The 69,135-nt window shown below is 50.9% G+C and overlaps 3 protein-coding genes and 1 pseudogene across 6 annotated transcripts in view; 2 read left to right on the forward strand and 2 right to left on the reverse strand.

Moving 5' to 3' along the window:
* The first annotated feature begins 12,286 nt into the window (after positions 1–12,286).
* Positions 12,287–44,701, forward strand: Zdhhc18 (zinc finger DHHC-type palmitoyltransferase 18). 4 transcript variants are annotated; one of them, XM_041652003.1, is made up of 10 exons: positions 12,287–12,695; positions 19,866–20,026; positions 33,873–34,022; positions 35,268–35,405; positions 35,516–35,564; positions 36,558–36,660; positions 39,505–39,617; positions 40,973–41,072; positions 43,383–43,460; positions 44,003–44,701. In XM_041652003.1, exons 1-9 carry the CDS (start codon positions 12,379–12,381, stop codon positions 43,422–43,424), a joined length of 1,173 nt encoding a protein of 390 aa, XP_041507937.1. In that variant the 5' UTR covers positions 12,287–12,378; the 3' UTR covers positions 43,425–43,460; positions 44,003–44,701. The 4 variants fall into 4 exon arrangements, with proteins under 4 accessions (XP_041507937.1, XP_041507936.1, XP_041507939.1 ...); XM_041652002.1 differs by lacking the exon at positions 43,383–43,460; XM_041652005.1 differs by lacking the exon at positions 43,383–43,460 and having other exon boundaries at positions 35,367–35,405.
* Positions 18,999–19,403, reverse strand: LOC121448196 (annotated as a pseudogene).
* A 4,213-nt stretch (positions 44,702–48,914) lies between the features above and the next one.
* Sfn (stratifin) lies at positions 48,915–50,243 on the forward strand. Its single transcript, XM_041652176.1, has one exon. It carries the CDS (start codon positions 49,021–49,023, stop codon positions 49,765–49,767), a length of 747 nt encoding a protein of 248 aa, XP_041508110.1. The 5' UTR covers positions 48,915–49,020; the 3' UTR covers positions 49,768–50,243.
* A 10,727-nt stretch (positions 50,244–60,970) lies between these two features.
* The window catches only part of Gpn2 (GPN-loop GTPase 2), an 8,928-nt gene continuing 763 nt past the window's right edge, over positions 60,971–69,135 (reverse strand). The window contains exons 2-5 of the mRNA XM_041652872.1: positions 68,419–68,575; positions 66,001–66,161; positions 64,876–65,006; positions 60,971–61,885 (exon numbers count right to left, since the gene is read on the reverse strand). Coding sequence (XP_041508806.1) covers positions 61,813–61,885; positions 64,876–65,006; positions 66,001–66,161; positions 68,419–68,575 — 522 coding nt within the window. The 3' untranslated portion in view covers positions 60,971–61,812. The remainder of the gene's footprint in view (positions 61,886–64,875; positions 65,007–66,000; positions 66,162–68,418; positions 68,576–69,135) is intronic.

Genomic DNA, 69,135 nt, shown 5'->3' on the forward strand with positions numbered 1-69,135 from the left:
CTCTCCTAATAGTTTTTCACCTTCACCTACCTACATAGTTATAGTCATCCATTACAGTTATTACTTTTTTTTTTTTTTTTTTGCTTTTTCAAGACAGGGTTTCTCTGTGGTTTTGGAGCCTGTCCTGGAACTAGCTCTTGTAGACCAGGCTGGTCTCGAACTCCCAGAGATCCACCTGCCTCTGCCTCCCAAGTGCTGGGATTAAAGGCGTGCGCCACCACCGCCCGGCCTATTACTTTTTATTTTCAAGACAGGGTTTCTCTGTGTAGCTTTGGAGTTTGTCTTGGCTCTGTAGCCCAGGCTGGCCTTGAACTCACAAAGATCCTCCTGTCTCTGCCTCCTGAGTGCTGGGATTAAAGGCATGCACCACCACTGACCAGCTTATTGCTTTTTTTTTTTTTTAAAGACAAGGTCTCACTATGTAGCTCTGGCTAGTCTGGAACTCACTGTATAGATCAGGCTAGCATCAAAGTCACAGAGATGTGGGCTACCATACCTGGTTAACAATTGTGTACTTAATCCATTGCTATATTATATTTTCTCTGTAAATTAGTGCTGTGGTTTCTGTTGCACCGACGAGGCCTCAGTGGCTATGAAAATTGGTATTAGGGGCTGGAGAGATGGCTCAGAGGTTAAGAGCACTGACTGCTTTTCCAAAGGTCCTGAGTTCAATTCCCAGCAACCACATGGTGGCTCACAACCATCTATAATGAGATCTGGTGCCCTCTTCTGGCATGCGAGCATACATGGAAGGAATGTTGTATACATAATAAATAAATCTTAAAAAAAAAAAAGAAAAGAAAAGAAAATTGGTATTAGGAAGGGTCCCAAGGAAACAGTTGAGAGTTGGAAACAAGCTTTGCCATGTCACAGAGTTTGGATGCTAACCTCCGTGCCAATGTAGTTTTCAGTGCTCTCAGTTCCTGCCACACAGCATCACAAGTAACCAAATATCAGCTGTGGTTATTCGTGACTGAATGCCAACCTGACAGTGATAACCAACCGTAAGAGCCATCAACAGTCATCTGATTGCATCTGAATCCTTGCAGAAGAAAGAAGAAGCCAGGATGCTGGTAACACGCATCTGTAAACTCAGGATTAAGAGTTCAAGGCCTGCCTGGACTACTCAGGGCATCGCTCAAAAAGGCAGAAGAAGAGATACAGACAGACAACACGCTCAGGTCCTTCAGCACAAGTTACCACCCGAGAGCTGCAGAGCTCCCCCTACAGGACCAAGAAAGCGTTTGCTCCTCCTTCCATCCTCCCTTTATTTTTGTTTTGGTTGTTGTTTTCGAACTTTATTTTATTTTGAGATGGAATATCCCTTGCAGGCTTGGAATTTGTCATATACACTAAACTGAAAACAATTCTCTTGCTTCAAGCTTGTGACAGGGGCTGGAGGGATGGCTTAATGGCTAAGGGCATTTGTTATTTTTGTAGAGAAACCTAGTTCAGTTTTCAGCACCCACAAGGTGGCTTAAAAGTCATCTGTAGGGGGCTGAAGAGATGGCTCAGCGGTTAAGAGCATTGCCTGCTCTTCCAAAGGTCCTGAGTTCAATTCCCAGCAACCACATGGTGGCTCACAACCATCTGTAATGAGGTCTGGTGCCCTCTTCTGGCCTTCAGGCATACACGCCAACAGAATATTGTATACATAATAAATAAATAAATATTAAAAAAAATTTAAAAAAAAGTCATCTGTAACTCCAGTTCCAGGGATCTGATGCCCTCTTCTGATCTTCATGGGCACCAGGCATATGTATGATGCACATATATACATGTAGGCAAAACACTCATACACATAAAATAAAATAAATATGAAAACTATAAAAGCTGCTGGGCACTGGTGGCACACGTCTTTAATCTCAGCACTTGGGAGGCAGAGGCAGGTGGATCTCTGTGAGTTCAAGGCCAGGCTGGTCTACAAGAGCTAGTTCCAGGACAGGCTCCAAAGCCACAGAGAAACCCTGTCTCGAAGAAAAGAAACAAACAAACAAAACTGTAAAAGCCAAGCTCTGGGAAGCAGAAAGGAAATTGTAATTGAACTTATTTATTTATGTGGGGGGGGGTGCGTGGGCCATTGCAGGCATTTGGTGGTTGAAGGACAGCTTATGAAAATTGTGTCTCTTCTGCTAGCGTATGGGTTTATTTATCAGGTGCTTTTTTTTTCATATATATATTTATTCATTATGTATACAGTATTCTATCTGTGTGTATGCCTGAAGGCCAGAAGAGGGCACCAGACCTCATTACAGATGGTTGTGAGCCACCATGTGGTTGCTGGGAATTGAACTCAGGACCTTCGGAAGAGCAGGCAATGCTCTTAACCACTGAGCCATCTCTCCAGCCCCTATCAGGTGCTTTTATATGCTGACCTATCTCACTGGCCTAGAAGGCAACTTTTTTTTTTATTTCGATTTTTTGAGGCTGGGTTTCTTTGTTTATCCCTGCCTGTCCTAGAACTCACTCTGTAGATCAGGCTGGCCTCAAACCCACAGAGATCTTCCTGCTTCTGCCTCCCAAGTTCTGGGATTAAAGCTGGTCACCACAACCACCCAGCGAGAAAAAAAAAATATATATGTCCTTTTTCGAGACAGGGTTTCTCTGTGGTTTTGGAGCCTGTCCTGGAACTAGCTCTTGTAGACCAGGCTGGTCTTGAACTCACAGACATCCGCCTGCCTATTCCTCCCAAGTGCTGGGATTAAAGGCGTGCACCACCACCGCCCGGCAAGAAAATATTTTTAATGAATTCAATGTAGACAAAATATAGAGCAAAGGTTCTCACCTGTGGGTCACAACTGCTTTGGGGGTCACATAGTAGATATTTACATTATAATTCATAACAGTATCAAAAATACTATCATGAAGTAGCAGCAGCAAAACAATTTTATGGTCGGGGGTCACCACAATATAAGGAACTGTACTAAAGGGTCAAAGCATTAGAAAGGTTGAGAACTGCCAGGTGGTGTGGTGGCTGTAAAGGTCTGTCCTATCCCTTTAAGAGACAAGCCTTGCCCACTCCCCCCTTCAGCCAAGGCAAGTAGCTCTTCCTTCTAGCCTAGGAAGAAGTAGGTGGCTGCTGCCTCTTCTCTTCTCCCCCCTCCTCTCTTTCTCCTTCTCTCTCTGTTTTTCTCTTTCTCCCCTTCCCTTTCCTTCCATAACTCACTGAGTAAACTTTACCCAAACCCTCTCTCTGCATGGCATTCCTAGCTGTCTCTCACCCTCTGGGCTGCTTGTGAGACCAGCTGCCCACCAACCCACTGAGGTCTCTCACCCACCGCCTCCCACTCACCTGGGACCCACAGAGGCCTGGGGTAGTGGAATGGGCTGCCTCTCGTGGCCTGTCACGGTCTCCCATCCGTTGCTGCCCTAAACCGAAACAGTGGCACATGTCTTTAATCTCAGCACTTGGGAGGCAGAGGCAAGTGGATCTCTGAGTTCAAAGCCATTCTGGTCTACATAGTGAGTTCCAGGACAGCCAGTACTACACAGAGAAACCCTGTCTAGGGAAACAAAAGAAGAAAGAAAGAAAGAAAGAAACGAATGAACGAAAAAAAGAAAGGAAGGTTGAGGCCACTGGTATAGAGTGTTCATGTGCCTCCAGAGCTACAGTAGGGTCCTAGAGTTTTGCATCCTAGGAGCAATGGGCTATACAAGATAGCTTAGGTATGTATTTAGTTGTTCCCTTAAGTTTTTAAATTTATTTTCATTTTATGCATGTGGGTGTTTTGTCTGCACCACATGTGTGCAGGGTCCTTGAAGGCACAAGAGGGATTGAAGTTTCAGACCATTGTGAGCCACTGTATGGGTGCTGGTAATTGGTCCTGGGTCCTCTGGAAGAACAGGCTGTGTTCTTAACCACTGAGCCATTGCTCCAACCCCCTTATTTAGTTTTTTTTTTCCCATCAGTATATGTGATGATATTCACCAAGATGATAAGAAAATAAAGAATAAAGATTACAGAGAGATGGCGCACATTTAGTCCCAGCTTCGGGAGGCAGAGGCAGGTGAATCTCTGTGGAATTCAAGGTCAGCCTGGGCCACAGAGTGAGTTCCAGGACAAGCACTAAAGCTGCACAGAAAAACCCTGTCTCTAAAAACCAAAAAGAAAAAAAAAAAGAAAGAAGGAAAAGAATTTTTTTTTTCTTTTTCTTTGAGGCGGGGGGGGGGGTTCTCTTCATAGAGAACCTGCTTGGAACTCCCTCTGTAGACCAGGCTGGTCTCAAACTCAGAGATCCCCTGCCTCTGCCTCCAGAGTGCTGGGATTAAAGGCGTGCGCCACAACTGCCTAATGACAAATTTCCCATTTTTTTAAAAAAAAAATTCATTTAGGGGGCTGGAGAGATGGCTCAGTGGTTAAGAGCATTGCCTGCTCTTCCAAAGGTCCTGAGTTCAATTCCCAGCAACCACATGGTGGCTCGCAACCATCTGTAAAGAGGTCTGGTGCCCTCTTCCGGCCTGCAGGCATACACACAGACAGAATATTGTATACATAATAAATAAATAAAATAAATATAAAAAAATTCATTTATTATATATACTATGTTCTGCCTGAAGACCAGAAGAGGGCACCAGATCTCATTACAGATGGTTGTGAGCCACCATGTGGTTGCTGGGAATTGAACTCAGGACCTCTGGAACAGCAGTCAGTGCTCTTAACCTCTGAGCTGTCTCCAGCCCCAAATTTCCCATAATTAAGTGATAAATGACTACATTTAACAAGTAGTCTAGGGTTCAGAGCACGGCTACTCTTACAGAGGACCAAGGTTTGACTCCCAGCACCCACACAATGGCTCACAACCATCTGTAACTCCAGTTCCAGGGGATCTGAGCCCTGTTCTGGCCTCTTCACAGGCAAAATACACTTACACATTATCTCCCCCCCCCCCCACACACACACCAAATGATCTGGGTCTTTTGATTTTGACCCATAGAAAAAGGACTGGTGGGAAAGACCAAGAGGATGCCCCCAGGACATGCAGATGAAACTAGCAAACCGGAAATGGACGGTATTCCAGTGTGTTAGGGACTGAATTGCCTCTCCCACTAATCCATATATTTGTTGTTTTTTTTTGTTTTGTTTTGTTTTTTCGAGACAGGGTTTCTCTGTGGTTTTGGAGCCTGTCCTGGAACTAGCTCTTGTAGACCAGGCTGGTCTCGAACTCACAGAGATCCGCCTGCCTCTGCCTCCCGAGTGCTGGGATTAAAGGCGTGCGCCACCACCGCCCGGCCACTAAACCATATATTAAATCCAAACCCTTCCGTGAGTGTCTGGAGATAGGTCCTTGAAGGAGGTAATTGAATGAGGTCATAAGGAGAGCGCCTAATCCAACAGGACTGAGATCCGCTCTCACAAGAGAAGGAAGCCCCTGGGGTGCATTCACAGGTCTCGTGGAGACAGCCAGAGAGAGGCTCCCAACAGGCTCAACCATCTAGAGGTTCTGGCCCCTGACTAAGGGAGAATCTGCTATTCAAGCCACGCCCCCTGTGGTATGGCAGCTCCACAGGCTCATGACTAGGTGAGCTACACATTCGAGGTCCTAGGGGATGGAAGCGATTGCGTCCATATTTAACCCACGTTTGGTCTGGAGCTGAGGCAGCTGGATCGTGGATACGACTGCAAACTGCCATGGATTTATCCAGTGGTGACTCCCATTACAACCGAGTGCCTTAATACTCTTGTGTTTGCGATCTGGCTGCTGACCTCACGTGTGGTTGCTTTCCTCATTAGAAATTAGAAGCAGGGGCTGGAGAGATGGCCCAGAGGTTAAGAGCACTGGCTGCTCTCCCAGAGGATCCAGGTTCAATTCCCAGCAACCACACGGTGCCTCACAACCACCTACGAGATCTGGTGCCCTCTTCTGGTGGGCAGACATACATGCAGACAGAACATTGTATACATAAGTAAGTTAATTAATTTAAAAAATGCTGCTAAAAAAAGAAGAAATTAGAAGCAATGCTGGGAGCCACTTGCTTTTACCTTGAAGATGATTATCAAATCGCAAAGCACACCTTTGTTCCCAGAGCTCCACCAAGTCTTCTGTTTTCTGTCACGTCATAGAAATTGGGACTGGAAGCCAGGGGGTGGTGGCACATGCCTGTAATCTCAGCACTTGGGAGGCAGAGGCAGGTGGATCTCTGTGACTTTGAGACCAGCCTGGTCTACAAGAGCTAATTCCAGGACAGGCTCCAAAACCACAGAGAAACCCTGTCTCGAAAAAAAAGAAGATAAAGGAGAAGGAGGAGGAGAGGAGGAGAAAGAAGAGGAGGAAGAGGAGGAGGAGGAGGAGGAGGAGGAGGAGGAGGAGGAAGAGAAGGAGAAGGAGAAGAAGAAGAAGAAGAAGAAGAAGAAGAAGAAGAAGAAAGCAGCTAAGAGTATTTGCTGATCTTGTAGAGAATCTAGGTTTGATTCCCAGTACCCATAGGGTGACTTACCTATAATTCCAGTTCCAAGGAATCTGATGCCCTCTTTTGGTTTCCTTGAGAATCAGATACACACATGATGTAGACATGATGTGGGCAAAACACTCATACACATACAATTAAAAAATAAATCTGAAATAAACTTTACATGACATAGAAATCTTTCTTTATACGGGAAATTCTCATGTAGATCAGGCTAGCCTCAAACCAGAGGGTCCTGCCTCAGCCTCCCAAGTGTAGACATTACAGGCTTATGCCACCACATCTGACCCTTCTCTTTTGTCTTCCTCAGTGCTGGGGACTTAACCCAGGTCCTCGGACATGCTGGACAAGCATTCTCTGAGCTACACCCCTGACCCCACACATCACTATGCAGGTGACATTTTGCTGAGCCTAACGAAATGGAAAAGGCAGGGATTTTAGATTTAAAACAAAGTGTTTTGAATAAGCACCACCTGGGAGGCAGAGGCAGGCAGATCTCGGAATTCAGGGCCAGCCTGGTCTTCAGAGTTCCAGGACAGCCAGGGCTAAACAGAGAAACCCTGTTTCAAAAAAACAAAACAAACAAACAAAAATTATCAAAAAATTTGATGAGTCTCCTACTTCAAAGAAGCACCTGGGGGCCACATCCAGGCTGTATTCCAAACTGCTCTGGAACCCAAGCAGTCAGCAAATTCAATGATATTTAATAAAGTCTTCATGTCAAATAGAGGTGCTGTACGGGGTCACTGGTAAGCCCCAGTTGGTGAATCGCCATAGAGAACTCTTGGATTTTGGAACAAATCCATGCCCTCTTCTGGAGAGGACTTCTCTCCTCATCCTTAGTTCTGTACTCTGGTAGCCACCGAAAGCCTAACCACGGACTATTAAGTGGCCATGTGCTGACCTGAGCTCCAGGAAATGGCTCTGTGGGTAAAGGAGCTTGCCCCCCACACCCCCCCACCCCCCACCCCCGTAGCTGATGAGCTGAGCTCCGTCCTTGGAACTCACAGGATGGAAGGAGAGACTTGACTCCCACAAGTTGACCTCTGATCCCTGCATACATGCTGCTGCTGCATGTGTACCCGCAAAATATCAAACTAAATGCTAAGGGCTAAAGTGTAAAGAAACGAGGTGTGCAGGAGGTGACGGCTAAAGTAAGCCCTTGGGCAGGTAATTTTCCGTTGCCCTCACTCGGCGCTGCACTTCCTCCCGCTAAGGAGCTCCTACTGTCTCCAGCCCAGTTACAGATGGCTCCGCACCGCATGCGGCCACCGCGAGAGAGAGGGGACAGCAAACACATGACCGCTCCACTCAGACACTACTGAAGGACAGTGGTGTACTCCCCTTGAAGATTCAAAGCATTCAGAGAAGAGCTTTGGATTACCCTGCCAGGGAGAGAATTATAAACAGCTGAGTCCTGACAGGGCACAAAGGGAATACGGGATGAACAGGGAGCAATGCTACAAATAGCAACTACTGCTTTGTGACCAGTTCCAGAGCAGAGCGCCAGGAAGGCACTGGTATTTCCTGCATTCGTTATTGTATGTGTATGTAATTATGGTTTATACTAGGATGATAAAACAGTTGAAATAACTGCGGACATAGAAATAATCCACATCATTTTCATAGCATACAAATTTTAGTTCAAAGTTAAATTTTTTTTTTTTTTGAGACAAGGTCTCTCTCACTATGTAGACCAGGCTGCCTTCCAGCTCAGCGATCTTCCCGCCTCTGCCTTCCAAGTGCTGGAATTAAAGACTTGTGAAAGCCGGAAGAGGGCATCAGATGCCCTGGAACTGGAGTTACAGATGGCTGTGAGCCACCTTGTGGGTGCTGAGAAGGGACCATGGGGGTCTCTGGAAGAGCAGCCAGTGCTCTTGGCCACTCTAGCCCTTCTCCTGTTCGCTTGTTTTGTTTCTGTGTTTGTTTGTTTGTTTAGATTGTCTTGTTTTCATGCTGAGAATTGGACCTAGGGTCTTACCTATGTTAAGCATGTTTTACCATTGATCATGAATCTCCCTGCTCCTGTTGTTTCGTATGGGTTTTTTTTTTTTCTTTCTCTCTCTCTTAGTTTAGCATTTGATGTCCATATTCTGGAGTTCTCAGGGAGGACCCACACATGCTCCTGCACTGAGCAGCTCAGGGAGGACTCTCACATGCTCTAGCATTGAGCAGTTACTTGCATCTACAAAGAAAGCCCTTCCTCTCAGCACCGGGCTGTGCAGAGTGGGAGGCAGCTATAGAAGCTGGCTCCAGCTTTGGGCTTGAGTGTCTTTGCTCTGTTCTGGCTCTGATGACCAGGCTAGCATTTAACTCATGCATGGAATCAAGTGATCCTCCTGCCTCAGTCATCCAAAAAGCTGGGATTACAGGCTATACCTACACTGAACTTTTTATTTATTTGTTTGTTTGTTTATTGAGTCAGGGCTTCCCTTCGTAGTCCTGACTGATCTGGAACTCACTCTGTAGACAAGCTGGCCTCAAACTCAGAGACCCACCTGCCTCTGCCTCCCAAGTGCTGAGTTCAAGGCCACCCTGGTCTACAGATTAAGTTCCAGGACAGACTCCAAAGTTACAGAGAAACCCTGTCTTGAAAACAAACAAACAGAATAATTAATAGTAATAGTAATACCGTTTTTCCAGAGTACCTGAGTCTTGAGTTCTGTTCTCAGCACCCACACTGGCTAGTTCACAACTGCCTGAAACTTCAGCTCCCAGAGGATCCATTTGCAGTCAGGTACACATGCCCACATGAAGACACAGGCACATGCACATAGTTAGAAATAAATTCATTTTTAAAAATATGAGCAGAAAGGGTGTCTGCAAATAGACATTATGATATAGACAGGAGGGAAACTGAGTGCCAAGTGGGACAGTCCAGGCTTCTGTAAAGTGGCAAGCATTAAGAAGAGGCGTAGGGCCGGAGAGATGACTCAGAGGTTAAGAGCACTGACTGCTCTTCCAGAGGTCCTGAATTCAATTCCCAGTACCCACATGGTGGCTCACAACCATCTATAATGAGATCTCGTGCCCTCATACATATAGGCGAACACTGTATATGTATAAATCTTAAAAAAAAAAAAGAAGAAGAGGAGGAGGAGGATTAGGGCTCCAAGAGGATTCAGTTAAGGTGGGACCAGCATGTCTAGTTTGGTGACCATCTCACAGTTGGGTGGCAGCAGGAGAGGCAGAGCCCACAGTGTGGTTCACCCCAAGGTGAAGTCCGCCAGATCCAGAGCCTCCAGCGCCAAGAGTGTGTGGGTCAGCAGCCTTCGGCACACACGCCTCTTAGTAAGTATTTTTGGAGTTATTTATTTTATGTTTTATACTGAAGCCCAGCTGGCCTCAATTTTGATATATAGCCAAGGATGGCCTTAAACTTCTGATCTTCTTGCTTTGGCCTCCAAAGTACCAAGATGATAAACGTGTGTCACTAAGGCCGGGCGGCGGTGGCACACGCCTTTAATCCCAGCACTCAGGAGGCAAAGGCAGGAGGATCTCTAAATTTGAGACCAGCCTGGTCTACAGAGTGAGTGCCAGGGCAGCCAGGGCTACATAGCGAAATCCTGTCTCAAAGAACAAACAAACAGGGCTGAAGAGGTGGTTCAGCGGTTAAGAGCACTGACTGTTCTTCCAGAGGACCTGGGTTCAATTCCCAGCACTCGCGTGGCAGCTCACAACTGTCTGTAACTCCAAGATCTGACACCCTTGCACAGATATACATGCAGGCAAAATATCAATGCAAATAAAAACAAACAAATAAACAATAACAACAACAAAACGTGTGCCACTGTAGTTTTGGTGGCAGGATAAGATGGGTTCTCATTTTTCAGCTCTGTTTGCCCTGGCAAGGGACTTGCTATGTAGACCAGGCTGGCCTCATACTCACAGAAATCTGTCTGCCCCTGCCTCCTGGTGCTGGGATGACAGCGTGACCACCATGTCTGACCCAGTTGTGATTCTGTTTGCTTGTAGACAAGGTTCCATGTCACCCACGCTACCATCAAACCTGTGGTTAACGTGAACTCCCAGCCCTCTTGCCTCCACTCGGCAAGTGCCACATTACAGGAGTAGACCACCACACCTTGCCCATTAGGGGTTCTCACGGCCACTGCTGGCTTCCTACCCCTTTCTATTGCATCTTTTTGTCTGTCTGTTTGTAGACAGGATCTTGCTATGCAGCCCTGGCTGGCCTCAGACTTGCAACCCTCCCCTCCCACCTCAGCATGCCTAGTGAGGAGATTGTTAGCATGAGTCTCTCCAGTCCCAATCCTGGGGTCTCATTTCCTTGGGTTTTGCAGTATCTTTGACTCAATGGACAGACCGTACAATGACCACCAACGATCCTGCCTTCTGATGCTCCCACCTCTAACTTCCTTCTAATCATAGATGAGAGCAAAGGGGACGACATGCGATTTCTGCCACACACATAGTAAGTGATAGATACTCTGGCTCGGGCACTGGAGAGATGGCCCAGGAGTTAAAAATACTTGTTGAACAGTCAAGAGTACCAGAGTTCGGGTCCTGGCACCCTGTAGCAGTTCAGGTATCCTCTGCTTGCTCCTGAACTTCGCTCTGAAGGATCTGACACCTTCTCCAGGCCTCCACGTATGCATGGGCCTGCATACCCTGCCTCCCCGCGCGCATGTGCGCGCACACGTTCATTCGCACAACACAAACGCTGTCTTAGGGCTGGTGTCGTGGCTCAGTGACTGAGTAGCTGCCCAGCGTGTGAGGCCCTGGTTTGATAGCCAAGCAACACAATATCAGGTCAAACTCTGGGCAAATCGAAGATCAATCTCCTTGTCAGGTTCACAAAGCCATGGCTCCTGTGGAGGAACTTCCACGGTGAGTCATTGGATAATCTCTAGTAAATTCGGGTGGAGTCTCAGCCAAATTTCCAGGCCTCCGGTTACAGCACAAGAAAGTTCTGCCAGGGGGGCTGGAGAGATGGCTCAGAGGTTAAGAGCATTTCCTGCTCTACCAAAGGTCCTGAGTTCAACTCCCAGCAACCACATGGTGGCTCACAACCATCTGTCATGAGGTCTAGTGCCCTCTTCTGGCCAGCAGGCATACATACATAATAAATAATATAAATAAATATTAAAAGAAAGAAAGAAAGAAAGAAAGTTCTGCCAACAACCTGAACGGCTTGCGAGGGAACTGGCCCCCATTTGACTCTCCAGATGAGAGTTGGGACAGCCTGGTCCAGCCCTACTAGCCTTGTGGGACTCGTACGCAAAAAAATTTGCTAAAATATTTCTGGACTCCTGACCTTAGGCATATGATATAGAGTGTTGGTGCGTGTGTGTGTGTTCACGAGTGGGTCAGGGTCTCACTTGTAGCTCCAGCTGGGTGCAAATTCACCCTGTATCATAACCTGGCCTTGAACCCGCAACTCTCAGCTAGAATTACAAAGAGCTGCCTCAGCCTAACAGGCGCATGGGCCACCGCACTAGGTGTGTTGTGAATACACCCACCTAAAAAATCTTAGGGTCCTTAGGAATGATCCCCGTTTAAGGGTATCTAGTAACCCAGGCTTGGACCCGGGTCTAGGCCTAGGAGAGCTGGGAGGGAGAGACTAGAGGCTACTTCCCACATACCCCTTTGGACACTGGGAACTTTCAAAGCAAGTTGTGTACCATCCTTCCCGGCCTGTCCTCAGCGGTGGGCGAGCCCGGCGGTGGGTCCCCTGAATCTCCCGGCCAGTGCCCCGCACACAGCCCTCCTAACACAGGGACTGAGCGCAAAGGCCCCAGGGAGCCGGGAGGCCGCACCTGCAGTTCCCGCGCCCGTCGCGGGAGGCGCTGCCGAGCGAGCCGGGGGGCGGGGCGGCAGCGGAGGGGGCCAACCCGAGCGAGCGAGCCCGCCCGCCAGCGACGCGCGCGCCGCCGCTGCCTCCGCTGCTCGGCCCGGTCCCGGAGCGGTGCGGCCGGCCCGCGGGGCGCGGAGTCGAGGCCCGCGGCCGGCCGCATGAAGGACTGCGAGTACCAGCAGATCAGCCCCGGGGCCGCCCCGCCGCCCGCCTCCCCCGGGGCGCGCCGCTCCGGCCCCGCCGCGCCCCCCGCTCCGAGCCCCGGGCCCGCGCCCGGAGCACCGCGCTGGAGCGGCAGCGGCAGCGGCAGTGGCAGCGGGAGCCTGGGCCGCCGGCCGCGGCGTAAGTGGGAGGTGTTCCCGGGCCGCAACCGCTTCTACTGCGGCGGCCGACTCATGCTGGCCGGCCACGGCGGCGTCTTCGCGCTCACACTGCTGCTCATCCTCAGCACCACCGTCCTCTTCTTCTTCTCCAAGTGAGTTCGCTCCCCCTCCCCCCCGGCCTCCGCTCCTTCCCGGCCCGCATCTGTGTACCTTCGGGCCTCCGCCCTCCCTGGACCCCTGCACCCATCCTCACCACCCGGACTTTGGGTGCCCGGCTCCGGTCACTGGCCTTTGCCGGGTCCCTCAGGTCTGCCTACCCTCCTCTCCTATCCCTGGCCGGTTCTTACCTATCCCAGGCTCTTTCTGACCCCTCTAGGCGTCTTTTATTCCTGTCCTCAGACAACTAAGTTTTTGTGTCCCTTATGGACACTATGAATCTCCTATGCGTCTTCTCAGGTCCCTCCCAGGTTCCGCAGGGTCCTGGCTTCCTCAGACTGTTCCCCCCATCACCGCTTCCCCTCATTCAGACTTGCCATAGGCCCCAAGGCATCCTCTTTAAAGCACCTTTGGGCTGCTCAGACTGGCTCTTCCTTCTCCAGCACTTTCCTTAGTTTTGCCAGAGCTTCTTCCTGACCCTCCCTTAGCTCCCTAGAACCCCAGGGGTCTCTCCAGCCCTGACCTGGCTCTCTGTCCTCTTTGGACATTCTGGGGCATCCCTTGGTCACGTTTCTCCACCAGGACAGCTACATCACTCCAGTTCATGAAAGAGACCTCAGTGCTTTGGCATGACAGGTCTTAATTGTCCCTTTGGGTTTTTGACCTTTTTTCTAGTGACCCAGGGCTGGCCTACCCGGCACCTCCATCTCAGGGTGGAGGAGTGGCAGCTTATGGCTTTATCAGGGCCACTCATGCATCCAAAGTTCCCACCCCACCCTCAGCCTGTAGCTGGAGCCACCAGCCACATGACTTCTTGCACGCACACAACTCCCTCACATGCCCACCCACCCGACGAACCCCACTTTTCCCTCCTGCTTCTCCCTATTCTTTGAGATTGGCTTCTTTTATTATTCAGTCTAGTTAAGACCTCCATCTCCGGAGCCAGGGAACCTAGCCCAAATCTCAGCTCCACCTTCCAGTAATTGTGTGGCCTGGGGCGCCAGTCACTTCTGCTTTGCAGTCCCCAGTTTCCTCAGCTATAGATGGAGACTTACATAGTCCCCACCTCCGAGCTGTCTATTGATTGGTACCCGGTCATGCATGCAAGCTTTTAGCTTTTTTTTTTCAAATTTATTTATCATTTATTTATTATGCTTTTGCGTGCAAGCTTTTAGCACTTGATGTTAACAGGTTTTACTGCTCTGTTCACCAAAAATCACTTCCTGGGGGCATGTAGTCATGATAAAGTGCTTGCTTTTTTTTTTTTTCTGAGACAAGGTGTATGTCTGTGTATCTCTGGCTGTCCTGGAACTCCCTCTGTAGACCAGGCTGGCCTCGAACTCACAGAGATCTGCCTGTCTCTGCCTCCCTGAGGGCTGGGATTAAAGGCTTGTGCCACCACTGCCCAGCTGGTAAAGCTTTTTTTTTTTTTTTTTTTTTTTTTTGGTTTTCTAGACGGGGTTTCTCTGTGGCTTTGGAGCCTGTCCTGGAACTAGCTCTTGTAGACCGGGCTGGTCTCGAACTCACAGAGATCCGCCTGCCTCTGCCTCCCGAGTGCTGGGATTAAAGGCATGCGCCACCACCGCCTGGTTTTGGTAAAGCTTTTTAAAAGGCCAGTTCTCGGGTCACTTTGCAGGACTTGGATTATGTGTCTGCAGCCACAAGGTGAAGACTTGCTTCTTTCCCACTGTCCCTCAGAATGTTCTGCCCTTCCATCCTGGGTCAGGATGGAAGAAGGCTCAGGGTGGTTTTCACAGAGAAACTCTGGGACCCCAGCTTGGCCCTTAAGCCAAGTTTCATTTCCGCCTCTTGTGGCCTCTTGTGTGCCGTAGATGTGCTTTACCGGAGCCCTTGGGCCACTCTTCGTCATGCCCACGCCCGGGGTTATAACCCAGGCTGGAGGAAGTAGTGCTGGCTGTAGTTGCCCTATGACCCCTCAGTGTAAGAGTTGGACCTGAACTTCTGGATGGATTCAGGATGATCCTGAGTTGCCCCCAGCCAGAGAAGAAGGGAGAACTCCCGGGCTCAGGGAGAACAGACCACTCAGTTACCTCAGCCTTCATTGCCTCTTGCTCCCACTCTCGGTTGATGACTTTGGGAGCAGGGTTGTGTTAACCCATATTCCTGCTGGGTGTTGGGTGTTGGGGCTCGGAGGATTCCAAGGTGGGTGCGCTTTAGTGAGGACAGGGATGATAGAAGACCCTCGCTCGCTGCTGCTCCGGGAAGGTACAGGTGGCCTTGAGGGAGACCTTTCCTGCTGGTTTTGCTTCCCTTCTGGTGGATTGTGGTAGTTTCCCAGTGGGGCTTCCAGCTTCTCTACTATCCATTCTCACAGCAGCCTCAACCCCTTGACATCAGATGTCAGGCTCCCTGGTTCTCCCTCTAGGTGAGAGCCAGAGCTCTGATAATGGCCTTCTGTGCCTGCTGCTTGCTCTTAGTCCTTTTCTGCTGAGTTACCCTCTCAAGCTCATTGCCCTGCCTGCTCCCGCCTGCCTCAGGGCCTTTGCACTGTTTGGAGCACCTCTGTTTACACTCATGGGTCACTCATTTCTTTCCACTCTTTCCCTTCTGCACACGCATGCACGCATGCATGCCTTTGGTCATTCCGTGTCTGTCTTTTTGGCGCAAGGATAGCAAACTTCCACACTGCTGTGTGTTTAGTGCCTAGACCCAGTGCAAGGGATGCAGTCAGCGCTCAGCACAGCAAATGACCGACCGTTGAATGAATGAATGGGCAGGATCACTTGCTGGGAGTCTGGAGATGCCAGCTTGTAATTGGATGATCTTGAATCTAGCTGTGGAAATCAGAGCCTAGGACTTGGTATTGGTGTTTGCCAAGGGCTCTACAAGTCCCAGTCTTCCTTCCCCAGGTCCCAGCTTGTGCGTGAACTAGGAGAGCTGTCCAACATTGCTGGTTCTTTTGGAGGATTAGACATGAAGAGATGTTTGGAACAGAGGGTAGCCCATTTGGAGCCCTTGGCATTGGCTGGCTCTGGTCCTTAGGGGAAGGCTGCTGCAGGCTTCAAAAGCACTGTTCACATGTCCTGACTTTGCTCCCTGCCCCTGTGGATCTCTGGAACCTCATCTGGCCCAAAGCCTCCTGACAGATGCATTGCCCAAGAGATATCCCATCCCCTCTGGCTCCAGTGGGAAGGCAGCAGCTAGCTGTGGTCAACAGCATGAACTTCACAGTCATGTGAATGCTCCTGACCTGTGTTGCCCGGGTCGTTTAAGCTTTCTAAACTTCCTCATCTGTGACGTTTGGGCACAAGGTTAGAGGGTCACTGTGAAGACTTGCGAAATGCATGTGAAGTGCACAGCTGTATAGCTAGCACATAGTGACTGTTAGTTAACTTTGGAAAGGGTCTCACTGTGTAGCTAGCACATAGTGACTGTTAGTGCTGTGTAGTCCTAGCTGGCTTCATACTCACAGACACCCACCTGCCTGGGATTAAAGGCAAGTGCCACTGTGCCCCACAGAATTAGTATTTTTAAGATAGCACTGCTCTCTGTAGCCCAGATTGGCCTCAAGTTCTCAGGATTCTCCTTGCTCAACCTCTTAAATGCCATGATTATAGGCATGTAGCATTGTGTCTGGTTTGCACTTTAGGTATTGATTTGATATTGTCATTATCATCAGTATTATTATTGTGCTTCTGGGACTACTGGGGACTGAACGAACTCAGGGCTTTGTGCATGATAGAGTGCATTCTTCCACTGAGCTATATCCCTGGCCTGTATGTATTATTTATAATGATTTATTGACTAGGGCAATACCTAGTACATAGTAAATCTTCACAAGATGTCAGGTGGTAGGGCTGGAGACAACAGATGGCCAAGTGCTTTCTTAGCGTGGACAAGGCATAGGGTTTGGTCTGTAGTACTAAAAAAAAAAAAAAAAAAAAAAAAAAAGGCAGCTACTGTCTCTCCATGAGGGGCACACCATTCATTTGGTGGGTATTTACTGGGCAACGTGCAAGGGATGCTGTCTGCTTGTCACTTAGCCAGACAGAAGCAGGTAACATAGCCACACAGCAGGTAACTTTTTTTTTTTTTTTGGTTTTTCGAGACAGGGTTTCTTTGTGGTTTTGGAGCCTGTCCTGGTACTAGCTCTTGTAGACCAGGCTGGTCTCGAACTCACAGAGATCTGCCTGCTGGGATTAAAGGCGTGCGCCACCACCGCCCGGCCGCAGGTAACTTTTTTTTTCAGACAGGATCTTACTCTATGGTCCTGGGTATCCTGGAACTCAATGTATAGACCAAGCTGGCCTCAAATTCACAGAGAGTTGTTCTGCTTCTGCCTCCAGAGTGCTGGCATTAGAGGTGTGAGCTGCCATGCCCTACGTTAGTTGATTTTTGTTTTGTTGTTTTGTTTTTGGAGACAGGGTTTCTCTGTGTAGCCTGGCTGTCCTGGAACTCACTCTGTAGACCAGGCTGGCCTCGAACACACAGAGATCCGCCTGCCTCTGCCTCCTTAGTACTGGAAATAAAGGTGTGTGTCACCACTGCTGGGCTTAGTTTATATTTTTTAAGCTTTATTTATTTTATGTCTTTGAGTGTTTAATTGCACGTGTATGTGTACCACGTGTGGCATTCGCAAGAGGGCTGCTTTATATGAACTATCAAGGAAAGTCCTCTGAGGAGGGAAGACCGTTCCAGAGAACATGAGCAGTAAGTGCAAAGGCCCTGAGGTAGAACAGAGTCACACTTGTGGAGACTGCCACGAGGCCAGTGTGATGTGGGTAGAGGGGGTGAGGACAGTTTTGTAGGTTGATACAGGAGAAACCTCAGCAAATCTCACAGCAAGGTTGGCCTAACCGGCCAATTGAGATTGGATTCCATTTGAAGCCATCGGAGGGTTTCAGGCGGGGAAATGACCAATATGATCTATGTTTGCAGAAAGTGGCTTTGCAGTGGTCAGCAGAGTGGCAAAGAAGACACAGAGCGCCCCCAGTAGGTCCTCTTCATCCTAAAGCCACACCCCCACCAATTTCAGAACTTCTAGAACATTGCAGCCCTAAAATGGAAGCAAGGGGTTAAAGGTGGATGTGAAGCCGTGGTCAGCAGCTTGCCTCCTGGGAGGGAGGAGCAGGCTATCTCAGGAGCTGTTCCTGGGGCCATCTTGGATCAGCCTGGAGTTGGTGTCTGGGGGGTCGGGGCAGGTGCATGCCGTTTTCCTTGCCTGTCCCCTTGCTCCTCGGGGTGTGGCTGCAGTGTCGTCTCTGGCAGGCATCTTTTTATTCTGCTGCGCACTTCACCATGTGTGGCAGTTCCCTGTTTACCGGGCTCGTTTCCCTAGTCGATCATAAGTCACTCGGCAGAGAGACACTTGTCATATCCATTATTCCTGCTGTTTATTGAGAGCGTTGCCTGGCACAGAGAAGAACTCGGTAAATATTTGTGGAGCAGCTGGCTGAATGCATGAATGCGTGACATCGCAACATTGCCGTGGTGGTTGTCTCAAGTGGCAGCCCCCTTAATTGGTAATGGCTTCCTGAAGTTCTGTGTCCCTGTGTCTACTAAAAGGGTTCTGAGGCCACAGCTAAGTCCTGGGACAGGTCTGGAGAGATGGTTTGGCGATTAAAAGCTCTAGTCGTTCTTCCAGAGGACCCGGGTTCAATTCCCTAGCACCCTTGTGGTGGCTCACAACTGTCTCTAACTACCATTCCAGTGCCCTCTTCTGGTCTCTTCAAGCACCAGCCACACACATGGTACACAGACCTGCATGCAGGCAAAGCACCCATAGACAGGACATATTAAAGTGCTGGGTACTGAGCTATATACAACGTTGTGTTTACGTGAAGGAGTCCTAGGAGTCCAGGGGTTCAGGACCAGCCCAGGAAGCCCCTGTTTTTCTCTGTTTCCATCTCTGTCTCTGTCTTTGGTTTTTAATTACATTTTATTTGTTGTTTTTTTTTTCTTTCTTTTTCTTTTTTTTTTTTTTTTTTTTTCGGGATAGGTTTCCTCTATGTAACAGCTCTGACTATCCTAGAACTAGCACTGTAGACCAGGCTGGCCTTGAACTCATAGAGATCCCTCCGACTCAACTTCCCCAGTGCTGGGATTAAAGGTATGCACCACCATGGCTGGTGGATTTTATTTATTTTGCGACTGTGTGCATGTGTATGTTTTGTGGCGTGCATGTAAAGGTCAGAGGACATCTTGTGAGAATCCTTTTCTCTTTTCATCACGTGGGTTCCAAGAGCAAGCTCAGGCCATCAAACTTAATAACAAGCATTTTTATATTCTGAACCATCTCAGTGGCCTGGTTTTGTTGGTTTGTTTGTTTTTTTTTTTTAACTTTTCAGTGAAATTTTATTAGATGTTGTATCATGATTCAGGGTCCCAGAGTAGGGACCATCATATACCCAGGTCCCCCTTTACTGTATGGGGAGAGGAGAGCGAACAGAGGAGAGGTGGGTGGAGCCAGGTCAGATCTCCCCAGGAAATGTGCCTTCTGCTCTGCATTCATCCCAGGCTGAGACCCATGATATGGGGCAGAGGGACTTGTGTACACGCCGGTACTACTCACACTTGCGGTCATTGCCTTCTCGCTGCGGTGGAAGTCCAGATAGTTCTGCCCGCAGTTCCTGGTCTGGTTCTGGTTTGGGAAGCGGCTGTCAAAGGGGGCAGTTTTGTAGTTCTTGATTTTGGTCTTGATGTCTTCAGCCATGGTGCCAACTCCTAAAGACTGCCCAGGAGCAGCAGTAATTCCTTGTTGGTTTGTTTTTATTTATTTATTTTTGTTTTTGAGGCAGGGTCTCATATAACCCAGCTTAGCCTTGAGTTTACTCTGTGTGAAGGATGGCCTTGAACTCCTGATCTTCCTGCTTGGGCCTTCTGAGTGCTGGAAATACAAGTGTGTGCTGCCTTAAAGAAGGCTAGGTGTGGTGAGTGTGTGTTCAAGTGGAGGCAGAAAAATCAAGAGTTCACAGCCAGTTTGACTACCTGGCAAGTTCCTGTTGGCAGGAAGGGATGGAGGAAGAGGGATCTGCTTGCTGGCTGGGATGAGGGAGAATATCTGTTGTTCTCATCTGCTGTTGGAAGAAGTCCAGGATTAACTAGTAATGTCTGCTCTGAGCACTATGGGGAGTAGCTGCACTCAGCTCCCGCTGCACTTCAGGAAGAAGCAGCCTTGAGGTAACCTGAGCTTTCTTCTCTCCTAGCTGTCCCTACCTGGCCCGCAGACTGACCCTGGCTGTCCCCATCATTGCTGCTGTCCTCTTCTTCTTCGTCATGAGCTGCCTCCTGCAGACCAGTTTTACTGACCCTGGCATCCTACCCCGGGCAACCGTCTGTGAAGCAGCTGCTCTGGAGAAGCAGATTGGTGAGCCTCTTACTTCTAGCCCATGATAGCTCCCCAGCTCCATGGTCCCGGATGTGAGAGGAGGCCTGGTTGCCTCGTCCAGTGCTGTGCTAGGAATTAAGGATAGAGCAGTGGGCAGGTAGACTGGGGCTGACTCTGTAGTGGGGGAAGGAGCAGATGAGCAAGCAGGTGAATAAGGCAGCGCTTTCAGCTGTCCTCGTCTGTGTGACGACTGATCGGCCGCTAGCCTCTGAGGTCAGTTTATTACTCGTTTCCTATTCGTTCACTTAAATGAGACACAGCGTTTATGTACATGGTTCGAGCTCACACAGCCGAAGCCAGGCGGTGGTGGCTTCCAGCACTCGGGAGACAGAGGCAGGTGAATCTCTGTAAATTCCGAACAGCTTGGTCTACAGAGCGAGTTCCAGGACAGCCAGAGCTACATAGTGAGACCCTGTCTCAAACAAACAAAGCAAATGGGGGAGTGGGAGGGAAATGGGAGGAGGTGGAAATTTTTAATTAATAAATAAAAAATAAATAAAAAAACAAAACAAAAACAAGTGAAAAAGACCACACAGTAAGTGTAGGAACTGTGGTGCCCCTATAGGCGACAGTTGATATGAGCCCCTGCTCTTAGCTCTTTTTTTTTTTCTTATTTGGTATCGTGTAGTCTAGACTGGCCTTGAACTCACTGTGTAACCGAGGATGGCCTTGCTTCTGCTCTCTCTGCCTTTACCTCCTAAGTGCTGGAATTATAGGCATACTGCCCCACACCCGGCTAAATGTTTGTGTGCTCTTTAGTCATTCAGTCATGAAACTTTTTTTTTTTTTTTTTTTGGTTTTTCGAGACAAGGTTTCTCTGTGGCTTTGGAGCCTGTCCTAGAACTAGCTCTCATAGACCAGGCTGGCCTCGAACTCACAGAGATCCACCTGTCTCTGCCTCCTGAGTGCTGGGATTAAAGGCTTGCGCCACCACCGCCTGGCTGGTGTCAGGAATGAAGGAAACTGACAATAATCTCTGTCCTCGTGGAGGTCAAGGTGACATTCCAGGGTACCAGAAAGACAGTAAACAAGTAAAAAGGATGTTAGAGAAGAGGCACAGGACTGGAGGGGGCGCTATGAGGGTGGTGTATGAGCAGTCATCAGCCTGGGCAGAGGAACAGGCAGGCGCGGCAGCACAGAGCATAGTCTAGTTTCGTCTAGGTCAGGACAAGCCCTAGATACTAAGGGAGCAAGAAAAGGGTCCCCCTACAGAGCTGAAAGTGTGGAGGAGGAAAAGGCTGGGTGCCCAGAAAGAATCTGCCTGCCCAGGCCTCTGAGTAATTAACCCTTTATTCCTCCCAGAGGAGAAAGAGCCAAGCCCAGGGCCTGGACTGTCTGTCATCTGAGCTGGCCCCACCCCAGCTCCTTCCTGCTGAGAAGTGACTCGGATGTTTGCACACCTCCAGGGTTTCCGGTCATGGCTGGCTACTTGCCCTAAGAAGGCAGTAGACACACAGGCTTTTAAGTGCCTACCTGGCCTGGTGAGGTATAGTGACCAGCTATGTCCATCCCCAGGAATTATTTTTGCTGACTCTGGAGCAGCTGGGGAGGGCCTAGGAGGGGATACCTCTCAGCTTTGTCTGGTCTTCATGCTGCCTCTTCCTCAGCCCAGGAAGTGGGTGGAGCTTGGGGGACAGCCAGGGCAGCCACACCCATGGTCTTCCTCTAGAAGACCTCCTTCCCCTTTGCACTGCTCTGGCCTCCCCATGCAGCTCCTGACCAGCCACTGGGTTCATGTCCCCTTCAATCAGGCTAATCCTGAGGCAGGATTATTGTGCAGCTCAGCCAGACCTCTGTCTGGCTGCCTGGAATCTGGAATCCCTTGGCTTCTGAGCTGCTTGGCCAGTAACAACAGTAATCTCCGTGTTTGGGTAGAGCTCAGATCTGTGTCCTGTACCGTCCACTGTTGTCCCCACAGATCTTCACATCTGCAGAGAGTGATCCCAGATGTGTTGGTGCAGACTCCAAGCAAGGCCAAAGGGCAAGGATTGAAGGGAGAGGGAGGGAGTAGGTGCCCTCTTCCCATACTCCAGGCCTTGTGTTTAGGGATGGCAGCAGGGATACATCCCCTCCATCCTTTTATCTCCACGTTAATGTCCTGTATCCTGGGTCAGACATTTGATGACACATTCCCACAGGGTACAGGGTGGTCATGATGAAATTGTTCTTCGCTGGGGTGTTCCGGCAAGGGAGATGAGGACATGGGTGTCTGGTGTGCCTAATCACCCTTCAGGAAGCTAGTGTTAGCTAAAGAAAGGGAGGGATGCAAGAATAACTGAGGAATGGGAGCCTCCCAGGAGCTCTCCTTACTGCAGTGGGGACATCTGAGAGGTTTGTGGTATCACCCAGGGAAGACATGGTGGGTTCATGCAGTTAAGTGCTGGTTCTATACAATGCCTCCTGGCAGCCAATGGATGACAAGAATCTTTTGTTTTGTTTTGTTTGGGTTGGTTTGATTTTTCGACACAGGGTTTCTCATAGTAGCCTTGGCTGTTCTGGAATTTGCTCTGTAGACCAGGCTGGCCTCTAACTCACAGAGACCCACCTGCCTCTGCCTCCCCAGTGCTGGGATTAAAGGTGTGTGCCGCCACACTGGATGACAGGAATCTGATGCAAAGCCTACCCTATGTGGTCAGAGGTCAGTGTTAGGTGGAGAGGTCTGACAGGAGAGAGTTGGGAGGAACCAGGAGTGTCTTCTCTGTGAGACTTTGGGAGTTGCTACCCTGTGAAGTTTCCCTGAACTTCAAACACAAGAAACTGTGTGCAGGGAGCCCTGTAAGCATGGGAGAGCAAAGGGAGGACAGAGGCGGAGGGAGCAGGCCACAATGGGTGAGCATGCTGATGGTGCTATTAGGGAAGCCGTGGTCGGAAGGCTGCTGGGGCTGGGAATGAGACTCACCTGAGAGCGGCAGAGTGGCTTTGTGACGACCTGCTTGAGCTGGACCTGGAGTTTGAACTGTGGTTAGGAAGCTTCTGTCAGTTGAAACACATTTTCATGAAAGGGTCCAAGGTTCCTGAGCCCTCTGGCTCTGAGGTGAGTGGATGTTCTTAGGAACAGAAACTGATGGGGTTGAGGGGGACTGAGCCTTGCAGCTCCATCAGGGACAGCAGGGGACCAGCTCCTTCCAGTTTGGGAAAGCACCTGGGGTAAACTGAGGCAGTTGGTCACCTTCATAGCTGGCGGGCAGCTTCTCTATATCTCTCCAAGGCCTCGGGGCAGGTATTCCTAAGGCCTTCCTGGTCCAGTGGGAGACAGCTCACTCAGGTGTTCACCTAGGCCTGGCTGCACTTACAGGACAGATAACAAGGCCCACTCTCTGGGGTGTCCTGGGATGCTCACAGCCTGTCCATCAGCTCCTAGTGTCCTCCCCTGTACCCAGAGCTCTTTTCAGGGCGGCCTGCCTCATCTTCTCCCCAGGCTGGTTTAGGGCTCTACTGACTGGGCCATCGCTCCTGTTTTGCCTCTGTCCCTCCTGAGCTTAGAATTTTAGTGGTTCCTTAGGGCCCCAGCTTGCTCTCCTGAATTAACTGCGTGACTTTTACCCTCCCCATACCCCAGCTCTACCTTCATTTCTTTTTTTCTTTCTTTTGTTTGTTAGTTATTTTGAAATAGGGTCTCCCTATGTGTCCTTGACTGGCCTGGAAATATATGAACTCAGTATGTAGACCAGGCTAGTGCTCCTCCCGCCTCTGTCTTTCCTGGTGCTAGGATTCCAATTCCTGGCCCACCTAACTCCTCCCATCTTTTTCTTTTTGCAAAATTTCCGAGTGGTTTGCCTACGTGTTGATATGTGCACCGTCCACGTGCATGCCAGTCTGCAGAGATTAGAAGAAGACACTGGATGGCCTGGAACTGGAGTTGGGGTGGTTATGAACTACCATGTGGGTGCTGGAAACTGAGCCTGAGTCCTTTGCAAGACTAACATGCTCTTAACCGCTGAGCCTTCTCTCCAGCCCCTCCCATCATTTCTGAAATGGTTTCCTTTAAATGGCTCACTTTTTTTGCTTGTTTTTTTTCTGAGACAGGGTTTTCACTGTATACAGCCTAGGCTCTTCTGGAATTCACTATGTAGACCAGGCTGGCCTTGAACTGGCAAAGACCCTTCTAGAAGCCTCTACCTCCTGAGTCCTGGGATTAAAGGTGTGAGCCACCACCGTCCCACAAATGGCTCACTTTTTTGTGAGACTGGTCTGCTTAGCAAGTTTCAGACCACCATAGTGAGGCCCTGTGTAACTCCTCCCAAAAATAAACAATCAGTTTCCAATGTAGCCTTATGCTGTATAACAATGCTTTAGTCAGTGACAAGCCCATGTGGAACTGTGACCCCCCCCCCCACGCCACCTAATGGAACCAGAGCCGTCTTCGTTTGTGGGAGTGCTTCCTCTGACATTTGCTTGGGGAAATCACCTACTGACACAATGACGTATTTATTGAAACTGCTCCTATATGACACGTGACTATATATTTTAAAAGAGAAATTTCTGTCGGCTCTGCATAGACCCTTATGGGAGAGCCGGGTTACAGGGTTCCTGGCCATTAGGGTCGCTGTTGAAGTGGGTACACAGAGGTGTGTGAGGCTCTCTGTGCAGGCGGAGAGCTTCCTTTTGCTGGAGTAAAAGGATGGAGAGAGAAAGGGGAATAACTTTCTCAGACCATGAGTCACCAGCCTAGCAGGAAACTCCCTTGGGGGGCGGAGCCACAGGAGGCTAGCAGCAGCCCTCCCCCACTTCCTCCCTCCCACTCACCAGATCCCAGGGATGTGGAACCTCAGGGCCTCTGGGCCTTTTCCTTTACTTGCCCTATTCCCCCTACTGAATGCTGCCCACCCGTCCCTACTGAGCTGGGATCTGATTCTATCTGGTGTATTCCACTTTTTTTTTTTTTTTAATTTTAGTTTGGGTTTTGGGGGCTTGCTTTGTCTGAGGCAGGGTTTTCTATAGCTCAGACTGACTAAAGATGACCTTCACCCTCAGGTGTTGAGGTTATTAGCATGTGCACCACTGTACCTCGTTCACACGGTCCTGGGCCTCCGCATCAGGGCTTTGTGATGGTAGGCGAACACACGCCACCAACCGAGAGAGGGGCTCATGGGGTCGCCCAGCTGGCCTCTAATTCCAGCCGTTCTGCCTTCACCTCCCAGTTGCCAGGAGCACAGGTGTGTGACATCTTTCTGGCTCTCTTCTGTATTCGCACTGGTGCTATTTAGAGTATTTTGTTTGTTTTTATTTTTTTTTTATAATTTATTTATTTATTTGTTTTTGATTTTTCGAGACAGGGTTTCTCTGTGGTTTTGGAGCCTGTCCTGGAACTAGCTCTTGTAGACCAGGCTGGCCTCGAACTCACAAAGATCCACCTGCCTCTGCCTCCCAAGTGCTGGGATTAAAGGCGTGCGCCACCACCGCATAGGTGCATTGGTGTGAAGGTGTCAGATCCCCTGGACCTGGAACAGTCAGTTGTGAGCTGCCATGTGAGTTTTGAGAATTGAACCCTGGTGCTCTGGAAGGGCAGCCAGTCTCTAACCACTGAGCAGTCTCTCCAGCCCCGCTGCTGTATTCTTGCATATAGACACCAACATCAGTGAGTAGCTATGGGTTAGGCTTTAGTAGAATGTCATCTCTGATTTGCATGCAGTCTTTCAAGGTTCATATTGCCCATTTTAGAGGCGAGGAAACTGAGGCTCCAGGAGGCTGAAGAACTGACAGGCAGCCTTGCCACATTTCACAGTGAAATCAAATTGGTCCCAAGTCACCCATGGTGGCAATGGCATTGACTCGCACTGCTTTTGCACGGCCATACAGTTACAGCCTGTGTGATCATCCTGTGTCCCCAGGCCTCGCACTAAGCCTTCGTAGGTGGCAGGGCTCCGCCACCCTCTGGGATGAGCAGAAGTGGTTTTGTGGAGATTACAGTGACCAGATCTCAAACTTTATGGTTAACCTTGAGCTGGTGCTGGGGACAGGGAGAGTGCTAACTACTGTGGGGGCAGTTGGGTAGCAGACAGGCAGTTCCTTCCTTCCTTAGCTTTCTCTGGAGCTGCGGCCTGCCTAGCATGTGACACCCAGGGCTCTACTTGTAGCATTACAGAAAGAAAAGCCTTTCCAGTAGCCCAGGCCCACCCTGCCCTGGGGGGTGGAGTCTTGTTCCACACCAGTCCTGGCTGCCACTGACAGTCCAAGCCCAAAAAAGGCTGAGCTTCTGGTTGAGGGTGGTGGTGGACTTGCTCTGGGGGCAACAAGCTGTTGTTGGTAGCGGCTGAACAGAGCAGGTGGCCGGTAGACTGACTCATTATCACCCCTGCAAGCCTCCTTTGACCAAACTGACCTCCGTCCAGCACCTGAGCGGCACCTGTGCTCAGGCTCTTGTTCCCTCTGGCTCTTGGAAGCTTCACTTTGTCTGTCAAACTCTGGAGGGGAGCAGAGCTTACTACCAGAGATTAGAACAGGCTCCCTCTGCTCTGTGAGAGGAGGGTTTCTGGGGTCTCGTGAGATTCCCAGTAGGTTCTCCCAATACTAAAGAGGGTCTGTATCTTTCATTCATAGATTCCAGAGGTTTCCTTATAACTTGCTGTGTGTCCGTAGTGTTCCTATAGCAACAGTAATAGTGTCAGTTTATATTTACAAGGCTGGCATCCCTCATCTGGAAATCCTAAATGCTTCAAAAGCAGAGACCACAGCCAGAAAATTCCACACCAGCCCCCAGCTGGCAGACTGGGCTGAGAACACAGGTGTAGTAAAAATCGTCGACAAGTTACTCTCTGGAGCTAGGTAAGGTGGCTCCTGTTTTTAATCCCAGCAGAGGCAACAGGTCTCTCTGAGTTCAAGGCCAACCAACAGTGAGATCCAGGCCAGCCAGGGCTACGCAGTGAGACCCTCTCTTAAAACAATAATGAAAGGTGGCTCAGTGGTTAAGAGCACTGACTGCTCTTCCAGAGGACCCGGGTTCAATTCCCAGCACCCACATGACAGCTCACAACTGTCTGAAGATCCAGTTGCAGGGAATCTGACACTTCACACCAATGCAATTTAACCAAAGTTAAATAAATCATAAAAATATTAAAAAAAAGGCCGGGTGGTGGTGGCGCACGCCTTTAATCCCAGCACTCGGGAGGCAGAGGCAGGCGGATCTCTGTGAGTTCGAGACCAGCCTGGTCTACAAGAGCTAGTTCCAGGACAGGCTCCAAAACCACAGAGAAACCCTGTCTCGAAAAACCAAAAAAAAAAAAAAAAAAATTAAAAAAAAATAATGAAAATAAAAATTACTTTCTGGCTATGTGTAAAAGACCTGTATAAAACCTGTGTGGCTTGGGTTCCTCCGCTCTCTAGACATGTTATTACGTATAGGTAGATATTCCAAAATCTGAAAAATGCCCAAATCTAGAACACTTCTGTTTCCTAGTATTTCAGCCTCTCCTAGGCTCTTGCTAAATGCTAGACATTGTGTTAAACCCACTTAGTAAATTCTTAGCTAGTCTTCCCAGCAACCATCAGGGGTGGAGCCGATTATGTTCCAGTTTATTCATTTATGTTGCAGAGAAGCTGATTTGATCTGCCTAGCTCAGTAAGAGGTTGGGTAGAGATGTATGTCCATATATCTTGCTAGCTTGAAAGCCCCTGTAAAGACGGGGACAGCAGTGGGTAGAAAGCCAGTGCCCCGGGGGCAGCGGGTCGGGGTCTGGTAGGAAGTCGTCACATCAGTAACTTGGAAAGAACTAGGCCTTTGCCTGCTGGCTTGTTCTGGTTCCTCGGTCAGGACCAAGGTCAGGGACTCCCGGGACTCAGCACTGTGCCTCAGGCTGCTGCGCACTTCCAGCCTCGCTGCTGAGAGAGGCTGGGACCACCTGATCTCTGTTCTGCTGAGGAAGAAACTGAGGCTCAGAAGGGAAAGGGCCTCTTTTTTTTTTTTTTTTTTTGTTTTGTTTTGTTTTGTTTTTGTTTTTCGAGACAGGGTTTCTCTGCAGCTTTGGAGCCTGCCCTGGAACTAGCTCTGTAGACCAGGCTGGTCTCGAACTCACAGAGATCCGCCTGCCTCTGCCTCCCGAGTACTGGGATTAAAGGCATGCGCCACCGTCGCCCGGCGGGAAAGGGCTTCTTTAGTGGCAAGTAGAACTCCAGACAGCACTCAAGCCCAGTGTCCTCAAACTTCCCAGCCTGCGCCTCTCAGCTCTCCTGTGCACAGCTGCTAAGTAGGCACTTACCAACCGCCAGTCCTGGAGCTTAGACCCTTGTCACTGTGCTCCTCTTCTCTACGGGTGAGGCAGCCGTTAAGTCACTTACCCAGGAGCACCTGCTCGTAAGTGGAAAGGTCAGGACTTGAACCCCTAGCCTGCCTCAGCCTTAAAGCTTGTCTTCTTCCTCTGCTTACTGATTCCTAGCTCCTTTTTGTTCTTTTTTTTTGTTTGTTTGTTTGTTTTTTTTTTTGTTTTTCGAGACAGGGTTTCTCTGTGGCTTTGGAGCCTGTCCTGGAACTAGCTCTGTAGACCAGGCTGGTCTCGAACTCACAGAGATCTGCCTACCTCTGCCTCCCGAGCGCTGGGATTAAAGGCGTGCGCCACCATCGCCCGGCTTCTTTTTTTTTTTTTTTAACATTTACGTATAATTCATTTTACATTCCAATCAAGGTTCTCCCTTTCCCCCTCCCCCTCCTAACCATCGGGAGTCGACAGTTTCTACCTCCTAGTTCTGCCCAGGACTGCCCTTGATGAAGGGATACATGCAAGCAAAATACTGTATACACAATAAATAATTAAATCTTAAAGAGAGGGGGCTCTAGGGGTGCAGCTCAGTTGGTAGAGTGCCTGTCTAGCATCACAGGCTCTGGGTTTGATACCAGCACTGCAAAAACTAGGTGTGAAGCCAGCCTGGGCTACAATGAGAACCTGTCCTGTCAAAAAGATAAATTTGTCTCTGGGTGGTGGTGGGACATGCCTTTAATTCCAGCACTTTGGAGGCAGAGGCAGACCAATCTCTGTTTTTTTTTTTTTTAAAGGCTGTCCTGGAACTCACTTTGTAGCTCAGGCTGGCCTTAAACTCAGAGAGATCCACCTGCCTCTGCCTCCTGAGTACTGGGATTAAAGACTGGTGCCACCAAGCTCAACTGTTTCGTTTTAGGATTTATTTTTATTTTATGTGTATATGTTTATGGGTGTTTTGCCTCCATGTATGTCTGTATACCACATACATGCAGTGCCCAGGGATTCCAGAAGAGGGCATTAGTTTTGTTTTGTTTTTTAAGATTTACTTATTTATTATGTATACAATGTTCTGCCTGTGTATATGCCTGCAGGCCAGAAGAGGGTACCAGATCTTATTACAGATGGTTGTGAACCATCACTTGGTTGCTGGGAATTGAACTCAGGACCTTTGGATAAGCAGGCAGTGCTCTTAACCACTGAGCCATCTCCAGCCCTGCATTAGATTTTTTTTTAATTTATTATTTTTTTTTTCATGGTGGTGGTGGTAGTTTATCAAGACAGCTCTGACTGTCTTGGAACTCGATTTGTAGACAAGGCTAGCCTTGAACTCACAGAAATTTGCCTGCTTCTGCCTCCTGAGTTTTGAGATTAAAGGTGTGCGCCACCACCACCCAGCAGCAGGCATTAATTCTTTAGAACTGAAGTTGCAGGTGGTTAACAGCCACCATGTGAGTGCTGGAAACCAAACTCAGGTCCTCTCCAGAGCAACAACACATGGGCTTAGCCACTAAGACATCCTTTCAGCTCCTACGTTTTTTATTTTTATTTTTTTAAGGTTGAAGATGTTGAGACGGTCTCCTACAGTCCCAGCTTTTCTCCATCTTGCTAAGTAGCCAAGGCTGAGCTTGAATTCCTGAGTCTCCTTTCATCTGCCTGCTAAGTGCTGGGATTACAGAATGCCTGGCCAGTCTTGTGTTCTTTTTTTTTTTAATATTTATTTATTTATTTATTTATTATGTATACAATGTTCTGTCTGTGTGTATGCCTGCAGGCCAGAAGAGGGCACCAGACCTCATTACAGATGGTTGTGAGCCACCATGTGGTTGCCGGGAATTGAACTTAGGACCTTTGGAAGAACAGGCAATGCTCTTAACCACTGAGCCATCTCTCCAGCCCCCAGTCTTGTGTTCTTTGTTTATTTGAATTATATATATGTATGTATGTGTGCCTGTTTGAGTTTGTGTGCACTATATGGTTTTAGGTGTCTGAGGAGGCCAGAAGGAAGTTGTGCAGTACAGGTTGTTGTGAGCTGTTTAGTGTGGGTACTGGGACTGTATTTAGGTCCTCTGCAAGAGCAATAAGTACTTTTAACTGCTGAGCATCTCTCCAATGCTCATCTTAGAGTGTTCTGCCTGCATATATGCCTTCAGGCCAGAAGAGGGCACCAGATCTCATCACAGATGGTTGTGAGCCACTGTGTGGTTGCTGGGAATTGAACCTGGATCCTCTGGGAGAGCAGCCAGTGGTCTTAACCTCTGAGCCATCTCTCTAGCCCTCATCTTGTGTCTTAAGGGACTCTGGGAAAGTGTTTGGAGCTAGAAAATGACCCGGAAGGGGTATTGGAAAGGAGGTAGCTGTGTGTGATGAGCTGGGAAAGGGAGTCTTCTAGAGTGACTCTGGTGATACAGGCCTGGCTTGCACCGGGCGACCATCTGGAGAGAACACACTCAGACCCTGTGACTGGCCAGGCCAGGATGAAGGGAGGAAGTTTTCTGTAGAGAGTTTATAGTAGCTACTTGTTGCTGATTAAAATGTCTAAGAAAGATAACTTAGGAGAGGAGAGGAGCAGCCTAACTAGAGATGGCTCAGCGGTTAAGAGCGCTCTTCCAGAGGAACTGGGTTCAATTCCCAGCAACCCATGGCGGCTCACAACCATCTATAACTCCTGTCACAGGGGATCTGTCTTGAGAGCCTGTCTCAGAGTTTCTCTTTGTAGCCCTGGCTGTCCTGAAGCTCACTCTGTGGCCCAGGCTGGCCTCGAACTCAGAGATCCACCTGCCTCTGCCTCCTAAGTGCTGGGATTAAAGGTGTGTGCCACCATGCCCTGCTACAGTTGCTCAGGGTTTCGGAATCTCATCCATCACGGCAGGAAGAGGCACCCAGGGTTGGGAATATAACCTTCAAAGACCTGTGCCTTTGACCTGACGCTGCCTTCTAAGCCCGGTCTCCTTGAGGCTCCACAGCCCCTCAGGACAGTGCAGCCAGCTACGAGATGAGTTTCACGAGGAGCGGGGGAGGGGGGAGTCTCAAACTGCAGCTTTACTCTCTTCACCAGCCCTATGTTTTAGATTTTTTAATGTATATAAGTGTCTTGCCCAAATGTATGCCTACGCGCACCATGTGTGTGCGTGCCCTCAGAGGCCAGAGGCGGTGTTGGAGCCTTTGGAAGTGGACTTAGGAATAGTTATGTCCACCATTTTGGTGTTGGAAACAGAGTTCTGGTACTCTACAGGAGCAGCAAGTGCTTTTAACCACTGGACTCTCTCCAGCCTTTTGTTTGTTTATTATTAGTAGTATTATTATTTGAGGCAGGGTTTTTCTCTGTTTACCAGGCTGGCCATGAACTGGCAGAGACCCAGATACCTCTGCCCCCGCCGGACTCCCCTTGTTTATTTTTAAGACAGAGGGGTTTTTGTTTTGTTTTGTTTTCAAGACAAGGTTTCTCTGTAGCTTTGGAGCCTGTCCTGGAACTTCCTCTGGAGACCAGGCTGGCCTCGAACTCACAGATTCGCCTGCCTCTGCTGTAAGACAGAGTTTTATGTTGTCCATGTTGGCCTCAAATTTGTCACAGCTGAGGGTAGCCTGGAATTTGTGATTCTCCTGCTTCTGCCTCCCAAGCATTAGGATTGCAGGCATGCCCAGCTCGATCCGGGATAATTTCTATTATTTATGTATTATATTGGGGATGATACTGGAGATTAAACCCAGGGATCAGGTGTGCTGGGCAAAGCGCTCTACCTTTGAGCTACAGCTCCACTGTGCTGCTGTAAACTGTATGAAAGGCCTCAAATCTAAGTTTTGAAACCTGGGTTCAAATCCTGGCTTTTCTGTGTCCTAGGCAAGTCTGTTAACGTGTTGAGCAAGTCTTAGCTGTAGGTAGGTAGGGATGCTGAGAGAAGTCTTTAAAGCATGTGGTTGGGGAGAAGGAGCTGTGTCTGCCTGAGTTCAAGACCAGATTAAACTCTGAAATAATACCCTGAATCAAGAGATAAACAACAGGGCAAAGTGAATGTTTCGCTTGGTAGAGTGCTTGCCCAGCATGCATAAAACCGGGTTCAGTTCCCAGCACCCCGTAGAACCAGATGTGATAGTTACCTATCTGTAATTCCAACTGTGAGAGGCAAGACGATCAGGATCATCCTCAGCTACATAGTGAGTCAAGGCCAGCCCGGCAACGTGATCCTGTCTCACAAAGAACCAAAATTTATTCACTGTTCTTGTTATTCCTATTTTTCATTAGAAAGCTAAGGCTTAGAGTTCAGTTGGCTCAGCCTCCTGGGCCCCAGCCCTGCCTTTTCCTGCTTCCTGTTCTAAAGAGGAAATCTTAAGGTGCTTGATTGCATTTTAAACACATGTGGTTAGGGTTATGGTAAGAGGCCCTTTGGTGGTTAGAACTGTGAGATTGGAATCCATGTGCCTCACCGGGCATGCCGAGCACCTGGGCTAGTGCTTAGTGCATTGGTAAGCATGCAGACACTAGTCTCTGGAGGTAAGCAGCCAAACAGGAAACTGTGGGACAGGCACGGTGTCCAGGAGCCGGTTGATAAGGGTTCCCAGGCTGAACACACTTGAACTCAGTGTCCCAGCAGAACAATAGGTAACTGGGCTCCAGTACCCCAGGAGGTGGATGCGAGAGAATCTCTGTGAGTTCAAGGGCAAACCGGCCTACCTAGTGAATTCCGGAGCCAGGGAAACAGCTGGGATTAAAGGGGTGCACCACCACATCAGCGGGCTACATACCCTTTTGATCTGGACCCTGAGATGTGAGTTCAGCAAATAGAACATGTAGGATTTGCAGACTTTGGGTAAACATGTTATTCCTTCCATTAAACAACAAGAAAAGAAAAAGGTTGATGCAACAGTTGTTTCTTTGTTACCTCCTGCTTGCAGTGTGGTCAGTAAACATCTTTTTCTAAACAAAAAGAGGAGGGAAAGAAACATTGTAGTCTATGCTGCCCTTGAGTGCACTTTTCCAGTTTCAGGCACAGCCACCACCACCCAGCACATTCTGTTAATGTTGTTATTGTTTTGATTACATTTTTACTTATTTATTAATATTTTGTTTTTAATTATGTATGAGGGGAGGGAAGTGTGGCTGCCAAGAGAGAGCAGAATTACAGGTGGGTATGAGCCACCTGGCATGGGTGCTGGGGACAGAACTCAGTTCCTCTGGAAGAGCAGGAAGCACTCTTAACCACAGAGCCCTCTCTCCAGCTCTTCTCTATAAGTAACACTGACTTTGGTGAGCAGTCAGGCCGGTGGATTATAGACGTCCATCCAGTTCCCTCTCTGGGGCGTTTATGTTGTTCCTTTAACTGTGCCGCCCTCGTGTAGTAAAGTTGAATCTAGACTCACTTAGATGCACACAACCTCCCTAAACCTTCCTAGGAGCTCTTCCCTGGTGGCCTTGCTCAGGGTGAAGGCCAGCAGATGTGTGTGCAGCTATGTGAGATTCGAGCACAGTCCCAGGCCTGAGTGAGTGTGGGTCTGTAAGCAGTTCCTAACGTTTGTCCCTACATTGGTGCGTCGTCCCCGACTCTCAGTTCCTGACCACATCCTCTCTGGCGTGGCTCCCCAATGGCAAGGGCCGTGGCCGATTTGGGCATCCCCATTTTCTCTCTTCCCACCCTCAGACAACACAGGCAGCTCCACATACCGACCGCCCCCTCGGACCCGAGAGGTGATGATCAACGGGCAGATGGTGAAACTGAAATACTGCTTCACCTGCAAGATGTTCCGGCCACCCAGGACCTCGCACTGCAGTGTCTGCGACAACTGTGTGGGTGAGTGGGGGCCTTGAGGACCCCAAAAGACTGAGTTTTGGATGCAGGAAGTCACATGTGGGGGCAAGACAGGCAGCATCTGAAATACTTAGGGGTGAGCCAGAAGGCTGCCTTTCCCAGACTGGCGGTGACATCTCTTGACCCAGGGTTGGTATATCCTGTCCCCCTAATCCCTAAGTAATTCTGCAGACAGAGACCTTGAGCTTGTCTCCCAGCTTCAGGCCACTCCTCAGTGAGTCCCTGATCCAAAAGCCTGGAGCAGTTAATACTGAAGGCGGGATGATCTAATTGAGAAAGAAGGCAGGGGAGTGAGAATCTGGAGGAGTGAAGTGGAGAGCCTGGACCACAACTGGAAGGTGGCTCTTGCCCACCTTCTTCTGCTTGGTTTGTGCCCTCACCCTGCTCCTCGGAAGCTCTACAGCTTGGGGAAGAGCCATGAAGGCCCCTTGGGAGGGTGTCATAAGGGAGAGTCTGTATGACACCCAAGTGAGCTGAGCCATGGTGACAGTGCACAGTTCCCAGAGCAGTGACTTCATCTTGCCAGCTCAGCACTCCCTGAAGAGGGGAGCTGGGACAGGAGGCAGTGAAGTGGGTGACTCAGGGGGTGTTATTCATCCCTGCCAGTCTGCCCTACCCACCTCCTTAGAGGGCACCAGCCTTGGCATAAGGCCTGCAACGGGCATATGACCCAGATTCCCACAGGGACTTTCCTCACCAGCCTGGGTGTGACTCCCACCCCCAGGGACTTAATACTGGTATGAGCTCAGTCCCTTGCCTTGGCCTCTGGTGCCAGCTCTCCATGAGTTACTTAGCGGCCCAGCCCTCTCTGGGCCTCAGGCCCGAGCTGTTGGCATGTAGGTAGTATTAGGCCATGGTCTGTGAGACTTTGAAGCAGGCACTCTGTGGGATCCTGGAGATCTCAAGGGTCTACGAGCAAAGCTGTATAAAAGAGGGCTAACAGAGCAGGTGACAGGGCCCCCTGCCTAGTTTGAGGTCACAGGAGACGTTTTAAGGGAGTGGCTTTGTAGTTGGCATCAGAAGGAGTTACTATGGAGCTAAAAGAATAGACAGGGAGTGTGTCAGGCAGTGGGTGGGAACTGATGATCAAGGGCTAGAAGTCGGGTGTGTCCACGGGAGGGCAGGAGTCAGCTGGTGTTGAGGGGTGGGGGATGGGAGAGCGCCAGCCTGGGGGAGGGCTACCACCATTGCTGGTTGGAGACCCACACTGACTCCTTCCCTTTCTAGAACGGTTTGACCATCACTGCCCCTGGGTGGGCAACTGTGTCGGGAGACGGAACTACCGCTTCTTTTATGCGTTCATCCTCTCCCTCTCCTTCCTGACAGCCTTCATCTTCGCCTGCGTGGTCACCCACCTGACTCTGCGTGAGTGGGGGGACGACAAGGGGTGGAGGAGGACTGGCCAGTGAGCTCAGCCCTAGCAGCGGGCTGTGGTCACCACCCCCTGAGCTGTGTCTCTGTCTCTTCCTTCCTAGGTTCTCAAGAAAGCAGCTTCCTCTCCACTCTGAAAGAGACACCAGCAAGATATCTTTTGCCAGTTGTCACCCTGGGTGGGAATTGAGGCCTCTTCGTGGGGTGGGACGGTGGGGCCGTGTTTTTTCTCTGGAATCCACTCTACCAGTTACTCTGTTAGTACCTGCACTAGAGCTGACTTTAAATAGGTTGTCACGGGGAGGGGCTGCGCACACAACCTCAGGACACTGTCCCTGCTTACAAAGGCCTGGCAAAGAGTGGGTTTCTTTTCTTTTTTTCTTTTTATGTGTATCATTTTTGCCTATATGCATGTCTGTGTGAGGGTGTCAGGAGTTAGTTGGGAGCTGCCATGTGGGTGCTGGGAATTGAACCTGGGTCCTCTGGAAGAGCAGTCAGTGCATCCAACTACTAAACCATCGCTCTAAGCCCAAGAGTGTATTTCTTAATTAAATCTTTGTTTATTTTATCTTGCCTGGAGGCAGTGGGAGCATGCCACACAGCACACAAAATAGAGATGGGGACAACTTGACACTCAAACTCAGGTCATCAGGTTTGGTGACAAGTGCCTTTACCCATTGAGTCATGTCACCAGCCTGCATGTTCCTTAGGAGGTCAAGCTCCATGGACTACTTCATGGCCAAGATCCTGTGGCTACAATTCCCTGTGCCAGCTGGGCGGTGGTGGCGCACGCCTTTAATCCCAGCACTCGGGAGGCAGAGACAGGATGATCTCTGTGTGAGATCGAGGCCAGCCTGGTCTGCAGATCAAGTTCCAGGATAGCCACCAAAGCTACAGAGAAACCCTGTTTCGAAAAACAAAAATAATATAAAATAAAACAAAACAAAAGAATTCCCCATGCCATCCCTAGCCCAGATCCTGACTTGCTCCTCAGGACTCCCGCCTGTTTCTGGGGTGCAGGAGGTGATCTGCCGAGAATGATGACTGGACACCTGCCACTGTGGGGATATAGCTCCAGGGAAGGGTGGGTGAGAACAGGCTCCCAGGGTCTCCACCCTCCCCCGCATGTGTCCTTGACAGTTCCACTGTGCTGGAGTTGGTCATCTGCTTCTTCTCAATCTGGTCCATCCTGGGCCTCTCAGGGTTCCACACTTACCTCGTCGCCTCCAACCTGACAACTAACGAAGATGTGAGTAAAGCTGGGGGGCTGGGGAGCCTGGCTGTGTCTCTTGATGCATTGCATCCTGCTTGTGACAGAACTGGGATCCATACTCCCGTGCATGGCATGGTTGAGAGATGTGGCCTTTGGTCATAATTCTGGGAAGGGCCAGTCCAGGGTTGATGCCCAGAAGTCACGACCCCGACTTCGCATCTACCACACTGCACCTGTAGGCATCAGAGTTCTGACTGGGGTTCCAGAAGTCTGTGCACTGAGAGGCATTGTTAGAACAGAATGGCGGCGTGGCCCCGTTGCCCTCCCAGCTATTCACTTGTAAGCCACTGTCAGCCAGCATTATTTGAGCACCCACTGTCCCCAGTCCAGACATGACCTCCCCTCACTGTCCTCCAGCCCTGAAAAAGAAAACGGTACTGTTATGTTTCCAGGGTTGCTGTACAACATTGATCAGAGGCCCCACCATCCAAAAGAAAACGGATCCACTTCAGACGAGGCATAGGCCTGTAATCCTGGCACTTTGTAGACCCGGGCAAGAGGGCCTGTGGTTTGGCTTCAGGCTAGTTTGGACTGTGTGGGGAGACACTGACTTGGCAAAATAAAAGGGGGGTTGGGAAGAGAAAGAAAAGGAGGCTAGTTAGTCTGCTGGCACAGGCCCGTAATCCCAGCTGCTCTAGAGACTAGGACAGGGATTGAAAATTCAAGGTGAGAATGGACAGTCTGTCTGAGACAAAAAGTAAAAAGAGAACAGGGATGTAGTTCAGTGGAAGAACACTTACGTAGCATGGGCAAGGCCCTGCCTTCAATCTCAGTATCCAGAGATGGAGGAGGGACTGGAGGCTTGGTGGTTAAGAGCACTGGCTACTCTTCTGAGGACCCAGGTGTGTAACCCTGTTGTACTAGTCCTAGGTAATCTGGTGCCCTCTGCTGGCCTCCTCCAACACTGCACACATGTGATACACATGCATAAAGGCAAGACACCCATACACATAGAATACATAATAAACGGAAGAATGAGAAGGAAGCCACCTCCAGGAGCAGTGGCACACGCGTGTTATCCCAGCACTTGAAAGGTGGAGACAGGAAGATGAGGAATTCAAGGTCATCCATGGCTACATAGAAATTTGAAGACTGGGGCTGGAGAGATAGTTCAGTGGTTAAGAACACTGACTACTCTTCCAGAGGTCCAGGTTCAATTCCCAGCACCCACATGGCAGCTCACAACTGTCTGTGACTCCAGGTCTAGTGGACTCAACACGCTCACACAGATATACACGCAGGCAAAATACCAAAATGCACATAAAGTAAATAAGTTGCTTATTAAAGAAAAAGAAAGGAGGGGGCTGGAGAGATGGCTCAGTGGTTAGGGGCACTGACTGCTCTTTCAGAGGTCTTGAGTTCAATTCCCAGCAACCACATGGTGGCTCACAACCATCTGTAATGAGATTTGGCACCCTCCTCTGGTGTGTGGGCATATATGGAGGCAGAATGTTATATACATAATAAATAAATAAATCTTTAAAAAAAAAAAAGGAAGTTAGAGGATACCTCAGGACACATATGACCGGCCTGGTCTACAAACTGAGTTCCAGGACACAGAGAAACCCATCTCAAAAAACCAAACCAAAAAGAAGAAAGAAAAAAAAAATCCCACAACCTCTCACAGTCTCATTTGAGAAAGCAAAACTGTACACATTGATAAGGGCAGAAAGGGCATTAGCCCCAGCCCACCCTATCACCAGTGGGTTTCCTGAGTGCCGGTTCTACAGGATCTTCCTGGAACTTAAACAGAAAGGGGTGCTTGGCCCAGCAAGTGTGGAAACTTCTGGGTGACAATTAAATGGGTCTTTCCTGCTGAGCCCCTCAATAGCGTCAACCCAGGGCTTCCCGAGGCAGAAAGGATGTCCAGGGTCATGTAGTTGAGTGGCAGGGTCAAAATGGTTCCGCCTGCTTCGTGCCCTCAACCCTGCCCTCTCTGTTAGTTGGTGTCCTAGTTAGCGTCACTGTTGCTGAGATGAAACACCAAGACCAAAAGCAAGTTGGGGAAGAAAGGGTTTATTTGGCTTACATTTCCACATCACCATCATCAAAGGGAGTCAAAACAGGAACTCAGACCGGGAAGGAACCTGGGGGCAGGAGTTGATTCAGACACCAAGGAGTGATGCTGCTTACTGGCCTGCTCAGCCTGCCGCCTGCTTTCTTTTTATTTATTTTTTTTCGTCTTTATTTTTTGAGACAGGGTTTCTCTGTGTAGCTTTTGGAGCTTGTCCTGGAACTCGCTCTGTAGACCAGGCTAGCCTCGAATTCACAAAGATCTGCCTGCCTCTGTCTCCCAAGTGCTGGGATTAAAGGCGTGCGCCACCACCACCCAACCAGCCTGATTTCTTACAGAACCCAGGACCACTAGTCCAGGGTTGACTCCATTCACAGTGAACTGCCCCTCCCCCATCAATCACTAATTAATAAAATGTTCTACAGGTTTGCCTATAGGCAGATCTTAGGGAGGCATTTTCTTAATTGAGGTTCCCTCTTTCAGATAAGGATAGCTTGTATCGAGTTGATGTCAAGCTGTCTAGCACAGGTGGGAAGCCAGGGTAGAGATGTCTACCCAGACAGCCTCCTTTGGAGACTTCCTTTTGCTTGTCCTCTGTGCTAGTTGGAGCCTTCTGGTCTGCGCTGGCTGCCTCCCAGAAGTCCCCAGAACTGGTTTCTAAGTGGGACTCTTGCTGGCCTCTGGGTTCCATTTCTAGAAAGTGCAGAAGGAGCCCAGTGGTTGATGCTTTGCATGTATAATCCTCAGCACTGCTAGAGGAAGTGGGGACAGACGGAGGCCGCTTACCCAGCTTCTTCTCTTTCCAGATCAAAGGATCTTGGTCCAGCAAGAGGGGCGGTGAGGCCTCTGTCAACCCTTACAGCCATAAAAGTATTGTCACCAACTGCTGTGCTGTGCTCTGTGGTCCCCTACCTCCCAGGTAAGCCAGGACATGTAAGAGAGGTCACAGGGAGGTGGCCCTGAGGCTGGACCCCTCCTGGGAGTTGTGGAGGGTCTGGATCTTAGCAGGCCTTTCTCCCTGCACAGACATGGATTCATTTGCTGTCCTCTATTCTGCTGGATGTCTGAGAAATTCTGAGGACGGCTGTTAGTTTTAATCACATTTGCTCCTGTGTAGAATAAAAATAAGTACCACCTGGCATGGTTGTACCTGCCTGTAATCCTCACACTTGAAGACTAAGGTTAGGAGGATTGCTTCATGTTCAAGACCAGGCTGGGATCCACAGTGACACTGTTTCAAAGGAGGAACGTACAAAATAGTAAAGATCATGGGGTATTCTGTGTAACTCTACTTCCCAGAGATACCACAGTGACTGTCATGACCACAGTAGGTGACCTGCCTTTCTTGTACAGGGTGAGGTCACCACCACTTTCCTCAGGAACCTTGGTGCTTCAACCCTGCTGCCAGCAGGGGGCACCAGAGCTCCAGAACCCGAGTTAATGGCCATGGGCACTGCGGGGGGTAGCTGTTCTTTCTTACTTTTCTCTCACTTGCAGCCTGGCTTCTTGGCATCCAGACAGCTGAGTCCGCTTGAATTAATAACAATGAATAAACTTGGGAGATAGAGGCAGGTCAGAAGTCCTAGATCATCCTCAGCTACATCCTCAAGTAGCAAGGCTACTTGGGATCCTGTCTCAAGAAACAAAAACATTCTGGCATGGTGGCAGAATGCGCCCCCCCCACCTTTTCTTTTTAAGACAGAGTTTCTCTGTATAGTCCTGGCTGTCTGGAACTTGCCCTGTAGACCTCAAACTCTCCAAGATCCGCCTGCCTCTGCCTTCCTAATGCTGGGGTTATTGGTGTGCACCGCCACCCAGGAGCACTTGCCTTTTTAATCTTAACAGAAACAAGCAGATCTCTGAGCAAGAGCAGCCTGGTCCTCATGATGAGTTCTAGGACAGTCTACAATCTATAGAGCTAGAGCTGTATAGTGAGACAATGCCTAAAAATAGTAATAATAACAAAACCAAACTAATGGATGAATTATCTGGAAAAGCCAGGTGCACAGAAGGTCTTACTTTAAGTGTGTTTACTTGTGTGTGTGTATGCACCTACAGTGGTGTGCATATGGAAGTCAAGAGTCCTTGGGCTTGAACGCAAGTCATCATCAGGTTTGGTGGCAAACACTTTTGCCCATTGAACAACTGAACGGAAAGCAGCTTCCATTTGCCCAGCTTTTCTAGAGCTGGGTCTTTTCTGGGAAGACATTGTCTGTGTTGTCACGTGCCTAGAGCCTTGTCAGAGGCTCATGCCCTGTCCTTATGTTTTGGAAGCCTGATCGACCGGCGGGGATTCGTGCAGTCTGACGCTGTATTGCCCTCACCCATCAGAAGTGACGAGCCAGCCTGTGGGGCCAAGCCAGACGCCAGCATGGTAGGAGGCTACCCCTGAATGTGACTCAGTGCTTGCCACCTGCTGCCTGCCCTCTACGCCTGCCGGGACCCTCCCCATACCATCCGAGGGAAGCAGAGCTGCCAAAGACTCAAGTCTTTTCGTATTTATTTCCCATCCTGCACAGCGTTCTCTGAACTGCCACAGAACTGTGCCCTCTTGCTCCTCAAACCCAGGTTCCCACAGTTTGGGCCCTAGGTCCCTGAATTGATCGGTGGCAGGAGAGGAGAGCCACGGCCTCTGGAGGCCACCAAGGAAACCATGCCAAATCACTGCCTGTGCCCAGGGAGACCCAGTGTGAGTGAGGGTGTGAACTGAGTGGGCAGCCTCCCAGCCGGAGGCATTCTTGGACCCTGGGGAGCCGGGGCTTCTGGAAGCAGGACTGCTGAGCAGCTGGCCCTGGAGCACAGTGGCAGGCCAGCGCCTGCCCTTGGACTCCTGGTCTGGGGCTCCCGCATTCCCTTTGAGATGTGCAAGGCTATTTTGGTGGTCTTGGGGGGGGGTATATGGAATTGGCCAGTAGGATAGAGCTGGGGTACCAGTAGAGAGCATGGGCAGAGAGTGGGAGACAGCCTGTGTCATAGGAAGCCAAACCAGCCATCCAGGCCCCAGAACCTCAGCTCCTATAGAGTCCTGGGCAGCACAGTAGGAATGGGAATGGGGACCCTGCCTTCCGCAGCCCATGGAGACTCTCAAGGATCCTTTCCTGTGTCACCACCCCTCCCCCCAGTCTCTTCCAAGTCAGAGCTAGAGGTGGGTGGGTTAGTGATGCTGGCAATACTTGAAACGGGTTTATTAATGCTTGGTATTTTGCACAATTTTATAGACCTCTTTTTTACATGGCCTTTTTTTTTTTTTTTTTTTTGGATTTTTGAGACAGGGTTTCTCTGTAGCTTTTGGTTCCTGTCCTGGAACTAGCTCTTGTAGACCAGGCTGGCCTCGAACTCACAGAGATCCTGCCTCTGCCTCCCGAGTTACATGGCCTTTTTTTAAAAATAGAAGTTAATGTGTTACTATCTGTGTAGTGCCAAATCAAGGGTTTTCAGAAGGCTAGGTGGTTTAATAAATGTTTTACAGCAGATCTAGCTATGAATGTGTGTGTGTGAGAGTGTGTGTATGTGTGTGTGTGTGTGTGTGCGCGCGCGCACGCGCGCACCTGTGTACAAATACAGCTGACTTCCATATCCCTGGGCTATTCCGTCTCCCTGTTACCTACCCTGTGTTCAGAAGCAGCCTGACTTGTAGGGGCTGGGAAGATGGTGCATTAATCACAAGAGACCCCTGGGCTCCTGCCCTTCCCTTCTGCCATAGCCTTCAGACAACCTGTGGCTAGGGACTCGGCCACCCAGCCCCCAGGTCAGGCTCCCAGCTGTAACCTGCCCCAACAGGCTGAGGCTAGGTGTGGTGGGTGGGGTGACTGGTCTGGGGAGCGGGGAGCAGCTGCCATTCTGCAAGCCACACCCCCCTTGGCTCTCTGCTCTGTATATGCACCCCCCCCCCATGCTAGAGAGTCGGAGACAACACATTTCTGCTAATTTGGGATGAAGAAAGAAGCAGAATAGGCCAGGAGGCTTATTGGTTGGCCAGGACCCTCATAACACATCGTCCTGCTGCTGGGATCTGTAGTTTCTAATCAAAATAGAGACTTGTTCTTTTAGGACCCCCACTTTGGCCCTTCAAGTGGGCTGAAGCCCTTGGATCATAGCATAGGAAGTCACTCCAACTTCTCTGCCTTGCTCCTAAGGCTAGTGGGTCCCACACAGAGCCGGGGAGTGTGCTAGCTGGGAGAAAAGCTTCAGAGCCCTAGGCCATCCTGCAGTGGCTCTGGGAGGTAGATGAGGGCTGGAGGAGGCTCCCTAACCTGCCTGTTATTTAAGCCAGTATTCATTTGTTCCTGCTTGTAATAAACTTCGTTTTTAGGAGCTGATTTGCTTTGGTTTGGTTTTTGTTGGCTTTTATTTTGCCGAGTTCCTGGTTTGTAGCATAGCTCTGGGTTCTTCCCTGGGAAATGGGAGGCCGGTAGCCGGTGATAGCGGGAACTCTGCAGCAGAGGGACTATGGCTAACCCGCCTTCACCATGTCTGCCTTCTTGTGGCTCAGGAATTGGTACTTCCTGAGCTCTTTCCTGCTAACTTTGCACCCCGATCCCCAGCGATTGCTCAGCTAAAGACATGTTTGGGGCAGTAGGTCCAAGTTGGAACTTCTTATCCCTGCCCCAACCCAAACCTCCTAGGTAGCCAGAACGGCCAGGCAGATGATAACATAGGCCGACCTCTCTGGTATCTCCTCCAGGAGGACACCTGTCAGGACTTTGCCATCTCCTGCACAGCCTGAGGGGAGCTAACAGGCCTCTCTGCAGAGGGTTAGCTGGTAAGACCTTGTCTCACCTGTCAGCCAGCCCTGCCCACTCTCCACACACCATCTCATCAATGCATGCCTACCGACTTCACCAAGTCCATCCATCTCTGTCTGGTGTGCGGTGTGGTGTGTGTGCTGGTGGTGGCAGGTCCCCAGGAATCCCCCCCAACAGAAGGCTCTTAGTCCTGCCCACTCCCTCCTTGGATTGAGGCTCCCTGAGAGCACCTGTCCTTTCAGAAGAGGAAGGGTGAGACTGGGAAGGTGGCACACCTGCCCTGAGAGGCCTGGCCAGTGCTGTTGGTGGACTGATGTGCAGGGCCCTCAGGTCACTAGCACCTCCGCATCCTGCTGTGTGCCCCCGCCATGCCCCCTCGCCTGCCGCTGTTCCTCTCCTGCTCTGTTGCCTGCTGCCTGAGCTTTGGCCCTTTTCTGGGGGAGAGACAGGTACTGTGGTACCTTTGACCCCACTCAGGGCCCCTGCAGGCTACCTCTTCCATCTGTCTGTCCGCTAACCCTTTCTCTTCTCCTCCTTTGCCATCCTGCGGATCATCCAGTATGCGCGGGGGCTGAAGGAGCTCCTGAGGACCGCCACTCTCTGCCTCTCCAGGAGTGGCCTGGGGGGAGCCAGGCACCCTGCGCCTCCACCTGCCTAACCTGTGGCCCGTCTGCCACCATCTGTGCCTACAGGGTCTGTCCCCCAGCCTGTCCTACTTGTGTGCTCTCTAGAGCTCCCCACAGCGGGCAGGTGCTGACCTCCTGGCCCCTGCCCCCACTCCTTGCTGACCAGAGTATAGAAAAGCCATACTGCAGCCTCAGCACAATACACACTACTGTAACCCTGCCGATCTTCCCCCTCTCCTCCTCCCCTCATGCCCCTTCCCCAGATGTGTGAGGTGTCAAGACTCTTCAGGAATCTTGCCTTACAGCCTCCCCCCAGTCAGCAGAGCCATAGGCAAGCCAAGCAGGTTCCTTCAGGAGCTATCTGGGTGTTGACGCTGCTGAACAGGTTTGGGGACTGTTCTGAGCACAGCGGCTCAGCACTATTCCCACGCCCCCATCCCCCCAGGAGGATGCGAGGTGTGAGCCTGTGTATCCCTGGCCCCAGGCACCAAGGGCTGGCTACACAGCTCCACTTCTTCCAGGGACCCAAAGGGAACTGGGCCAGACTTGGGAAGACTAGCTGCGCCCAGCACGGGGCCGCTCACCTGCTGTCCACTACCTTTTCTAACAGAAATAAAGAGCCCTCTCTTCTTGCTGGAGCCTTGAGTGTGTCTCACCCCTTTCCTTTGGGGCCATGGGTGCGGCCGGCTGCGATGTGTGAAAAGGACTGTCTCCCTCACAGCCCTGGCCAGATAGCGCTGCTCTGGAGACAGGCGCGGAGGGACATGGGGAAAGGCACTTCGTGGCTCTCTCTCTCCAGAAGTCTTTTCCTCCCCAGAGACCTTCTAGGCTTAGCTGAACTTTGAAAAACTTTGCCTAGTCCAAAATAGTGGGTGGGAGGTGTCAAACTCCAGTCTGAGGCTCACATTCCCCAATTGAGCCCAACCCAAGGTAGGTCCATAGAGCGTCCTTTCTCTCATTCCCTAGATGCTTTCCCACATGGACACTGTACCCTGGGGTGGTACACGTCTGTAATCCCAGCGGGAGGATCAGTTTAGAGCATCCTCAACTACACAGCACAAGACTAGCCTGGGCCGCACACCCACAGAAGTGAACTGACAACCAATTGCTCAGGTCTTCCAATTCTACTGTGTTTACTGTGGACCATGTGCGCACACACAAACACAAGATAAGTAAAGATAAATTAGAAGAAAAAACCGGGCTGGAGGGATGGCTCAGTGTTTAGAAACACTGACTGCTCTTCAAGAGGACCCAGGTTCAATTCCTAACACCCATATGGCAGCTCACAACTGTCTGTACCTCCAGTTCCAGGAGATCTGACACCCTCACACAACTATAACATGCAGGCAAAACACCAATGCACATAAAGTACGTTGTATATAAAAAAAAAAAAAAGCCTAGGCGGGCAGGATTGCTGTTGCTGTTTATCAGGGCTTGCCTATGTATTTGTTTTTTCCCCGGTAACCAAAGAGAAAGGTGATCTCAGCTCTCTTACAAATGAGAAGAGACTCAGGGAAAGTCACTGAGCCAACAACTGTGTGACCCCAGCAGGAGAGGGTGGGGTTTTGGAGAAGCCCTAAACTTGGAGATGCCATACCCAGGAGGGGGCTGCCCAGCCTCCTGTTACCAGTGGGGAGGCCTAAGCCCAGGGGCAGGAAGGGACCTGTCCAAGGCCTTTTCTGACCTAGCTGGAATGCAGTTCTACATGCTGACCTCATTCGGTTCTGTCTCTATAAATTCCATACTGTCTCCTACCCTAGACTGGCTTAGAGGGGGGCTCGCTCCAACAGCAGTAGTGTAGAAGGAGAGGAGGCAAACAGGAACCACCTGAGCATCCTCCACTAACCCTTCCCAAAGACAATACGCAGCTCTCGGTTACAGAGCTGAACTCTTAACGACCAATCACAAAGCCCTCTCTCTGGTCAACTGTTGAATTTGAACATTCCAATGCCAAAAAATTACCTCGGAAATTACTAGAAAAGGTTTTGCCAGTTGTGGGAGATTCTTTCTAGACTCTGATAAGAATCCCTCTTCCTGCAAAGGATGGCAGTGACCACCAGGATGAGGCGAGCACCGGGACTTTAGCCTGATCTGTCCTGCTGACTCAGGCAGCCGCTGCAGAGGTCCACGCTCCGCTGGGACCTGCTGCCTCCTGCCTGCCTGGGCTCCTGGACTTGGGAAGTAGAAGCCTGGAGGCAAAGGGAGGCGACTGACACAGGAACTGAGTCAGATCTCCAGGCCAGAGCCAGCAGGAGTGTCAAGCAGCCCGACTTCAGTGAGGAGCAGTGAGAGGCTTGCTTGGGCCCGACTGTAGCCACCCACCAGGTCCCCGGCTTAAGAGGCGTGAGAGAGCACTCCCTTCGTGGGCTTTGAATTTTGCCAGGCCCCAAGGTCCAAGCTCCTAGTGTCCTGGGATCTCCAAGTTGCCCCCAGGACTTGGGGAAGCCCAGGCTAGATGACTAGTGCCAAGGAAAGCCCTTGAGGGCTGAGCGGAATGTTCCAGATGGAAAGGGAGGAGTTGGTGTAGATTGTACCATTTGTCAGTCTGGAAAGAAGTCTGGGCAGAGGACCCCTTCTCTGGTGTGGACACCTGGCAGGGCCACATGGTATGGGCAGTTCATGAGCTTTCCTCATCCATAGAACCCAGCTACAAAAAAAAAAAAAAAAAAAACCAGGGATGGGGGCTGGTGATGTGGTTTAGCTGGTAGAGTTCTGGGGACTCGTGGGGACAACCCCATCACTACCGCATACACACCAAGATGGCAGCACTCCGTATGTGGACCAGACCAGCCTTGAACTTGCTGTTTATCAGGGCTTGCCTATGTATTTGACTGTTTTTTCCCCCGGTAACCAAAGAGAAAGGTGATCTCAGCTCTCTTACAAATGAAAACAGACTTAGGGAAAGAGAGCCTGCCCCTCTGCTTCTGCCTTGTGAGTGTTGGGATTACGGAGGTATATTGCCAGTCTATACAGGGCTGGGGATCCAACTCCATACATGCTAGGCGGAAACTCTACCAACCGAGTTGTATTTCCCACCTCTTTTTTTTTTTCTGGGGGCTGGGGTTGAGGGGCGCAGCCTGTCTCTTTGGAGCCAAGCTGGCCACCAACTGGAACTCCTCTGTCAGTCTGAATCCACCTGAGTGCTGAGACGCTGGGCGTGCCCTGCTGGGTCCTTCCCCAACTTGATATTTCAGAGTAGTTTCCTTCCTTCCTTTCCTGTGGCTGCGCTCTGAGCCCTCAGATCTCAGGAGGGGAACCCCACAGAATTAGCCGGGATCTGCAGAGCCCCTACTCTTGTGACATAAGCACATCAGCCCGTGTCTTCAAAGTTTTGGCCTACACCTCCCTCCCAGAGGCAAGGTGCATGGTCAGGCACGAGGAGGGGGGAGCAGGAGGAGTAGGGGGCGGCGGAGAAGAGGAAAAGACAGGAAAGACAATGTTATAGTTAGTAGTCCTGGTTCAAGGATTCGGTTGGCTGGGTCCCAGGAAGAAGGTTCCTTAGAAGGGACTCTGGAGTCACATCTCAACTGTGGGGGTAGTAGTGGGGGCAGATAAGCAGGAACCCTACCCTCAGTGCCCATACTCTTAGAAGCTAGAAGACAGGACCCAACCAAACAGGGACAGAAGGTTGGGGACAAAAGTGGTCTCCATCTCTGAGGACGCTTCTCTCTGGCTGGAGACCAGGGCCTCGATCAAGAAGGGACTAGAACCTCTGGGAGCCGAGGGGGGCGGATCTCCCTGAGCAGGAATGACTGCTCCATAAAACAAAATGGTACGCGTCACTCCTGGCTCCTTCTCCTCAGCCCTGTCTTCCTGCCCAGCTGCTAGCGTCCCCCCTGGGGGACCAAACTGGACTGAGCACCCCGTGACCTGCTTCCCAGCCTCTGACAAGGCAATCTGAGTCAGAGTGGGGCAGTCAAGGAGCTGCGCCCCATGCCCCCGCCTTCTGTGAGCCCTGCTGATACCTGACGGCAGGCAGCCTACAAGGACGGGTGACCTGATGTGGAGAACCAGCGAGGAAGGGCCCAGACAAGTGTCAACAGGCCACCAACTTAAAAGGGAAAATTGTGCTGTCATGGGGAAGGTGTCCAACAAACCTGTGGGGTGACTAATTACAAAGACTAGACCGGAGCTTCAGAGGCCACTTGCTAAACACTTCATTAAGTGGCACCTGAAATGCCACCTGCGCATTCTGGTGTTCAGAGGGGACCTTGAAGGAGAACTAGTACCAAGGGATGGAACTGTCTTCGGGCCAACTCGGGCGAAGTCTGGCTCTCTATTCCAGATAATGGCTCCTGGGCCAGAGGCCTCAATGTGGGAAAAGTCAGAAGAAACAGCTTGTGACCTTAAGCAGTTTCTCCCCTTGAGAGTTGATGCTTCTGCCTCTTCAGTCCCACAGAGCCTTCAAGGGGATTATATCAGACCATGGGTGCTAAAGTCTTGGGAAACCGTATAGCCCTGCCTACACGTGAATTCTCACCTGACCCGTCCCAGCCCTCTGCACCAGCTCACTAGGCTCTGCTGAGGCTAACGTAGCCTAATGGCTGAAGTCATCCCTACCCCTGGAAGGACACCCTAGAACACCCTACCCCGAAAGACAATCTCGTTTGGTAATCCAGAACGCTCCTGCAATGCAGCTCTGAACAGCAGGGGGCAGTCTGGAGCCTGAAAGGTGCCTGTTCAGGTGGGAGCCACAGCCAGGTTTCTCTCGCTGACTATCCCGATGACTCACCCCGCACATCCCAGCCCTTTTACCTTTAAGGAAGAGCCGGAAAGGGTGTGGGGAGAAGAGGAGGAGGCAGGGCCCAAGGCCCAGGCCCGCCCAGGCCCCTCCCAACCCTTCTCCAGGCCTTGTCACCCCAGCCAAAAGGCAGACGGAGAGCAAGAGCAGCACAGAATCCAGCATTGGTCTCACGGCAGCCAGTTCGCCCGCCTGTCTGTCCTCGGAGTCATGGAGAGAGCCAGTCTGATCCAGAAGGCCAAGTTGGCCGAGCAGGCCGAACGCTATGAAGACATGGCAGCCTTCATGAAGGGTGCCGTGGAGAAGGGTGAGGAACTCTCCTGCGAGGAGCGGAATCTGCTCTCCGTGGCCTATAAGAATGTGGTGGGCGGCCAGAGAGCGGCCTGGAGAGTCCTGTCCAGCATCGAGCAGAAAAGCAACGAGGAGGGGTCGGAGGAGAAGGGGCCCGAGGTGAAAGAGTACCGAGAGAAGGTAGAGACGGAGCTCCGCGGGGTGTGCGACACCGTGCTGGGCCTGCTGGACTCCCACCTCATCAAAGAGGCCGGAGAGGCAGAAAGCCGCGTCTTCTACTTGAAGATGAAAGGTGACTACTACCGCTATCTGGCCGAGGTGGCCACTGGCGATGACAAGAAGCGCATCATTGATTCTGCCCGCTCAGCCTACCAAGAGGCCATGGACATCAGCAAGAAGGAGATGCCGCCCACCAACCCCATACGCCTGGGCCTGGCCCTGAACTTTTCTGTCTTCCATTACGAGATAGCCAACAGCCCCGAGGAGGCCATCTCACTGGCCAAGACCACCTTCGACGAGGCCATGGCCGACCTGCACACCCTCAATGAGGACTCCTACAAGGACAGCACCCTCATCATGCAACTGCTCCGAGACAACCTGACGCTGTGGACAGCCGACAATGCTGGGGAAGAGGGTGGAGAAGCTCCAGAGGAGCCCCAGAGCTGAAGCCGTCTGTTCCCTCCCTGCCCTGCCTTGCTCTCCAGTCCCCAGTCAGCAGAGAGGACTAATATGGAGTGGGACCCGGCCCTTTCCCACCCCCTGAATGTTCTGCCACACCCTGAAAGCCTCCTTGGAAGGGGTGCAGCCAGGCTGAGGCCACCAGGGGCTGGGGATCCCACACTTCATGCAGCTATCTGGTGGGTGTTCCTAGCCCTGCCCACCCCCTGCTCTCTGCACCCCGACTTCCTTACACCACTTCCGAACCTGCCCCTGCCTCCCCCCCACTCCTCCGTGCCTCCATCTCGTACCTGTTGCTTCTAGATCCTAGGAATCGAGGAGGCTCCCACCCCTGTGGCTGGGACCTGGACCGAGGCAAGGGCTATCTATGTGTGTGCGTGCGACTGTGTGTGTGAGAGAATGAGAAGGAACACATGTTTGCTGGGTGTGACCATGTTTCCTCTCAATAAAGTTGCCCTGCGACACTCCTGTCTTCTTCAGTTTATTGACCATGGACTGGGAGTGGAACGGAAGTGAGTTAGAGAACCTGACCCTAGCACTCTGAGTTAGGGCCTAAAGTTCCCTCGGGTCTGCCTGGGTGACCTGGAAGGGAGAAGTGCCTTTGGGTCGGGTGAGAAGCCCCACAGCGCTCCCGTTCAGATCAGGTCAGCAGAAAGGCAGGTCAGGAGAGGAGAGGTGAGCAGTTGCTGTGGGCGGGAAAGCCGCAAAGCTCCGATGTGGCGGGAGCCACGAAGCCACTGAAGTCTGAGTACAGTGGCCTCAGAGATGCGCTTCACGAGGGGCACCCAACACCTCAGATCTGAAAGCGGGAACCGAGCACATCAAGGGCTCAGGTCACAGCCGAGGTGTGCACGATCGGAGGCAGGGGCATAGTGCCTCCACTAAAAACCCAGATCTAATAAGGGAAAGTTCTCCAAGCCCCAGTGATTCAAGGTGGGGCCCAAAGGAAACCCGCTGGCGAGGAGCCGGCGCGAGCTGGGTGGGAAGGGCCGCAGGGAGTCCGGCTGGACTAGTCCACGGCCCGCGCACCTTGCAGGCAGAGACTTGCACTAGCGCTCCGAAGCCTTCAGCTTACGGCCCAATCACAGGACGGGGTTTCCACAGAGTCCGCCTCCGGAACCTGATTAGCCAATGGGAGAGCGAACGGCGAGTATGTCCCGCCTCCCGCTCCGGGGGCCCAGCTACACCTCGCGGAAAGACGAAGCTGAGTCCCCGCGGTCCGCGAAGCACAGCGGGGCGGGGCCTTCCCGGTTTCACTCCGACAAGTTGTCACCCGCCCGACTCGGGAGCTCGTCCCCCACCCCCGGGAGCAACGGGACAGGGCGGGGTCGTGCGCAACATTTAGTTTCCTCCCTTTGAGTCATCGGCTCACCTGGCGGTGTCTGCTGGAAAAAGTCCAAGACGCTCCTCGCCGAGCATCATTGGCTGGTGAGCATCATTGGCAGACCAGCCGCTGGTCGCCAGCAGGCTTAAGTTATGACCCTGATTCGCTTTGCAGCCCGGAGAAACCATGACATCGCCGTGCGCTTCAGTTTCCCTTTTGTATCGCTAAAGGTTCCCCAGTTATGCAAAGTGAAAAGCGGGGGCCCTGCTTGGGTGTAAGGCTTAAGCTGCCGCGCTTGAGGCTTTTAAAGTTTGGATCCTCTTTTGAAAACGGTTAGGAGTGGGAATTTAAGAAGTTCCTTTCTAGGCAGAGCACGGTGGGCCGTGCCTTTAACCCGAGCACTCTGAGGCAGGGTGGAATTTTCTGAGTTCCAGGTCAGCCTGGTCAATGTAGCAAGCTCCAGGTTATCCAAGGCTACATAGCAAGAACCTATCTATAAAAACAAAACTACATAAATAAAAATTTCAAAGTCCAGCCGGGCGATGGTGGCGCACGCCTTTAATCCCAGCACTCGGGAGGCAGAGGCAGGCGGATCTCTGTGAGTTCGAGACCAGCCTGGTCTACAAGAGCCAGTTCCAGGATAGGCTCCAAAGCCACAGAGAAACCCTGTCTCGAAAAACCAAAAAAAAAAAAAAAAAAAAAAATTTCAAAGTCCAATTCTAGCCAGGCGGCAGTGGCGCCCGCCTTTAATCCTAGCACTTGGGAGGTGGAGGCAGGTGCATCTCTGAGTTCCAGGCCAGCCTGATCTACAGACTGAGTTCCAGGATAGCCAAGACTATGGAAACCCTGTCTCGAAACAAAACAAAAACTTCAAGTCTAGGCAGGGCATGGTAGCACAAGCATTTGGGAGGCAAGAGCAGGCAGATCTCTGTGAGTTTGAGGCTAACCTGGGCTACATAGGGAGTTCCAGGCCAGCAGGGCTATATAGTGAGATCCTGTCTCCAAATAAAATAAACTAAAATAAAAAGGATGTTCACTGGAGCAGTGGATGGTACGTGCGTACTAAACATTAATCCTTCCAGGAGCTGGGGTGTGGCTCAGCTTATCGAACTTCCAAGGACCTGGGCTCAGGCCCCAGTGCTGGAAGGGGAGATGACCCTGGGAAATGTTAGGGTGAAGTCTTCTGGCTAGTGTCAGTCCTTCTGGGATTTATTCAGAATTTCTGACCCGAAACACAATGAGCATTTGGTCCAATCATTACTAAAGTTGCTCTTGGTGCTCTTTGGGCCTCCTAAGAAAGCTGGTTTGGGGCTGGAGAGGTGGCTCCGTGGTTAAGAGCCCTGACTATTCTTTCAGATGACCCGGGTTCAACGTCCAGCACCCACGTGGCGGCTTACAACTGTCTGTGATTCCAGTTCCAGGAGACCTGAAACTTCCCATGGCAAAACACTAATGCACATAAAATTAAAGAAAGGAAGGAAGGAAGGAAGGAAGAAAGAAAGCAAGCAAGCTGGCTTGGCAGCAAGAAGGACTCTTTTTGGGAAAGTTAAGTGAGCTCAGCCCAGACTTACTGGGTTCTCCAGAGTCCAGGTTTGGCTACACTACACCTATAGTATTCTTGTTAGGGGCTCCTGTTACAGCCCCTAGCTCTTGAGGGAAGCTGCAGGATGTCTTTGGAGTCTTCGGAGCTTTCCGGGTCCTCCGCTTTCTCATTTCCTGGTGATGTGTGGGATTTCAGGGTTCCCAAGCCACAAAGAGTCTGGGTGAGGGCAGGGATCTCCCTTCGTCTCTGGAGGTGACCCGGTTTCTTGCCACCAGACAGGTCTGGTGACTTTCTCTTAATGGGATCGGTCCTGGGAAAGGGACTCCCGTCTCTCAGCGCCTCTGCCTTCCGTGTGTCAACTCCAGACCATGCCTGGCTGCCCTACACTGGAAGTGAGCGGACAAGAGCTGCCCTTAGGTGGCCTGTTGGGTCAAGGATGTTCACCTGAGGTGCCCTGCTCTGACCGTTCATAGCTCCAGATGTTAGCTGTTTTAGGCTGTAACCTCCCTCCAAGGTGGTTTCAGAACTCTCTGTCTATGGCATGTTAAAAAAAAAATTATGGGGTGAAGAGATGGTTCGGCAGTTAAGAGCACTAGCTGAGTCTGGTTTCCAGCACCCACTTGGCGTCTGACAACTGTCTGCAACGCTGACTCCAGGGGTCTGATGCATTTCTGAGTTCCGTGGACACAGGCACGAGTGTGCTACACAGGCAAATATGCAGATAAAACGCCCATATAAGTAAAAATAAATTTTTAAAAAAGTTTTTAAAATGATGGCCATCTTTTCCTTAGTCTAGGTGTGATATTCAAAAAGTTTCGGTCCCACTGGGTGTGGCGGCCTACACCTTTAATCCCAGCACTCGGGAGGCCAGGTGGAGGTAGATCTCCGAGTGTTCAAACCCTAACAAAGTCCCTTTTGGGACTGCAAAAGGTTGCCTCAGATAGCCACACAGGTAAGAATGCCGAGTCCCACTGGAAATCGGTGGTTCCATTCTCCTCTTCTACGTGGATCATGTTATCTTAAGTGTCAGGAAATTATCATATTTCTCTCAGAGAGTTTCCTAACACGCTGGCTTTGTCCTGTGTGTCCTATGGTGATCTCAGTAATGTTTCTATGAGAGGACTGAGAATTAGGGATGAAGGGGACACCCGCACAGCACTGAGGAGGCTCCCTTCCAGACCCCAGGTTAGGCACAAGCCACACCCAAACGCCTGTTTTCACAGAGAGCCTTTATTAAGTGGGGAAGAGAAGATGAAGCGACTTCTGCCTGACTGGGGCAGCAAACAGCAGCTAATGGCCTTGCAGGGGTCATTCTTTTTTTCCTTTGTTTTTTGGAAACAGGGCTCTGGCACCTCTCCTGGAACTCATTCTGTAGACCAGGCTGGCCTCAAACTCCCAGAGATCCACCTGTCTCTGCCTCCCAAGTGCTGGGATTAAAGGCGTGCGCCACCACCCGCCTGCAGGTGTCCTCTTTAGAAGATAAAGGGGAGGTCTGCCTTAGAAGGGGCCAGGGCTCTTTGTCAAGGAGGTAGGCGCTGAGGGAGAAGGCGAAGGGGACGAGGGGAAAGGGGCAGGGATATTTGTCCCAGAGGGAGGCAGATGTGGCACATAGAAAATGGAAGTTCATAAAGGTAAAGAGGGAAACTGTGTTAGGATGAGGGGTTTCATTTTAATTGGGCGTGCTAATTAAGTGAACCAAAGGGGGCTTCTGATTGGTGGGCTTTGGTAGTCAGCCTCAGGAGGAGGAAGTGGCTAAGAATGTCATCTAACAGTTTTTAGCAAGGCAGAGGGACTGGGGAGAAGACCAAGGCCTGCCAGAACCACATGCTCAAGTGGGGCAAGTGTCCCTTCAAGGGGTTATGGCCATTTTTTTTTTTTCCAGCCAGGCATGGTGACAACAGCCTTTAATCCCAGCACAGAGGACAAGTTGTCCTCAGCTAGAGTGGGAGTCTGAGGCTAGCCTGGGCTACATGAGATCCAATCTAAGTAATAATAACAATTTGAGTGGCACAGGAAAGACATGCAATCTAAAATTATCTAAAAAATATATTTACTACGTTTTAGTTTTTTTTTTTTTTTTTTTTTTTTATCGAGACAGGGTTTCTCTGTAGCTTTGGTGCCTGTCCCGGAACTAGCTCTTGTAGACCAGGCTGGCCTCGAACTCCCAGAGATCCGCCTGCCTCTGCCTCCCTAGTGCTGGGATTAAAGGCGTGCGCGACCACCGCCCGGCTTACGTTTTAGTTTTTTTTTGAGATAAGGTTTCACTCTGAAGCCAAGGTTGCCCCGAACTCACTATGTAGCTCAGGCGAGACTCCAAGTTATTATTCTCCTGCTTCAATCTCCCAAGTGCTGGGGTCACAGGTGTGAGCCATCAAAGCCTGGCTTCATTCTTTTCTTTGTTTCCTAGACTGGGTCTCATCAGCCTAGGCTGCCTTGAACTTGGTGTAGAGCAGAGGGTGTCCTTGAACTCCTCACCCTCCCGGCCAGCTTTCCAGGTCCTAGTTTTGAAGAGTGTGCACCAACATACGTACACCAGGGCTGCCCTTATGTATCCCTGCACCAGCAAGAAAATCAAAGTGGCTCTGTAGACCCAAACGTGCAGGTGACCGACACCAACAATACCTCAGAACCAACCAGGCATCTTAGGGTGCCAAGACCTTTTCAGGCCCCTGTGACTTCTTCCAGGAAAGCAAAGTACTCTTCCCCAGAAACACACATGTGTGCACACACATACACTCATATGCACACTCAAACACACATACATATACACAGTACACATATACACATACACACACAAACACGCATATTCACATGCATGCAGATGCACATATACACTTACACACACTCCTATACATACACTCACACAGACATATCCACACACGCGCATGCACCCACAAGCACGTGCGCACATTCACAGACACAAGAGTGTTTGACATCAAATGTCCCAGGCCTTCCCAGGAAGCCTGAATTTCAGATGTTAGCATCAAGATGGCTCTTCTGACCAACCCTCCTCCACTCCACCCCATCCATCCACTTCCTCCCTGCATCCTGCTCCAGAGTAGGATGCAGTAATAGCTTCTTTTGTCCTGAGCAACAGAGATGCAGGATGCAGTCATAGCCTCTGTTGTCCTGAGCAACCTGGGTCAGGCATGCTCATGTCTTTATCCTCAGGGTATTGCATGGAATCATATCTCTTTTACCCATGAAGCAACTGGGGCTCAGAACAGCTACATAACTCAAGAGCCAAGGTTAGACCACTGCTCATGCTGGGCGTGGGACAGGAGCTGACTCTCAGGCCCATGGTCTTGGAACCACAACAGGTTCTTTTCAGGCTGTTCAGAAGCTGCCGTCAGGCAGAACCCAGGTGGCAAGGGTTTCCTGTTTCCACACACTGTAGCTAAAATAGCCACACATATGTCTGTTTTGGGTGTTGGGGTTTCGTGAGTTAAAAATACGTTCAAGAAACATGCATTATGTTGTACTATCCGGCTCCTGCTTTGGACTTTCTTAAAAACCAAAAAAAAAAAAAAAAAAAAAAAGAGGAAAAAGAAAAGGGCTTATTCTAGTCTCCTCCACTCCAGGCCCCAACAGAAAGGAATCTTCTTCCAAGGACTCTGAGGCAGACCTGTTTCCGCTCACTCGCCAAGTTCAGGTCTCCTTAACCTGTTTTCTCTCTCTGTTCCTGCTCTTCACCTGGTTCTGGGGCCCACACCATCCCCCACCTCTCCTCCGTGTGGGGTGGGGAGGGCAGGTTTGTGCAAGGTAGGTCTCTCTCTCAGGAGCCCCCCTCGCTCCACCTCCCTCCTGAGTCAGGAGCCAGGAATGTGTGTGGGGGAAGCAGACAGGAATGCCACCCTGAGGGTGTCAGGGCCTGATTCATCTCTCCTTCCACCCCGTCTTCTCCTTACAGGGCTGGGAAACCTAAGTCTGTCTGGAGATAAGGGAGCAACCTGGGCTCTCCGCGGCCTGGAGTTAGATCCCTGAGTAGGGCGGACCCTCAGCACAGCACACTCCAGGGCAGGCTGCTGAAGGAGGGGAGAGAAGCTGACCTAAAATCTCTCTATCTGACCAGAGAGACTTTCAGATCAACACGGTGACTTCTGGGGTAACTTCTGAATGGGGGGGGGGGGGAATATTACATTTCAGTCTCTTCGCTGCCTCTGTGACCCATAAAGCAATGTGGACCTGCAAGACTGAAATATTGAAAGATGGGGAGGTGGCTCCATCAGGAGGCCCTGAATTCACATCCCAACAGCCACATAAAGAGCTCGTACAGGATTTCTGTCATTCTGGGGCTGCAGGCAAGAAAAAGGGGTCCTTGGGCTTGCTGGTCAGCCAGTCTGCAGAATCAGCGAGCTCCAGGACAGTGAAAGACACCGTTCTGAGGGCTGGCAAGATGGTTCAATAAGTAAAGGCACCTGAGCCGGGCGGTGGTGGCGCATGCCTTTAGTCCAGCACTCGGGAGGCAGAGGCAGGCAGATCTCTGTGAGTTCGAGACCAGCCTGGTCTACAGAGCTAGTTCCAGGACAGGCTCCAAAGCCAGAGAAGCCCTGTCTCGAAAAAAACAAAAAACAACAACAAAAAGAGAAAAGTAAAGGCACCTGCTGCCAAGCCTGAGAACACAAATTCGATCCCTGTGACTCAAAGAACTGATTTCTGTAAGTAGTCCGATAACCTCCACCTTTGCCGCTACTCACTCACTCTCTCTCTCTCTCTCTCTCACACACACACACACACGCAAATGAATAAATGAAAAATATGCTTGTAAAGTTAGAACGGTTAGCGATAGCTCCGGGTTAAGAGTGCTTACTGCTCTTGCAGAGGACCTGGGTTCAATTCCCAGCATCCACTAAGATGGCTCACAATGACCTGTAACTCGCATTCCACAGGATTGATACTCTCTTCTGGCCTCTCTGGCACATTCAATACTTGTGTATATATATTACAAGGCACACACACACACATAATAAATAAATCTTTTTTCTTCTTCTTAAGGCAGGATCTCACTGTGTAGCCCTGGCAGATCTAGAACTTGCTCTGTAGACTAGGCTGTCCTCGAACACAGAAATCACCGGCCTCTGTCTCCCAAACACTGAGATTAAAGGCATGTGTCACCAATGTCCTTCCTACTTTCTATTTAAAATTTTTAAAAATAACATTTATTAATTTGTGTGTATGTATGTGTGAACCCTATGTGGAGGTCAGAGGACACTTGTCTAAATCAGTCAACTTAGAGGAATCAGTTCTCTCCTTCCACCATGTGGGTCCTGGTGTCCAATCAGGTCCTGAGGCCTGGCAGCACCTTCACCTGCTAAGGACCTCACTGGTCCTTCATTTCTTTTTTCACTTCCAACTTCTTTCTTTCTTTCTTTGATTGATTTGGTTTTTTTCTTTGTGGCTTTGGAGCCTGTCTTGGAACTTGCTCTGCAGATCAGGCTGGCCTCAAACTCACAGAGGCCTGTCTCTGCCTCCCGAGTGCTGGGATTAACCAATATGTGCTCTTAACTGCTGAGCCATCTCTACAGCCTTCAATTATTTTGAGGCCAGTAGCCCGGGCTATCCTTAAACTTGAGTGTAGCTGAGGCTGACCTTGCTAAAATCACAGGCCTCATGTGAGGCCCACTAACCCTCATTCCTTTTTGTTTGTTTTGCTTTTTCAAGACAGGGTTTCTCTGCGTAACAGCTCTGGTTGTTTTAGAACTTGCTTTGTAGACCAGGCTGGTCTCGAACTCACAGAGAGCCGCCTGCCTCTGCCTCTCAAATTCTGGGATTGAAGGTGTGTGCCACCCCTCCGCTACCTCAGTGTAACCCCTCGTTAGCCTGGATGTTTGGAGTTGTAGGCAGTTCCCCAGCTGGAAGGAACACAAAGACTGAAAACAAGATACAGCACCCCAACTCTGGCAGGAGTGAGGCTGAGGAGCAATGCCTTACTCTGGAGTTCTTCTACGCAGGGCGGGAAATTGCGGTGGGCACCCCAGGTGTAAAAGAGGAGAAAAAGAGGTCCAAAATGGGTCCTTGGTGCTGGGGTGGGCTGAAGTCACTCTTGCCCCCCCCCCGTGGGAAAGGGTGGAAACTCTGGCCAGTCCCCCATCCCTTTCTCCTTTGCATGGCCCCCGTGGGTAAGGCTGGGTGAGCACCAAGCCAGGAGTCCTTCTGAGACCTCCTCATGCCACGCTACCTTCCAGCCCCTGAGGGTCTCCAGTTCGAAGCTGAGGAACACTAACAGTGCTCAGCAGGGGTGGCCAGGGAAGGCAAGGCGACCTGTGAGCTGTCAAGTGGCATTTCTGGAAAGCACTGTGGTGGCATGATTCTAGAGCCTGAGGTAGGAACGTCAGCAGCTTAAAAACCAAAAAAACTAACGTGTGTGTGTACGTATGTGGGGGCACATTTCTGTCACGGCGTGCAGGGGAGAGTGAGGGACAACTGAGTTTTAGATGTGTGCTCTATCACACCTGGCTTAAAATCTTTTAAAAAACACATTAATTTTGTATGTGTATGCACATGTGTGTTTAGGTCAGATGAAAATTTGCCTGAGTCAGTCAGCCACAAGAATCAATTTTCTCCTTCTATCTGTAGATCGTGGGGCTTGAACTCAGGTCATCAGGTATCTTTCACCGACTGAGCCCATCTCACTGGCTTCTCCCCCCCCCCCCCCAGTTTGTTTGTTTCCTTCTATTTTTTACAAATTTGTATTTTGGTGGGCAGTGGTGGCGCACACCTTTAATCTCAGTACTTGGGAAGCAGAGGCAGGCGGATCTCTGTGAATTTGAGACCAGCCTGGTTCACATAGCGAGTTCCAAGATAGACAGGACTCTTACACAAAGAAACTGTCTCAAAAAAACCTAGCAACTCGCTTTTGCTAGTTTGTATGTGTATCAGAGTCAGATTTCATGTAGTGCAGGCTAGTCTTGAACTTGCTAAGTACCAAGAGCTGACCATCATCTGATCTTCCCACGTCTGGGGCTACAGATGTGCACCATGCAGCGTGGATGAGAACGACTTCAATTCATTGAAGAAGAAAAGCATGCTTGCTGTCACACCAAAGCCTCAAAATAAGTTATAGCTGGCTACCCACCCTCTCTGGGAGGGCGGCAAAGCCGCAATGATGCCTTCAGCCCCTGCATGTGGTTTGTCCTGGTGTCTTAGGGTCTGTGATGGGCAAGCATCAAAACCCATGACAAGGCTACTGGCGCTCCCACCCAGACAAGGCATCTGCCTGGCAGCCTGGGCGTCAGGATTCCTGGGCTCCAGGCCCCACGAATGACTCATAGCTAACCCCAGACTGTGCCTCCTGGTCTCAGTTTCCCCGGATTGCTCTGTTGGTACCACCTACCACGCGGGGTATTAATAGGGGTGAGGCGCTTTGAACTCCTCAGATGAAAGGGGCTGAGGAAACAGCACCCGGTTATTAGCCCTCCACATCCTGGCGTGGGAGCTGAGGCTGGCCGCCCCTCTTCTGTTCTCGGCTATGGCTGCCCACACTGGGAAGCAAAGATGAACCACCTGTCTCCCTGCCACTTCCCAATCACTCTGCTAAACTGCATTCTCCTGTTGCCTGAAACCCACCGTCAATTCAGTTGGCACCCATAAACCACGTACAGATGTCTCAACTTTCCCTCTTGCTGACTACAGACCCCACAGGTGATGGCTGTAACTTTTTACATACACCAAAGAGGGGGTACTCCAGAGTCAGCAAAGAAAGCTATGACAGAGCCAGGCCAGTGACACTTCTACCTTGTCTTTGGGTTGCTGTAAGAGGCATGTGAGGAGCCTATGTGTGCATGCTCTTTGCAAAATGCCAAGCCCTGCATACACGTAGCTGTAATGGGTCATCAGATAAAACCTGGCACAAGCGTCCCTTGGCCATCAGGCTCTCACTGATGTTAAGGGCAAAACTAAGTCTATAGTACCACCTACTGGCTAAAAATGCAAACTGCAAGCCCCAGCCACACAGGTGTCTCCAGACAACTTGTCCAAGTAAACATTAAATATTTTCTTTAAACTTAGTTTGGACAAATCTCCTTCTTTAGAGACAGGGCTTCATATATCCCAAACTTCCTGAAACTCACTACATAGCTAAGGCTTCAACTCCTGATTCTACTGACTCCACATCTCTAGTGTTGGGATTAGAGGCACTTACAACCACATGAAATTAAAATAACTTCAGTTTTTATCTTTACTTTATTTGCATTGCTGTTTTGCCTGGATGTGTGTCTGTGTGAGGGTTGGATCTTCTGGAACTGGAGTTACAGACAGTTGTGAGCTGCCATGTGGGTGCTGGGAACTGAACCCTGGTCCTCTGGAATTTGCTTTGTACAGCAGACTGGCCTCGAACTCAAGAGTTTCACCTGCCTCTGCCTCCAGAGTGTTGGGATTGAAGGCGTGTGCCTCTATCACCTGTCTAATCTTTCAAATATTAGCCCCAAACAGAACAAAACTACATAATATGTAGGATAAAATAAAGCAAGCATTAAGTCAGGTCTGGCTAGGAACAGTCACCTGCGCATGCCTGACCTTAAGGCTCAGTTAACCCTGAAGAATGGCCAAATCACAGGACAAGTGCTGAGAACCCACACCTGAGCTGAGCTGTGTGAAACCATGACCTGGATGCAGAAACAAGCGGGGCCGCCATGATGGCTCAGCAGGTAAAGGAACATGTCACCAAGTTCAATAACCTGAGGGCAGCTCCCAGAATTCAGAAGAGAAGCAGCTTACATGACCTAACTATCCCCTGACCTCCACAGGTGTGCCTGCCTGTCACACAGACATTGTGCACAAACACAAAATAAATGCAATGAAAACAAAACAAAGACGCAGGGTTATTTGCAGGGACAGAGACAATTCTTTTCTTTTGCTCCAAACCCCTGGTTCCAGAGACTTGAAGAAAAGTTTGAAGCCCACAAAAAGCAGGGAATAATCTCACATCCCAACACACCCCACCGCAGCCCCAATAGAGACAGTTCCCAACTTTCAGGCAGCATTTTGTGGGGGCAAGGCTCCAAGCTTGGGGCACCACTGAGGGTGCAATGTCTGGCTTTTTATTGGAAGTCCTTTGCAGGATGATCTTCCTCCGCCAGGCTGGACACGGCTTTGGGTGGCAATCCGGCGGTCATCCAGGCTGGACACGTCTTTGGGTGGCGATCCAGCGGTCATCCAGACCCAGCTGCTAGAGCTGCATGGCTTCCTGCTCTGCCGTCTGGTCCGAGGATGCTAAGTACTTCTCCTGGATGCCCAGAGTGCTGGAGGAAGGCAGGTCAAGGCTTGGGTCGCAGGCAGGGATGAGGGACTGGCCTGGGCAGGATCTGACCTCTCCTGATGACTGCCACCCAAACACTGTCCTAGTTCCCACAGCTGGATGTGAGGCCTTCAAACATCCCTTCCCTGGGGTTCCTGTTTCTTCCCCACACTGCCGATACCAAAGGACCAGAGAGCACCAGCATCCAGCTTTGTATGGCATATGCTCGAGACAGACCAGGGTGTTCAAATCCTGCCCGTTGCTTCCTTTCCTCTTCTGAAGAATTACATGAGAGCCATGACTATAAAATGAGCGCCTCCTCACCTGGCACAGCTGCCGCAGTGACTGTTACCCCCTCCTCACCTGGCACAGCTGCCGCAGTGACTGTTACCCCCTCCTCACCTGGCACAGCTGCCGCAGTGACTGCTGTTACCCCCTCCTCACCTGGCACAGCTGCCGCAGTGACTGTTACCCCCCTCCTCACCTGGCACAGCTGGCGCAGTGACTGTTACCCCCCTCCTCACCTGGCACAGCTGCCGCAGTGACTGCTGTTACCCCCTCCTCACCTGGCACAGCTGCCGCAGTGACTGCTGTTACCCCCTCCTCACCTGGCACAGCTGCCGCAGTGACTGCTGTTACCCCCTCCTCACCTGGTACAGCTGCCGCAGTGACTGTTACCCCCTCCTCACCTGGCACAGCTGCCGCAGTGACTGTTACCCCCTCCTCACCTGGCACAGCTGCCACAGTGACTGCTGTTACCCCCTCCTCACCTGGTACAGCTGCCGCAGTGACTGTTACCCCCTCCTCACCTGGCACAGCTGCCGCAGTGACTGTTACCCCCCTCCTCACCTGGCACAGCTGCCGCAGTGACTGCTGTTACCCCCTCCTCACCTGGTACAGCTGCCGCAGTGACTGTTACCCCCTCCTCACCTGGCACAGCTGCCGCAGTGACTGTTACCCCCCTCCTCACCTGGCACAGCTGCCGCAGTGACTGCTGTTACCCCCTCCTCACCTGGTACAGCTGCCGCAGTGACTGTTACCCCCCTCCTCACCTGGCACAGCTGCCGCAGTGACTGTTACCCCCTCCTCACCTGGCACAGCTGCCGCAGTGACTGTTACCCCCTCCTCACCTGGCACAGCTGCCGCAGTGACTGTTACCCCCTCCTCACCTGGCACAGCTGCCACAGTGACTGCTGTTACCCCCTCCTCACCTGGTACAGCTGCCGCAGTGACTGTTACCCCCTCCTCACCTGGCACAGCTGCCGCAGTGACTGTTACCCCCTCCTCACCTGGCACAGCTGCCGCAGTGACTGTTACCCCCCTCCTCACCTGGCACAGCTGCCACAGTGACTGCTGTTACCCCCTCCTCACCTGGTACAGCTGCCGCAGTGACTGTTACCCCCTCCTCACCTGGCACAGCTGCCGCAGTGACTGTTACCCCCTCCTCACCTGGCACAGCTGCCGCAGTGACTGTTACCCCCTCCTCACCTGGCACAGCTGCCGCAGTGACTGTTACCCCCCTCCTCACCTGGCACAGCTGCCGCAGTGACTGTTACCCCCTCCTCACCTGGCACAGCTGCCGCAGTGACTGTTACCCCCCTCCTCACCTGGCACAGCTGCCGCAGTGACTGCTGTTACCCCCTCCTCACCTGGCACAGCTGCCGCAGTGACTGCTGTTACCCCCTCCTCACCTGGCACAGCTGCCGCAGTGACTGTTACCCCCCTCCTCACCTGGCACAGCTGCCGCAGTGACTGCTGTTACCCCCTCCTCACCTGGCACAGCTGCCGCAGTGACTGCTGTTACCCCCCTCCTCACCTGGCACAGCTGCCGCAGTGACTGTTACCCCCCTCCTCACCTGGCACAGCTGCCACAGTGACTGCTGTTACCCCCTCCTCACCTGGCACAGCTGCCACAGTGACTGTTACCCCCTCCTCACCTGGCACAGCTGCCGCAGTGACTGTTACCCCCCTCCTCACCTGGCACAGCTGCCGCAGTGACTGCTGTTACCCCCTCCTCACCTGGCACAGCTGCCGCAGTGACTGGTACCCCCCTCCTCACCTGGCACAGCTGCCGCAGTGACTGTTACCCCCTCCTCACCTGGCACAGCTGCCGCAGTGACTGCTGTTACCCCCTCCTCACCTGGCACAGCTGCCACAGTGACTGTTACCCCCCTCCTCACCTGGCACAGCTGCCACAGTGACTGCTGTTACCCCCTCCTCACCTGGCACAGCTGCCGCAGTGACTGTTACCCCCCTCCTCACCTGGCACAGCTGCCACAGTGACTGCTGTTACCCCCTCCTCACCTGGCACAGCTGCCGCAGTGACCACTGTTACTTTCTTTTTTCTACCAAGGCAGAGAACTCCTACTCTCTGTTTGAGCCACAAGGGTCTCCGCCCTCCCTCTGGGACACAACACAGGTCAATTCACAAAAGGAAAAGAGCAGACATTGCTAACACTGGCTGCCCACGCGCCATCGCCTTGGTTCTCTCAGCCCTGGGGACTGCACGTTCTACCCTACCATTCTAGCCACTGTCCCCATGGCCTGACACAGATCACTAGCCCCAAATTACAGCCACTCAGTGCATTTTCCACACATACAGGACTCTCCTGAAATGACCCTCAGCTCTCAGAGAATTGGAGGAAGATCAGGAGTTCAAGACCAGCCTGCACTACACGGGGTTATAGGCCAGCTAGAGGTGAAGAAACCCTATGTCAACCTAAATAAACCCTTACCTTTGAGCTGATGACTATACGTACTTCCCTCCACTCTGGTGCTGGGCATCAACCCAAGGCCTCATGGTAGAAGGCTAGCATTGTATCCTTGGCTACACCCCAGCCTCCATCACAGACCCATCTCCTTCCCCATACCCTGGTGCCTCTTCTCCATTTTCATGCAGGACACCAGCAAACTGAACCCCTCACCTTCCTCCCAATGCCACTTCATCTCTAGGCTTCTGTGTCTGCCACTTCTCTGGTGTCCCCCTAAGGATACGAGGAGAAATGAAAGTCAGCTCCCATGGCAGCAGACATCATGGCCTCCAGGCTTCGCTGCTCTTGAACCCCAAAACAGTAGCCATTGGCTTTATCCACAGCCTGTAGGACTCGCTGGATGCTGTCCTTGTCCTGAGCAGAGAAGAGAGGGAACACAATGAGTAAATCAAGCGTGGAGGGCTGAGGCCATGCCTACTGCTCTCCTCTAGCTCCTCCCATGATGATTTCACCTGCACTGTCCTTGGCCTAGAGGAGTCTAGGAGGCTTCCCAGGAGGCTCGCTGGCCAACTGTCCAGATTAGAAGAGACCAGCTCCTCCATGCCATCACTGCCTAGGGTTTTCTCCTTAGGGCAGAGCAGCAGTTAACTATCCTAGGATAACTGTCCCACTGCTCCTGCTGGGCTAACCAGCCTTCAAGGTCAGAAGTCAGTGAAGGGTGAGGTCCTGTCAGTGTTAGAGACAGCACTCCTGTCAGGGAGGCACCGAGCAAACACCTCTGTTACTTGGCTCATAAGGATTTCCTCATCCTATACACCAGTGAGAACAGCCCATATTTCTCAATGAAGGATGCAGAACAGAGTAACGCACGTGCAGCCCTCGGCACAGTGCTAGCAGGGACAGCTGCAGAGAGTGGTGGCTGGCACGCCCACTTTCTCCTGCTCTCCTTCTCGTGCAGGAGACAAGTGTGGTGTGAGTGCCAAGTCGGCTCAAGCCCCCCACCACAGAAAGGAACTTAAGACCACCGTGTCTCCTGGGTTAGCTCTGTCACAAGCAAGATGAGAGGCATGGAGATTGGGGGCATTCTGCAAACTCATAACATAGATGCACAGTGAAATGGACCCAAAAATCTGTGCCCTGGGTCCTGGCTAAGTTTTTGCTGTGACTCTGGACTCACGCATGTTCATTTACACTTAGGGGGTATGTGCAAAGGAGCCCTGCGGAGTCAGCACCACAGGACTAAAGTCTGTGTTCTGCTTTTTACTGGGATCCTGCGCCCACTGCACCTGGTCCTGAAAGTCAGCCAAGGACAGACCCAGGACGCAGACTGTTCCTGGAGCCATCAAATCTTATGTCCTTGGCCCCTGAGAGCTGCAGCCACAGGGAAGAGATATCTCCTATCCAATACCTGGATGTTCAGAGGGATAAAGGAGACCAGGCTGTAGTCTTCGATGAGCTGGACCAGCTTCTCATTGAGCTGACGGTAGTGACTGAAGAACGGGTCAGATGCCAGGTGCTCAAGCAGGTAGGAGAGGTCCAGGACTTCCGTGTAGTAGTCCAGGTTGAAGGCTGAGGAGAGAGGGCAGAGTCAGAAGCCACTGACGCCAGCTAAAGACCTCAGGACTGGAGGAGCTGAGCCGTAGCTCCACGACAATGTGTTTAGCATTCGGAAAGGCTTGGGTTCTACTTCTGGCACCCAAAGGGGGATTAAAAACTGTAACCAGGGGTGGGAATTTAGCTCAGTGCTAGAGCACTTGCCTAGCAGGCACATGGCCCTGGGTTTGGTCCTCAGCTCTGGGAGAAATCACAACCAATGGACTTGCCTGGTATACATGAAGTGATGGGTTCTGACCGAGCACTGTGCAGCACTAGGGACAAGAAAGACCCGATGCGTGGGGCTTTATCTTGTTTGTTTCTTTGTCATTGCTTTTTTCCGAGACAGGGTCTCATCTCTCAGCTCTGGCTGGCCTGTCACTATGTAGCTGCTCAGGTGGCTTTCCCAGCAGTTCCCCTGCCTCAGACCCCTGCATGCTGAGATTACAGGCATGAGTGTCATACTGGCTCCAGTACCTACACACACTAAAATACTTGCTGGTGTAGTGAAATGATGTCAGTGAGGAGAAAAACATTCGCCAGGCGGTGGTGGGACACACCTTTGATCCCAGCACTCAGGAGGCAGAGACAGGATCTCAGTAAGTTTGAGGCTAGCCTGGTATACAAAGTGAGTTCCAGGACAGCCAGGACTGTTACATCCTGTCTCTCTCTCTCTCTTTTTTAAAAATTATTTATTATGTATAGTGTTCTGTCTGCATGTATGCCTGCCCGCCAGAAGAGGGCACCAGATCTCATTATAGATGGTTGTGAGCCACCATGTGGTTGCTGGGAATGGAACTCAGGACCTCTGGAAGAGCAGCCAGTGCTCTTAACCTCTGAGCCATCTCTCCAGCCCGAAAAACCCTGCCTCAAACAATAAATAAAATAAATAAAGAAAAGAAAAGAAAAGAAAGGAAGGAAGGAAGGAAGAAAGAAAATGAAAAGAAGTATTCTCTTGGCCTGGTAGCACAGGCTGGTAATCCCAGATACAAGGACAGCCAAGGCAAAAGGGTTGGAAAGTCAAGGATAGCCTAGACTACACAGTAAATGTAAGGTCAGTCTGGGTAATTTAGTGAAACTCTGATCCAAATGGAAGAACCCTGTGAGATTGCTCGGTGAAGACAGACACTCGGAGCCAATCCTGACAACCCGAGTTATCTCTGGGAGCCACACAGAGGTAGAAAACCAATCCACACAAGTTGTCCTGACCTCCACACAAACATGTACCCCACATAAATGAAGAAATCTAATTTAAAGGGGGCAGCTTGAGAGGTTAAGAGTGTTTGCTACTCTTCCAAAGGACCTGAGTTCGGTTCCCAGTATCCACACGGGAGGCTCATAACTGTAACTTCATCTCCAGGCGATCACATGACCTCTTCTGGCCTCCCTGGGGACACACATATGTATGGCATACAGTCACACAACACACATAGATTTTTAAATATTTTAAAACACTAGATTCCTTCCTTCCCTTTCTAGAGAGGGTCTCACGTAGCCCAGGCTGGCCTTGAACCCGCTCCTCCTGTCTTATCTCCCAAGTACTGGGATTACAGACACGTCGTCATCGTACCAACGGTCACTTGGGCTCCTTGGAAAGTCGCTCCCAAAGATGAGTGGACTCTGGGCTGACCTCCCTCCATGTCCTGACTAGGCAAGGTCCCTTCCATGTCACTCCCAGCCCCCTCCCTGCTCATATGCTAGACATTTCTTCTCTTGGCTCCTTCATGGTTTCAGATTTTTAAGGAACAGACGCCATTAGCACAGCAGAAAAAAAAATGCTGATCATCGAGACACTACCCATTGAGTCCTACGCATTCTTGCCACCTGAGGATGATGCAGGTATAAGTTGGCCGTCTACAAGCCAGACCCTGGGTCCACCCATGCCTCTGAATCAAGGCTTTCTACCCTCTAGAACATCTGCTGTTTGAGCCACTGGTGGATGGCAGTTTCACTACAGCTGTTTCTGCTAGACCAACACTTCTGCCCCTAGTAGTCAAGCTAGAACAGTCCTCCAGTAGGCCACTTCTCACCAGCCAAGGGTCAGAGTGCCAGGGCTCAGGGCTGTGAGCAGTTATCCACTCCTTCAGCTAGCCACTGTCCTACCACCTTGTCTTAATCGCTCTGCAGCGCTCCTCTGCAATCTCTAGTCTACTCCAGTATCTGGCACAGTGATGCACACGTTAGGAAGACACAGTGGGGCAGCTTCCCTCCTGCTCCAAGCAGGGGCTCTTACCCAGCTTCCCATAGTGTTCAATAAGGTCCATCTTGGAGAGGAGGTTGACATGGGGCAGCTCCACATGCAGCATGGTGGCCAGGGAGGTGCACAGCACTGAGATGAACTTGCCTGGGTCTGTGCAGTAGTGAGAATCCACAAGATGGACAGCCGTCAGCTGTGAGCAGAAGACAGAGGATGAGAGGGAAAGCCGGACCGCAGGGGGAGGGGCTTCAGGGCCACGGGTCCCTTGTGAGATGAGCAGCTTAAGGATCCAGCCTAAGCCTTCCTCAGCTGTGTCCTGCTTCTACTTCCTTGTATGTGTGTGCTTGCAACAGGGCTTTACGGCCTGGAGCATGATCATGCTCTTTCTGCCTCCACAAGCCAAGTGCTGGGACTACAGGCATGTGCCACTTTCCTGGGCTCTTGTATTTAATTCTAATAGCCAGCATCATGTCTTCCGCCCAGAAAATATGCGGGTTTTCTTACAAAGTTCCTTTGTTTCCTCCCTACTATGCTGGGGACCAAATCCAGGGCCTGCGGTCTCTGCTTGTTAGGCAAGATCTCTACCATTGAGCTAAATCTCCAGTCCCTCTTACATAGCGCCCTGCAGTGGGAGACGGGTTCAAATTACACTGCATCTGTCTCTCTACTCTTTCACTACACTTTTGCACACCAACAATTGCTGTAGCCACTCTCTATATTGATCACTTCCATTTAAAATCCCAATTAGGAACT

The sequence above is a fragment of the Microtus oregoni genome, unplaced genomic scaffold, assembly GCF_018167655.1.
Source record: "Microtus oregoni isolate MIOR12 unplaced genomic scaffold, Mior012 000005F_ref0000423, whole genome shotgun sequence".
Taxonomy (NCBI): Eukaryota; Metazoa; Chordata; class Mammalia; order Rodentia; family Cricetidae; genus Microtus; species Microtus oregoni.

Coding starts and splice junctions, on each gene's coding strand:
- Zdhhc18 (XM_041652002.1), top strand. CDS start 12,379: ATGAAGGACTGCGAGTACCAGCAGATCAGCCCCGGGGCCGCCCCGCCG. Junction 36,661..39,504: donor ACCTGACAACTAACGAAGAT/GTGAGTAAAGCT, acceptor TTCTCTTTCCAG/ATCAAAGGATCTTGGTCCAG. Junction 41,073..44,002: donor CCAAGCCAGACGCCAGCATG/GTAGGAGGCTAC, acceptor CGGATCATCCAG/TATGCGCGGGGGCTGAAGGA.
- Sfn (XM_041652176.1), top strand. CDS start 49,021: ATGGAGAGAGCCAGTCTGATCCAGAAGGCCAAGTTGGCCGAGCAGGCC.